Source organism: Argentina silus, assembly GCF_951799395.1.
Source record: "Argentina silus genome assembly, chromosome: 9".
NCBI lineage: Eukaryota > Metazoa > Chordata > Actinopteri > Argentiniformes > Argentinidae > Argentina > Argentina silus.
The window spans coordinates 10,441,797-10,513,885 of record NC_139663.1 but is presented as its reverse complement, the minus strand read 5'-3'; the positions used below and the strand labels follow the sequence as shown (position 1 = coordinate 10,513,885).

The following is a 72,089-nucleotide window of genomic DNA, read 5'->3' as shown; positions in this document are numbered from 1 at the left end:
TCATTCTCTCTCTCTCTCTCTCTCTCTCTCTCTCTCTCTCTCTCTCTGATAGTGTGTCATGTGTTGTATGTTTTTGTGCAGGTCTGTGTGATATGTGACTGATGAATGCTGGCTGAAGCCTAAGCGATATTGGTCTACTCTGGGGGTCTTTAGTGGTTGGGATGGTAATAAAATAAAGATGAGACTGGGTCCATGATATTTACAGAAAGACAATGCGATTATGTGAAGCCTGTTTGTTCTCCTATGAAGGGTTCAGGTTATGATGAAAAGCAAGGGGAAGATATTAAACCTGAAGCGTTTTGTAAAAGCCTACCTTTTGCCCTCCGCACCAGCCTCAGAGAAAACCTTGGTGTCATGTAAATAAAGAAGAGGAGTAAGGGAGGATGATTGGTCTGGGAGGAGAGAAATGGAGGAAGAGGGGATGAAGGCCAGACAGAGAGGGAGAGAGAGAGAGAGAGAGGAGAATGGAGAGAAAGAAGTGACAGGAATGGACATGGAGAGTGAGACAAAGCGTAATGAAAAGAGGAGCGGGGGTAGGAGTGGGGGAGCGGGGGTAGGAGTGGGGGAGCGGGGGTAGGAGTGGGGTAATGATGGAGGGAGATGGGTTGAGGGAATGTGATAGTCAGTCAGTGAGACCCCTGTTCAGTATTCGGGACAGGTGGGGGGGGTTGCAGTGTGTCAAGTCACTCGGGTGTTGCTACACACTGCTTTGGTCCCCTTGAGTACTGCACTAAAGCTGAACTGCTCCAATAGGTACCAAGCTGCTTAAACAGCATTTGTATAATTATAATCCCCATGGTAGACTTTCTTATGTGAGGGAGTGCAGACAAAATGCATAAATATGAACAAAATGGGATCCTGCAGAGGATTAGAGTAATAACAGCATGATAGTATTCATAAAGCCTCTGTAGTCATAACAGTTACACCAAACCGGTAATAGTAGTAGTAATAATCAAAACTGAGTGTGCAGACATACCCTGTCAGTGTATAGGTCTGATTTTGAGGTATGGTGCTCAATAGAATTTCCTGTCTTTTTTTTGCTCTTGACAACTCAAAATGGCGGATGTAAAACGTAATTTTTTGTATTGAATTAATAAAGCCTCTGTAATCATAACAGTTACGCAAAAAACAGTGATAGTGAAGATAGTGATTGAGGTGCCACACTGTACCTACTGGGCCGTTTTGATGAGGATAAATGATGAGGATGAGGATGTGTGGAATGTTACCATATGTGAATGTCTAATCCCCCAGTGGCCAAAGTTAGAGCTCCAATGAAGAAGATCATATATTTATTTTGCTACATTTGAATTCAAGGGTGGGTGAATCGATTTATGATATTACTGTGCCCCATCACGAGAAGAGGTAGTGAACACACTGTATCCAGCGGTGTGACATGGCATGGTCTATTTAGTCTGAGAAACCCCTTAAATTGAAGAATGTGCCACGGGCCTTGTCAAATTGAAAGTGTAAGTGGAAAAGTGGAAGGTCAGTGAAAGTAGTGTGATAGTTTGGGGACCTAAACGCCAGGCCAGTTCCTGTGGCTTGAAGGTCGCGGAGCTCGGCCAACGCTAAAAGCTGCTCGGCCATTTCTGCACTGCTAATAGAATTAGCAGGCCATCTGTTTTCTCACGGCGTGCCAGCCCGGAACCCCTGCTAATTATGATATAATATCCTGTGCAACGGCCAACATCTTTTTAATATTCCCTGAGCAAATACACCAGGGACGGGGTGCAGTGGCTCAGCTAAAAGCAGGTGGCTGGCTGGAGACACACACAGAGACAGAAACCTCTGTGGTCTGTGCTAATATAATAACAGCATCCTGAGAGTGTACAGTATAACTTCCCCGAGCCGGGAAAATATGTTGAGAGGCTTAACCATGTTGCCAGGCGACTGTTGCCTGGGATCACACATCCCTGATGCCAGATGGAGGAACAAGGACGGGCCACACGGCTGAGAGCCTTTGTAAAAGAGTGTCTGACGGAGATTTTTTGCCGCTCCGCTGTCATCACCGTGACTATGATAGGTCTGTTCACAATGCCACGCTCTAACAGGGATTGGAGAGGCCAACACCTTCTCCACTGTTTGGTACTCTCCTCTGTTTTTTTCCCCCTGTCCTCGGTCCAGAAAATACTATTATCAATGTATCCCTGAAAAATCATGATTGTTATCAGTCCTTCAATTTTTTCCATTTTCTTTGCAATGTTCCTTTTGTCACAATCTGTTTAATGCAGGACCTCTGAGGAGACCTCAATATGTGTGTGTATGTGTGTGTGTGTGTGTGTGTGTGTGTGTGTGTGTGTGTGCGTGTGCGTGTGCGTGTGCGTGTGCGTGTGCGTGTGCGTGTGCGTGTGCGTGTGCGTGTGCGTGTGTGTGTGTGTGTGTGTGTGTCCGTCCACTACCACCACCACCTCAGTGACGACATCCCTGTTTGTTGTGGATAGCTAGGAATATGGCTTTGTTTTGTTGATGTTTTTTTCCCAGCATGCCCTTGTGTTCTCAGAGTGACCTTGCTACAGAGAGAGTGAGACAGGAACTCAACAGAGCGCTCAGAGCGTGCCTCATTAAATTAAGGGCCTGTCAGAGGGGAATTGAAATAATGCTGTTACACCCATTGTCTGGCCCTCTTTGTCATCTCAATGAGGCCCCAGGTAAATTATTTCTCATGCCGTCATTCCAGGTATACAAGTGTTATAGTGCGTGACGGCAATACCCCCCCACTGATCCGTGATCAGGTACAACAACATTGAGACTTACACAAGCCACCCCCTCCTCGCAGTGCAAGGGTAGACCGATCTATTTTACCTGGGAGAAAACAGAGTGTCCACAGATCCTTTTTACCTTTGGTTATGAGGCTTTTTAAACACTTAAAAAAAAAAAAACGTTTCTGTATTCATTGATGATGTGCAGTTTTTTGTGTCTGTGTCCTTGTGTATCCAGTTGTGTATTTATTGATGTTGTCTGATATATTGTCCATGTATTGGCTGGTGCAATCAAATTTCCCCTCTGGGGATTAATTCAATTCATGTAACAACTGGAGCTGTTTATGTGAGTGACTCATAAATACAGCCAATAGACTTGTGGAGATGAGTGAAGAAAAGATTCACCTGATGCTCACTTTGTAAAGGGCACGCTTGTGTCATGGTAAACAAGGAACCATGTGGGTTGGAGAGAGTTTACTTGGGAGAGAGCTTGTCGATGTACTGTAGTGTGTGTGTGTGTGTGTGTGTGTGTGTGTGTGTGTGTGTGTGTGTGTGTGTGTGTGTGTGTGTGTGTGTGTGTGTGTGTCTGTGTTACCATGTTTCGGCAGTCCGCTTCTGTCCAGTGTCCTAGTGTGTAATAATACCATGATGCTGGTCCTGGTGCAGTAACTATAGGAAGAGACTATTAGGATTGAGAGGTAAAGAAAAGCGAGGACGGGTAATTGATATCCCTTTGGAACTGAAAGTGGATACATCCAAATTGCTATGCATCTACAGTACGTCTCTGTCCGAGCGCTTGTGTTGATTGGGATTCCCCCCTGAGGTAAAAGGCTCTCTGACAGGATTCAGGGCTTTAGCCGTCCGTCAGATGCCTGTCTGTAATTTGTGATTACAGTACAAGCGGAAGGGGTGGCAGAGATTAATTCAATCCAACACGCAAATCTGATTGCCTGCATTTGCATATTAATGAGAAAAAATCTCTGAGTGTTTTTCGGCAGGTGGCAAGACAGAAGATGGGTAGAAAAGTAGGAAAATGTGATATTTACTGCACTTGCGTCTGGCGAGTTGAGGTCAGTGTCTGGTTGTGCATGGATTTGCATATATTTGCATGCCAAACGGGAGAGGGACATGAGGAGATTCCAGTGGCATTCTCTCTGTCTTTCGTGTGTTAAGTTTTTTAGAATGAAGAAAATAAATTGCCCAATCACTTGTAAGCATCCTTTTAAGAGGCCGAGCCAATCTGCTTTGAAGAGTTCGGCCTGCATATTGCCTGCCCAAAATACTGAGCTGATTTGAGACAATGTAAATTAGATCGTCTTACTAGTAAACAGGACCTCCGACCATCTCATCAGCATGTTATTAAGGGCAGCTTCTGAGAGCAGAAATGATTTTTGATTGGTTCATGTGGTTGGTTTCTTCCACTCAGTTGAGAGACCTGATGATAATAGTTGGTTGTTGGATTGCAAGATGCAAGTGGTTTGTAGTGGTCTGAGGGGACGGGTGCTGTGCTTCTAGGTGCAGTTGATCTCAGCCGTGGGATCATGTGGTCGTTGTGGTCGTTGTAGTGGCGGCGGCTCAGGGCCTCCGTTGCGGTCGGATGCGTCTGTGGTTTATGAGCCTCACGGCGAGCCCATTTAACTCGCCGCTCTTTTGTAAAGGTTGTCTGGCTCTTAAACGGTGTCGTCTTTATTGATGTGTTTCTCTCTCACCCCCTCCTCTCATGTACAGAAATATGCTGGATGGCCCTGGTTTAAATTCAATTCTCCAACACAAGCTGTTTATTATGGCAGACGGGCAAGCGACAGTGCAAGGGGGGGCTGTCCCAGCCTGAAATGATACAGCAAATTAATGTCTTTCTTTCACAGATACACATACGCAGACACGCACGTACGCACACACTCGCGCGCACACACACACACACACACACACACACACACACACACACACACACACACACACACACACACAAACAAAAACACACACACACCCCTCTCTCCACATGGTGCATCGCATTTAGCCCTGGCGATATAGCGGCTGTAAATGTGGCTGCCTGTGTGATCGGGCGCACAAATCACAGCAGGGGAGATGAGATGGCCGCGTCCCGCCGCCGTGAGCGCCTGGAAGGGGCACGGCAGAGGACAGGCTGTCAATCTCTCACCAAGGAAGACCAGAGAAGTAAAGCATTTTCTGTAACTTTTTCTTTTTTGCATCACTGTCATTTTACACGCTCACCTCTCTTCCACAAAGTCACTTTGCTGCAGTGCATCACTAACCACAGAAGTACTGAGACACTCCAACACCTTTGTGATGGCCGCTTTGTTGGTTCCATATTGCCTCTGTTTTGTTCCTTCCATATCGAAGCACCAAAGACACCAGTTTCATAATAATGGATCATATTGAGCTGCTGCTCTGAGCTTGTGTCTCAATACAAAAGCAATAGTCTGATAGTGAGTGATAATGGTGAGTCTAAGAATTTATCGTGGCGAGATGCCCCCTCAGAAATGTTTGTGTTAGCTAAGTACTTACACTCTAAAGAGCTTCTCTTTTCACATGCCACATTCTTCGGTGTGTCTTTGGTTGTCTTTGTGGTCTGGCGGTCTGTGTGGTTTTCTGTATCACACACGTGGGATCAGTGTAGTGTGTGTGCTGCGGAGCGTGGATGAGAACTGAGCCAAGGGACTGAATGAAAGGCGGACTTGATTAGCACCGTACGCACTCACCATGCTGTCGGCGAGTCCCCCACCCCCCCACCAAGCTCACACCCCTCCCCCCAAGCTGCTAATGACTGCTAATTGTGGCACGGCGGGGGAGAGATGCTACAAGCTGGATATCACTCTATGCCTGGTGCTACTGGAGAGACTGATAGAGACGCTACCTTTCAATTCGTCATTCCAATAATCAATAAATCGATCGATAACCCCTCCAGTCCCTTTTGAAGTTACATCACTCAATTGTGCACTGGTGCAACGAAAAAGTCCATCCCTCTGAACACTACATTCAATAACCAATATTTCTCATAATGCCGTATGTAGCCTTCTTGTGTTTTTGTTTTTTTTAGTTTAGAAACATCTTTTCCTAGAAACGGTCTTGAAGTAGAATCCCTCTGAAATCCCTGATCCCTATCCCTGGCTGAAATGAGGCCCTTCTCCGGAAAAGGCCGTTTCTAAGCAGTGCCAGCAGGCCTCTCTACCAAAGTCGTGTTCTCCCTGCTATTTCAGGAAGTGTATCGATCCAAGCGTTTTCGAGCACCCAGGTTGACTGTAGTGCTTACCAAATTTCAACTCATTCAGCCATTGATAGATGAGTCGCTCCCTTTGTAAATCTACTCCTAATCTCCCCCCCATCCCTCGCTCCCACAGTACACCTACGAGCACTCTATTATTCTCACCTCCTTCCTTCCTTCCTTCCTTTCTCTGTTCTTCCCTTCTAGTTAGCTTAGTTTGAACATGTTACCACAGTTTTACTAGCCAAGAGGAGAGCTTAGCGGGAACAGAACAAGCAGCGGTGTATTTTCTATATCCTCAGGCGGCTCTATTCTTCTAAGCTGTGACAGTTAAGCCACAGAATGTGAGAGCAGGAGCGACTCTAATGCATGCAATGCAATTCCGCACTTCTTTCCTGTAATAAGTTTCCTTATTCCGGCCCTGTGCCGTATTTCATTTGGAATGGGATTTGGCAGAGGAGTGGAAAGTAATGTTCATCTGAAGTGCCTGACCTGTTTCTTTGTCCTGCGCTAGCTTCGTCGTATCGCTCCATCTCTCATTTCAGGGCTGGAATTTCCCTCTTGTTTCAAACCCAATTTTCCCAAAACTCCCTGCGTCAGCAGCAGACTCTGCCTACGCCCGGCCTAATGCACTCTGTGTCCAATTAAACTCTCATATCCATAGAGGGAAAGAGTGATCTCTCTCTGTTTCTCTCTCTCTCTCTCTCTCTCTCTCTCTCTCTCTCTCTCTGTCTCCCTCCCTCCCTCGCTCCTCTCTCTCTCTAGCTCTCAACCATCTATCATTCTCTTATGGTCTCTCCCTGCCTCACTTTATCTGTCACTCTATCAACCTTGTTAAACACACACACACACACACACACACACACACACAAACACACACACACACACACACACACTCACCTTCCAGTTAAAATGCTTTCAAAACATAAGAAAATAAGAAATGAAGACCTTGGATCTAGCAGCGTTTCTTCTTCTTTTTTCTTTTTACTCCATGCCCTGTTCGTTTTTTTGCCCCCCCCCCCCCCCCCCCTCTCTGTCTCTCGCTCTCTCTTTCTCTCACCCCCTTGATCCATCTCTTCATCCCTGCAGCAGATGGTGCTGGTCAGAGGTGGACAGGTAACAGACGACCCTGTTTCCCTCTCAGCCACCTAGTCCCTGCCCCGGCCAGCCCCCTCCGCCCCCATCCGCCCACCTCCTCCACTCACCTCCACCCACCCTCAGCCCCTCCACCCACCTCCACTCACCTCCACTCATCTCAGCCCACGCTCACCCCTTCCTTCCACCTCCTCCAGCCCCCTCAGGCCCCCTCCAACCACCCTCCCTCCTCCTTAGTTCCCCCTCCCTCGCCCCTTGCTCCTCCCTCTCCTCCAGGCTGCTATCCGGCGGGCCGGTTCTGCCCCCCAATGGCGCGGGCCTTCTGGACAGAGCAGATGGTGAGAGCGGACCGGGAGGAGACGTCCTCTAACCTGGGAGTCCGGCCAGCCCCGGCCCACGGCAAATGTCTGATGCCAGCCTAATGGACCTGGACAGGACTTGGAGGAGGAAGTATGTGTGTGTGTGTGTGTGTGTGTTTGTGTGTATATGTGTGAATGTGTGATAGTGTATGTGTGGAACTGATTTAGTGCATTCCTGGTCTTCTAAATTCAGCTAACAATCATTTACTCAGGGGTCCTATGTTACATTGTTACATAGCTAGGTGAGAGGGCAGAGGTTAGTAGAAGTACAAATACTCTGTTTTGACCTGGAAGGAACCACATTTTTTAGGGTCAGCATAGAGTTCAAACACAGGCTCAGTGCAGGCTTACATTGGCATCAGTGTTGGCTCAAGCTACTGGGGCCCTAAGCAAAATATGTCAGGCCCCCCCACCACACCTGCAACTCCTCCCCACCCACCCACCCATCATGCAACTGGTGTATGACCATTTACTAAAATAATTATATCATACAGTATGGCAATAATAAAAACAAGACACAATAGGAATAATAGGAAACTGTGTAGGCCAACAATATAGACATTTAAATAAATAAAATCAAATGATATAATGAAACAATATATAGGGCTGGCTTATTTAAAGAAAGGCTAAAGAAAAGTCTTCAGTTGCTTTTTAAAAGTGCCAAATGTTTTTTTTTAATAAGGGGAATTGCTCAAATGGGATTTTGAGTGACAACCAACACATTTACTATACCTTACATATAAATAAAACCTTTTTTTCACTCAGAGTCCCCTTGCAGTCTGGGGCCGTACGTGCAGTCTGCAGTCTGCAGTCTGCATACAGGGAGAGACGGTACTGATCGGCACATTCTTCTCTCAGGTTTAAATAAGCATGCAGTAGCTCAGATCCACAGAAACTTTGACTTGCATGATCACCACTGAACACTACAGCTCTCAAGAGGAGTGGATAGCACAGAGCCCTTTATTCTATACTCTGAATTAATGTGCTTGTGTGTGTGTGTGTGTGTGTGTGTGTGTGTGTGTGTGTGTGTGTGTGTGTGTGCCTGCATGTGTGAGTATGTGTGTGTGTGTGTGTGTGTGTGTGTGTGTGTGTGTGTGTGTGTGTGTGTGTGTGTGTGTGTGCCTGCATGTGTGAGTATGTGTGTGTGTGTGTGTGTGTGTGTGTGTGTGTGTGTGTGTGTGTGTGTGTGTGTGTGTGCCTTTGTGTGGCCACTGTAAGTGTACTTTATTTGCTGAATGCACTACGAAAAAAGTATTTTGCTCAAAATACATGTTAGTGTCTGACTCATGATGAGTAACAAATGCTGCACTCACACTGGAGAGGTAGTGATGCTAGCCTAGAGACGCCTTATTAGCCAATGTATTTGTGTTTTTGTGTGGACAATAATTTGTATTTGTTTGTGTGCACTGTAGGCAGTACTCTGTAGCAATATGAGTAGAGAAACACTCTCCACATTCCGTTGCTGAAGTATATTTATGGCTATTCCCCAAAATTCATTTAAAATTCATTAATACCAAAGGGACAAACTCAATAAGCTCAGCCTAGTTTCCCTCATTTGCCCACCGAGTCCAAACGGATTGTTGTTCTCCCCCGATACTGCTCCTCTCCAATCCCTTCCTGTTATTAAATATTCAAATCTCCACTGCAATCACTCTGTTTAGTAAACACTCAGGGGACCTCGCCAAGATTATTACAGCACAGATGATTGCGATGGTTTGTTTTTGTTTAGCTACATTTTCTTACACAGTCGATGTTGTAATCGCTAAAGGAATGGAGCTTAATTGTTGACCATTTTGGTAAAACCCTCATTCACACTACACTGGTAAGATGTTACATGTTCATCCCAGACTTGTCTCCGACTCAAATCTTGTCCTATACATGATAATACTCGTTCCCAATTGCAAGTGCTGGTTGACGCTTTTAGCTATACTGGCAGGTGAATATGGAAGGCAGAACGCTGTACACACACACACACACACACACACACACACACACACACACACACACACACTCACACACACACACACACACACACACACACACACACACACACACTCACACACACACTCACACACACACACAATTCATCTCACTCCCACACTCCTCCTCTTTTGATCCTTCATTCCTGGACAAATGAGTCAGAGGAACATTTCCCTTTATTTATGACACATTATTTCCTCATTTTATATCGTTCATCATCTCTGTTCTTTTTTGAACACTCCAATTCTGGGCCGTGGCAGGTTGTCTCTCATCTCATTTCCTGCGCCTTGCTGTTTTCTAATAAGCGCCATTGTAATTCTCTGTGTTATTAACGGCGGAGCGTACAGCACCTTGGGAGCTCCAGCTGCACCCCCGCAACACCGCGAGCCCGCCTCAGATCCCCCCCCGCCCAACACCCACCCCCCCGGGGAGGGGGCATGCTCACCCTGGGGGTGAAGCTAATGTGAGATTTTAACGACGTCTCCCTCTTCCCTCCCTCCTTCCTCCCACCCTTCCTCCCTCCTCTCTCCCTCCCTGCCGCTTGTGCTGCGTATATGAGCCCAGAGCAAACACAGGCCGCTCTCATTAAGGGACTAGTGCTGGTATTAAATTCGGTGTTATTAGAGAGGCCTCCTTTCATTTCCCTGGCACAGCAAACCACAGACACCCACAGGAGACCCAGGGTGAAGACTAGATTACACTGAGATGGTGTGTGTGTGTGTGAGTGTATGCGTGTGTGCGCGTGTGTGAGTGTACAGTATGTGTGTGTGCGTGTGTGTGTGTGCGTGCATCTGTGCGTATGTCTCCTGTGTGCACTTTGGAGGCGTGGTAGGGACTGGTACTATAATAACCATTTTGGGGAAGGCCAATTGCATCAAAAGGTCGCACTTCTAAAAACAATAGCTGGTAATGTGGGTTGGGTGCAGGGAGTATTAGATGTTGGGCTTCCCTCCTGTGTGTTGCTCTCTGCCTCTTTGGGTTTCAGACAGATAGGGGGCCATTTTTCACTTTACTGTGCATCCCCTGGCTGACACGCGGAAGATGGACAAGATCAATACACAAATGCCATGACAAAGGCTGTGGCCCACAAAATCAATGGCACTCATTTGATCAGAGTCCATGATCCAGTTCAGAATGGGTATGACTGTGTGTGTGTGTGTGTGTGTGTGTGTGTGTGTGTGTGTGTGTGTGTGTTTGTTTGTTTGTTTTTGAGCAAGTGAGTTTACATGGAAATTATTGCATATATTTCCTAGGCAGCAACCAGAGAGTCCTCAAGGACATGTCCCATTCATCCACCTGTCTGTGTCACTCACTCTGTCATTGGACCTTCAGGGCATGATACACTGACTGATGGAATCCAGGGAAAGTGACGGTGACAAGGGAACTCACATCACATTCTGTCACAATTACCTGCTATGATGCTAGCACTTCAGGTGTATAAAGAGATTATTGAATGGATCACAGAATGGGAAAAAATTTGAGGAGTGAGAACAACACTCCATAGACACGGTACAAGCTTTTCCTTTGGAGCCGGAGGATTGTATGTAATTGTGAATTGTGTATATGAATGATTGAGGCGTATATTGAGGAACAAATTATCCTAGAAAAAAATAAAGAGTGCTTGAATGATTGAGTATACTGAAGGAGATCCTGCTTGAGTGAGAATATTCTGAAGGAGGTGCTGCTATCTATCTACCATATTCAATCAGCTGGTTCTTCCTCAGAATTACGGCAGAACAGGTGGGTAAGAGGCGAAGCAAGCATAGTGAGGGCGAGCTGCGAACAAACCGCAGATGTCCTCTTTGCCTGTGATGACAAAACTCTGACATGCCGTTCACACAAGCCATAAGGAAGAACACAACAAATCCAACAAAAAGAAACAACAAACAAACAGAAATCCTGGGACTTCGCACACTTCTCCTTCTTGTTGTTGTGTTTGCCACGCAACAAAGCGGACAGCAATTCATCGCAGGCCCTTCTGTCTGTGCTGTAAACCACGGCGGAGTGTTCAGCTGTGTCTGGGACTCATTAAAGAGGGAGAGAGCGTCCGTCATGGAGCCGCCGCTGTCTGTTTGTGCCGTCCAGCAGGGGGGGTGGGGGTGGGGGTGGGCTGGGGTGGGATGTGATGTGATGTGTGAGCCTCACCACTCCTCGTCCAACCGTCTCCTACTCCAGCCTCTTCTCCATCACCCAGCTGGGGCTCATCTCCTGTGATTCACTACGGACCATCATCTCCACACAGCCATGAATCACGCTCCACTCCACAGTCCCAACTAGCCACTCAACAGACACAAGTCCTTCATCACCAGACGCTGAGGGTGTACAGTATCTGTCTGATTCATGCTCATCAAGGAGGGTATTGTTGTTGTTTACCTGTCATCCCTGTCCCTGTCTTCTGTCATACTGTAATTGTTTGAGTTACTGTACCTTGGGTAATTGCTGGACATCCATCTTTACTGGTTCAGCTATCTTTACTGGTCGATCTACCAGCCGATCACTCTGTCCACCCATATCTCACTCCACAACCAATAAACAGTACATTTATCTGTCCATCATCCATCCATCTGTCTATCGATCTATCTACCCATCCATCCATCTATGACATTGCCACATAAAGTGTATTTTTTGTTGTTGACACAAATGTCAATATTCCCATGTACTCTAAGTTTGCAGATTTGTTTGATTTTCTGGTTAAAATCTCAAACACAGAGTTTCTGCTATAGCTGAGTTTACACATAGCCCAGACTGATTGTTGTCCATCCATCCATCTATCCATCCATACATCCATCCCTCCTGCTCCAGTTGTGAGGTATTAGAGAGGCCTTGTGGCTGTGTTGTGTCCATCAAATCTCTCTGTGCTCTAAACCCAGCAGGACCATGCTCCTGGGCTGTGTCAGTGTCAGATCTCCACTCAAGTGTGCAGCGGCTCAGAGACACTAGCTCAATCTCTCCCTCCGCTCTCTCTCTCTCTCTCTCTCTCTCTCTCTCTCTCTCTCTCTATCTCACTCTATCGCTCTCTCGTCTTTTCTCCTCTCCTCTCCTCTTCTGTCTTTTTAAAAAAAAAATTATAGAGATTACCCCTATTCCATTCCTGATATTTAATTTCCAAATCACTGTGGCTCAAACTTATTTTTACCCCAACTCTCTCTCTCTCTCTCTCTCTTCATTGTGGTAAAAGACAAACACAACAGAGAGAAGCAGAGAACACAATGGGCATGTTGATACATAAGAGGAGGTGGCATATGCGAGGCTGGTGCTCAAATGAGAAAGGACATCGCTCATTTCCAACCTCAAATTGCCTTGCTCTCATCTCTGACCCTCTCTAAACCGCCTCACTCAAGCAATCCAACAATGCCGTCTCCCTGACACACACACAGACGCACACAACGCATGCACGCACACGCGCACACGCGCACACGCGCACACGCACACACGCACACACGCACACACACAGTGTCAACATAGAAATACAGAGAAACACTACGATACTGTATACGCACACTTTTATATTAAGAGGAAAATACTTTGGATTTCATTGACACTCCAAGTGTGTCACTCATACAAATCCATTAATACACTATACAGTATACAGTATAGACAGACTATGATTAAACCTTTACTTTAGCCAGAGGAGGTCCTAACAATTAATTAAATTAAATTACATGCAATTAATTAATTACATATCAATTTACACAATTTAATCAATAAAACATGTACACTCCTCGGATGACAGATCCTTTATCAAAGCCACCAAATAATCTAATTTGAGTATGTTTTGAAGGTCGTTCCAAGTACTCAAGGCTGTTTTCCCTACAGTAATTCAGACAAGGCTCGTGGAATTTTGATCGATAGACCTGGTTTGGTACTCTGAAAACTGCAAGTGGTGACGAGAAGTGAGGTAAAATGGAAGTGTCTGTAAAAGAGCTTTCTATATAAAGATGAGCCAACCTATTGACTTAATGTACAATGGTGAGTACGACACCCGTCACCAATTATAAAACGCATTGCACAACGGTACATTGAAACCAATGATTTTAATGTGGTGGTGGCCACATGCATATAAATGATATCTCCATAGTCAAGAACTGGTAGGAGCATTGCCTGAACAATTGTCTTCCTATCTTCCATAGTAAAGCAGGGCCTATTAATGTACAGGAATCCAACTTTCATTTTCAGTTTTTTGGTTAGTGGATCTACAGGCGTTTTAAAAGGCAATTTGTCATTAATCCAGATTCCTAGCTAACTATGTACAGTCTCTATATATTATCAATGGTATCTACACACCCATGCTGTATATATCCCATACCCTCTGGGGGAGACCTTGTCTCCATGGATACAGAACATGTCGACCATTTAAGAGCCACAAAATAATGGCTGCCCAGAAGCCAAAATGATTGATTGCAGTTCCCCACAAGGGTGAATCAGTTGAATGTTCTAGTGTGTTCTAGAATGTGACGGTTGACATTTCACCTTTAGATGAAAGCCCGCTTCTCGCCATACCGATTACCCACATCACCTTCTGTTAGAGTGGCCCAGGGAATGGCCCTGTTTGTATAATTTCATTACTTTTTAATGCAGCCATAATCACTCCAGTATGTTCTAATTGGGCAGAGATATGAGAACAATAAAGGATGTCAGGACAGAGAACACAACTTTAATTGTGGGTTAACAACGTTTATTTTGCCTGCTGCTTGTCCCTCGAGTCATGGGTTTGTAGTGGTGGTGGTGGTAGTGGGCAGCAGTGAGAGCACCATGGGGAGAATGTGTCTGTCTCTCTCAGGGTAGTGTGGAGGATCCCTCCTCTCCTTTAGTGTGCTCTTTATCAGGAGCACATTAACCTCCAATCCGATTAAGGCGTGTAACAGAGCCGCCGGGCTGCTGGGCGGCCTGCCGTAAAGCCACATTGTGACTGGCTGGGCTCCTCTGGGCTCAGATTAGACCTGACCTTTGACCTCTGTGTCAGTCACTCATACTGAACTCTGCTTGGTCAAGCCCCTCTCCGCTCCAGTGTGTAACAGAGGCTACGGTGTGTTTCTGTGGTAAATCCTCAGAGCAGCGCCGAGGTTAATACTCTGCTCTGATAAGAATCAACCTGCTTTATCTGCTCTCATAGGAAATACTTCACCCTGATCAAAGGTACTCCAGAAGACCTGTGGAGGAACTAATGTCGTTTAGAAAAGACACACGCACACACACACACACACACACACACACACACACACACACACACACACACACACACACACACACACACACACACGCGCACACACACACACACATATATACTGTATTCACAAAGTAATGTACAGGAACTGTACAGCTTTCTATTCCCTACAAATGAATACTTAAATGTCACATTATCAATATAAATGACTATTATTGTGTGCTTATGTCAGGGCCACAGAATGGATTGACTGCTGTGTTTAGTGTGTAATTATTCCTGTCAGAATGTAAAGCCAGGGAGTCAATGGAGAAATAGAAAGAGAGAGAGAGAGAGAGAGAGAGAAAGAAAGAGAGAGAGAGGGGGGGGGGGGGGGGCATTACAGTATCATTCAATTACTCTGTTCTTTTAACTGTGACTTGCATATGTTGGTGATGAGGCAGGGATTATCATGGTGAAGGGAGGTGATGGGGAGATGAGTGAGGGTGCTAGATTAATATCCTGCCAAGGCAGCCCCCGGGAGAGATTAATTTCCTCTTTATGGCTGTTTAAACAGGCGCATGCGCCAAGAGGGGCAGGGTGTCTGAGACAAAGAGAGAGAGAGAGAGTTAGAGAGAGAGAGAGAGAGAGAGAGAGAGAGAGAGAGAGAGTTAGAGAGAGAGAGAGAGAGAGAGAGAGAGAGTTTGTACACTTAAGAAATGTTACAACAGGTACAATGGAGCACAATCGCTATGTAGATCGAATGCAAGAAAAGAAAAAGAAACCAAATCAGTTACACAAGTACAGCCCTCCACGAATACCACATGCACACGGCTCTTCTGTAGCCCCACTTCTCCTCAAACCACAGGGAGAATCTTCACCACCATAAAATAATATATATATATATATATACAGTACCAGTCAAAAGTTTGGACACACTTTGCCAAGAGTGTGCAAAGCTGTCATCAAAGCAAAAGGTGGCTACTTTGAAGAATCTAAAATATAAAACATATTCTGGTTTGTTTAACACTTTTTTGTTTACTACATAATTCCATATGTGTTCCTTCATAGTTTTGATGTCTTCAATATTAATCTACAATGTAGAAAATAATAAAAATAAAGAAAAAACATTGAATGAGAAGGTGTGTCCAAACTTTTGACTGGTACTGTATATATATATATAATATAATAAGTCCAGTCTAATTTTTGCTCACCAACCGCTTAAACATATTATACACATCATGGCCCAGGCCCCCCTCCATCTTGCGTTTCCTACTTAAAAAGATTGCCATCTTTGCCTGGCTAAGAACAAAATGTACCAGTTGACATTTTCTTTTTGTGTGTTTGCTTAACATAAAAACAGAAGAATTAAACCCCTCTCTGACCGCTAAGAATGGTGACAAACAGATAGAGAGAGAGAGAGAGAGAGAGAGAGAGAGAGAGAGAGAGAGAGAGAGAGAGAGTGGCTGATCGTCAGAGCCAGGCTCTGCCACTATGCTGGCATTCAAGCTCAGAGAGTGACAGGTAAGAGGATATATGTCCTTGGTCAGATGGTGTACCTGGAGCAACTCTGCTAAGGCACCTCCTTCCCTGTGTGTGTGTATCAGTGAAGGCTGGTGGAGGTGTGTTTGAAACCAGTTCTTATTCCATTCCATACATTATAATGAGCCTGTCCTCCAATTTCTACCTCCACCAGCCTCCCCTGTGTGTCTGTGTGTGTGTTTGTGTGTATGTGACACAGAGAGAGTGTGATTGATTGCATCTCAGAGTGTTTGTGCCATTAGAGAGAGAAAGAAGGAGCGAGGGAGTGAGTGTGTGTTGGTGCATGTGAGAGAATTGAGACGTGTGTGGCAGGGCAGGGCAGGGCATGCTTTTGGGTATTTTATATAGTGAGAGTGCTGTCACTGTTACCAATAAGAACTATTAATTAGCGCCTTTTACAGAATATTAGGCTGATGAAAATGACGACAGTTCTAGATCTCTCGTATGCCCCTTGTCTTGTTGAATGTCACGGAACTGGCCTTGAAAAGCCTGGGACATTGCTGTCGGCATAATTGGAGAGTGATTTACAAAGTAATTGGATATACTAACACTAATATTCAGTCATTTTTTTCAAATGGAGAATACAAGGTTGCGTTTTATTATGATCAAATGTACGTAGTCTTGTATTTAATCAACCTAACGTTTTATCATCAATTTAGGAGTCAGAGAGGGGTTCGAAGCCTCCTGCTGCAAAGTAGAACATACATACACGCACATGTGACAAACCGGATATAGAAAACTCAAAAGTTGTTTTGTCTAAGAGGCTCAAGACTGTGTTGGCTCGATGTGCTAAAGCCTAGACATCGGCTGCTGAGAGCCAACACGATTCATGCACCTTGAAAAGAGAAACAGATTGAAAAGTAGTCACTTCACAATAATGTGTACAGTACATTATGCACGTAAGTATATTGTATTGATCGCTGCTCTCATTTACCTGCCCTTAAATGGACATGTGAGTGTTGGTGCCGACTCTGAAGTGCCTCTCTTATCATGCCGCCACATTCAGGCCCTGGGGAGGAGATGGGCGCTCACTACAGAAATGTCAAACTAAATGAGCGGTGACTTGTGACTCTGTGCTTGTTGTCCTATTTTTCACGCCCATTTTTTTTACATGAACCCTTTGACCCCTGCTGTCTTTGCTCATGGCCCCCTCACTCTTCTCCCCACCCCTTCACTCCTCCACCCCAAACCCCTGTGGCTCTCTAGGGTCCAGCAAGGGGGGAGGGAGGGGAAGGGGGGGGGGGGGCATATGCTCGTTTATAGGTTTAATTAAAGTCTTGTTAATAATTGAGTTACTCACCTCCGGGAGGTGAGCCCATCCCTGGCCCTCAGTTTGATCTGTATCTGACTGCATGTGTAAAAGAGGGCCCAGAGCTAAACATTACTCTCTCTCTTTCTCTGAGCCTGCTGTCTCTCTATGGACACCACACTCAGACGCTATCTCCTTCTCTGTCTTCTCTCTACGCTTTCTTGTCTTCTTTCTTTCTTGTGTTCTGGTTTGGTTTCATTTTACTTACTTGTTTTCGGACAAAATCTATCATTGGTCAGGGACTTTGATAGATTTCCCTTTCCCATCAGGTTGTTTATCATCTTGTAAATAAACCCAAGGAAATCAATACACAATATCATTCTGGGGCACACAGAATGATATGAATACCTTCCATACTGTAGGTGTTAAGCACTTTCAGCACAGTAGCAGGAGGCCAGCTCAGAGTGTCAGTGATGGGTGACTCAGAGTGAGCAGGGAGCAGGCTGAGTGTTTGAGCTGTGACTTCCAGTGCAGGCAAGCCCGGCCTGGCCTGCTAACCCCCTGACCGGCCTCTCACACAGCACCTCCACCCCTGGGGGGGTAATGTCACTAATACCTATAAATGGCTCACCGCTGTGTCACCGGCTGTGAGGACGAGGCCTTTTAAATCAATTTCTGGCCATCAATTAGGCTGGTGATTTGTGTTGGGCAGAAATCACTCTGGCACCGCCACTTGAACAGTCCCCCCCCCCAATCCAAAAATCCCCAGGGGGCTTAGAGACCCATTGATTAGTTGAGCTGCCCGCCCCTCAGACTGGTCGATAACCGCCGTGCTCTCCCAGTGCTGTGCATGAGGGGGGTGGAGGGGGATGGAGAAGGGGGGGTGAGAGTCAGGGTAGGTGGGTGAGAGTTAGTGGTGTGGGTGATTTTTTTTTGGGGGGGGGGGGCAGGGGTTAGAGAGACAAGAGCACTATGACTTGGGGAGCATATTGAGTAATTTGCCAGTTCCTATGGGAACTGCTCTATGAACTTGTGGCCACACGATACAGATGCTTGTCTTTTATGAAAGGATATATAACTCGGTTGGTTGAACACCTACATGTTGATGAGTTTTACTTCCCCACTAAAGCCACTTGTGAAGACAGGTGGACAGCAAAGCTTCTGGGAAATGTCTTAATTGGCAGTATTGTACCTTGGTTTGCTGCTTGTTTCGTGACTTGCCTCTGTTTGCAGGGTTTTTTTCTTAAAAGGTAGATCGCTAAAGTAATGAAATTCTCCTGATTGAAAAATTCTCTTGGCAAGGGAGCCTATTGATTTCCATTAAAAGTGTAATCAAACTTTTCATGATGTCAGACGCGAGTGGGTATTTCTTCATTGTGAAAGACTGTTTGATTTGTGGTCTTGAAATCGTCTATACCGCCAATCAACTCCAAGTATTTAGTCCTGAATTGTTTGAATTATCAATCTCAGCAATAGTAGCCCTGAATTCTGCAAACCATGAATCTCTTTCTCTCCAATATCAGCTGGTCTGAATAATGAATTCCTAAATGGAAGCGTATCGTTGAAGCCATGAAAAGCCTCCAAAAGTTCAGACCTGTATCAATCTCTCCACCAATAGCCCTGGATTGTCTGAACCATGAATCTACCCTCAATATCAGCCCTGAATCGTTTGAACCATGAATCTCTACTCTATTAGACTCTACTGTCTGTGCCATGGCCGTGTCTCCATTCTGGAGTTATGGGCTGCGGGGAAAGGAGCAGGAGGGAGGAGGGAGGAGGGGGGGGGTGGTATGGCAGTAGAGATGCTCTGTTTTTGGCAGTGAGACTTGAAGAATGGATATGTCTGAGAAGCCCTGCCCTCCTCTCTTGGCCTGCTGGACCCGACCCGTTGGTCCTTCTGTGGTGGCAGCGGAGCAGGCCTATAAAGAGCGTGGCGTGCCCCATGTTCAGGCCATAAAACTGAATTAAAATATTAAATCTGTCAGGGCCTGTCCTCGTAAATAAAGTCATATATTACTTCTCCATCCATAAAAGTGAAAAAAAGGTCTCTGCGTTTTACGAGGGCGAGAAGAGCCGGCCTATTTCAGCTCTGATTGCCAAACCCCCCCACCCCACTTCACCCTGCCCCGCTGGACGGAGCTAATTATTCAGAACAGAGGGAGTGGTGTAGAGTAAAGTTAGAGGGATGGAGGGATGGAGGGGTGGAGGGATAGAGGGACCAAGGGTTCAGAGATGAGGGGAGTATACACTGATGGTTAGGATTAACAGCTACAGGGTGAGCAGATGAGACTATGTGCGATAGTTAAGCACTCTACAGAAGCACACAGTATAGAAATAATCAGCAGGTTTGGCACAGTGGCAAAGGTTGTAATTATAGAAAAGGTCAGTTTGTCCATGTTATCCCAGGCTCTCTCCATCCTCCAGCATCTCTGTCCTATAGGCCTATAGGCTAACCCCTTCTCACTGCAGTCCAGTGGTCCCTGTGAGCAGTCATTAGCATTAACAGGCGGTGGCTATGTTGGCCATGGATGTCCACCTGCTCTTGGCCAGCTGCTGCTGCCCGCTTTGCTAATTGGCTGGCAGGTGGTCGAGGCAACGCAAGTATGGCTCTGAGAGACAGAAAAAAAATGAGGACATCAAGTCTCCTGGTGTTCTGGACCAGAGATGAAAGGGTTTCTCAGAAATGCAGGCATTGCACGCACAGACACAAACACGCACACACACATGCACATGCGTACATACAGTACCATTACCGCACGCACGCACGCACGCACGCACGCACGCACGCACGCACGCACGCACGCACTGTGTCACATGGGCTCAGTCTCTCTCAGTATGCTTGGTAGAATAACCTTGGTACCAGCATGGTGCCTGCCTCACCAGTCTAGGAGATAGATGGGTCTGTGTGTCAGGTGGCACAGCTCTTCGTAATTTGATGTTTTGTGTGTCTGTGTTTTAGTTTGCCTGTCCTCTACTCTCTCCTCCTTTTTTGCTTCTCCCCTCACCTATATTTCACCTACTCCTTTATTTCCCTCAGTTTTTTACCCCCTAAATCCTTACATTCTTTACAGTGTTTACCCATTCTGCTCTATTCTATCCTCTCTTGTCTTCTCCTTTCCTCTCTTCTCTTCTCTCCTCCTCTCCTCTCCTCTCCTCTCCTCTCTTTTCCTTTCCTTTCCTTTCCTTTCCTTTCCTTTCCTTTCCTTTCCTTTCATTTCTTCTCTTCTCTTCTCTTCTCTTCTCTTCTCTTCTCTTCTCTTCTCTTCTCTTCTCTTCTCTTCTCTTCTCTTCTCTTCTCTTCTCCTCTCCTCTCCTCTCCTCTCCTCAGCTTAATTAGGATGTGGGGGAGCTGGTTGTCGGTTGAGTAAGCTCAGTATCAGATGATTAATTGCTGGAGGGGGGTACAGCGGCCCAGGGACAGTCTGGCGGGGGGGGAACACAAGGTTGCAGCACTGTACACCCTCCTCTTCTCTCTCTCTCTCTCTCTCACTTTCTGTCTCCCTCAGCGACTCACTGCTCTTTACTCTCTCTTTGTCTCTGTCTTGTTTACCCTCTCATTCTCTCTCTCTCTCTCTCTCTCTCTCTCTCTCTCTCTCTCTCTCTCTCTCCCCCTCTCCTTGTTGATCTGCCGTAGTGCAAACTCCCATATCGCCACTTTGACCTACACATGTAGCCAGTGAACACTGGGCTGTTGTTCCTGCACATATGTGTGCTGCTAATTAAGATGAAAGGCCTGAGGCAGGTGAAAAGACCCATACCAGCTGCTCATCTTAGGAATGCGCACGGTTTTGTCATCGATTTGTTGTTTGCCTATTTTGCTCGGAGTGGTCGGTCAGAAGGGGGCAAACCTCGGCTCTGACGGGTCAGCAGTCAACTGACCTTGGCTCTGGAGGGTTTCCCTGACTGTGATTAGATGGAAAGTAGAAGGCCTTGTCTCTGGTTGGCTAGAAGACACCTGGCGTTGGTTCTAATTGGTCCGGGGGAAGAGGGTCCTGTCTGTGGTTGGTTGAGGAGGTACAAGGCCCTGTACTCTTGTGTTTGTACCCGGTGTTTCATAGCGGCGGCGGCAGGCAGCCTGGAGCTCGGCTCTGCCTCTAAATTTAGATTAATGGAGGGAGAGCTGGCTAAGTTTTGTAATTAATAGTAGTGACCTGGAGGGGCCAACATATTACCAGAGCCTCAATAGAGCAGGAGGCCTCCCTGGCCCACACACACTGCCAGGGGGAAAGGAGACCTCATCTATTTTCTCAGGGTCTCTTTCTATTTACCGCTTGTTTGACTTCATTGCTCCACACCAAATGATGTTTCGGTAGTGTGCTTGAAACTTACCTCTGGTGGCTGTAAAGGAACCATACCATGAGAAAAGTATCTTTAGTCTGTAAATGCGATTGTTCAGCACTTTGTGAAGAGCTCAATTTTGGCCACAGTTTTCTCAGGTTTATTGTACCCTCTCTCTCTCTCTCACTCTCTCTCTGTCGCTCTGTTTCTTCCTGACTAGTGTTCTCTCCCTCCCTCCTCCCCTCCCTCCCTCCCTCCCTCCCTCGCTCCCTCTCTCCCTCGCTCGCTCCCTCCCTCCCTCCCTCTCTCTATCTCTATCTTTCTCTCTCTCCTTTCCTTCTCTCTCTGTGTCATATCGAGCTGTCCATCAGTGTGGGGTCGCGCAGCTCTCTCTCGGTGTGTGATGGATGGGGAACACGTAGGAGGAGCAGCCGTCTTTAATAGACATGGCGGATTGAAACGCTGTGGAAGTAAATGTTAAGGGCCTCATAAAACATCCACCCCCCCTCCCTCCCCCCCCCCTCCCTCCCCTCTCTCTCCTCCACCTTCCAACTCATTCCCTCCCACCCACTCCCTAACTCACCTCCCATGCACTGCTGACTTATCAGACGCCAAGGCATATAGTCGGCTGTGTGTGTGTGTGTGTGTGTATGTGTGTGTGTGTGTGTGTGCGCGCGTGCGTGTGTGTCTGTGTGTGTCTGTGTTTCTGTGTGTATCTGGGTTTCTGTTTGTGTCTTTGTGTGTCTGTGTGTGTCTGTGTTTCTGTGTGTGTGTGTGTGTGTGTGTGTGTGTGTGTGTGTGTGTGTGTGTGTGTCTTTGTCTGTCTGTGTGTGTGTGTCTGTCTGTGTGTGTGTGTGTGTGTGTGTGTGTGTGTGTGTGTCTGGGTTTCTGTGTGTATCTGTATATCAAATGTGACTGTGTGTGTCTCTCTCTTCTTACCACATTCCTTTAGTTGCTGTGATGACATTGATGGATGGAGTGGTGGCAAAGCAGACCTCCTACCAACCCAATTAGATGTCTACATGTGCTGCACGTCGCATCCTATCAGAGGCATCAAGGTCGACGTGTTCCTATCAGAGCACACATGACCCTTCTGCACCCGGCAGCCCAGCTGACCCCAGATAACCATCAGCTCCTGGTAGAAGAAGGTTCGTAGGGGGGTGGGTGGGGACATGGGTGAGGGTGATTTATTTACTTACAGCCGTGTTAGAGACAAAGGAACCATGTTAAAGAGCCCCCATCAATAAGAGCGGATCCGGCTACCATATTTGCTGGTGGCAGGAAGGTCACATTTTAAAGTGATAGTTGGAGGATGCTGAATAAGTCAATCCCCATGGCGGTGGCGTCAAGAGGGGTCAAGGACGGACGCAAGGCAGTGAAAGTGAATTTAGTGGCAGAGGAGAGTCTCTGTCTTATCGGAGGCATCGACCCCTGGTCATAATTCCAATTGCCTGACTTATTTGATGCAGTCAGAAATTTCTCAGTGTAAAATGGATTGGCTTTGCCTGAGCGGCTGTGAGTGTGTGTGAGTTTGTGTATGTGTGTGTGTGTGTGTGTGTGTGTGTGTGTGTGTGTGTGTGTGTGTGTGTATATATCAGTGTGCGTGTGCATGTGCATGTGCATGCATATGCATGCATGCGTGTATGTGTGTTTTTAAACCACCTCACTATCCTAAATAATGTTCCAGAGGAGTATATTTAAACCAATGGTTTGTGGGTCTAAAAAGGAATTCAACTCCACCTCATGGGTGGCTCAACAGATTTGGCCATTAATCATCATAACTCAGGGGGCGTTCAGCAATGAATTGGAATCCCATGGTCCATGCGACCTCAACAACCCTATCATTATAAAACAAAAAATGCTAGTGTACTAAAATGCTAAAGGTAAAGAGCAGGGTCATATACAGCTAGCGAAGCAAATGCCATTGGGTCCCGAGTCTCCCAGTATTCCCTAAGGCAGCACGTTATGGCTAACATTGAGAGTTATACACAGAGCTGTAACTTATTAGGTGGTTAGGGTTTAAGCTAGAATAGTGTGTAAAGGTATTGAGAGTGGCATGCCATGTGAGTGGATGGTGAAGCTGAAGATTACATACCTGTATAAGCATGATGAATTCAGATGCATTTAGGGGTCGTCATGGTGCACTATGTGAAGGTTTGGGTTGGAGTTGCAATGATGACTAAAGCCAAGGTTAGTGATAGTGAGGGAAGGTCCGTGATCTTTAGAGACACTAAAGATTTGCTCAGGGTAATGAGCAGTGAAACATTTACTTAAACAGAGATATCTGACTGTCAGCAGAATGTGAAGCTCGTGAAATAGACAAGGACAACGTCTGTTTTCTGTGCCAGGACCACTATTGAGCAAGGATTGAAGCTTTGTCCTTTTATCCTTTGTCCTTTTATTTTTATTTTTGAGTGTCTTTTCACAGGCAAGACAAAGAGCTCTGGAGAGGGCTGTGTACAATAAGTGAATTTAGGATACTGCTATGGTTAGAGTCTGCTTCATGGTTGCAGGAGCCTTGTGTTTTGGAGGACAGTAATTATTTAATTTTTTTTCTCAATAGGTAACCTTGTCCACAGGCTATTGTGCAATCTTCAAATTTAAATTGAATTGGCCATTCATTTTATTTCCTAAGATTTTAGGCAAAAAGACTAAAAAACGGAAGATGGCTTCAGTACAGGCCTGGCAGAGCATCACCATCAGAGAATATATCTAGTGTTTGGTGGGGTCAATGGGACGTAGACTTCAAGCAGTTATTGCATGCAAAGGATTGTCAACCAAATACTAAACATTAGTACTTTACTTGGATATTATATTATATGATTATATGATTATATGATTTTTTCCAATACTTTTGGAGCCCTGAAATAGGGACAGTATGTTTGCAAAATGTTGCACTTTCTAAAGGGTGAACCCAATCTAAAAAACAACACTGAATTAAATCGGAGAATCTCTACTTTGACCCCGTAGCAGTTGTTTGATTTAAAATCCAATGTTGGAGTGTAGAGCTAAAAGAAGACTAAATGCTTCCACTTTTCAATACTTATGGAGGGCACTGTAAGCCTGTAACAACAACGACTCAAACCTGGCTCGAGTGAGAGTGAACTTACTTTGTAAAGTATTTGTCATTATTTAATTTTGGCAAATTACACGACTACGAGATGTGGCTCCAGAAGCGTGTGGTGCGCAAGTGATAAGAGGAAGTGTTAGAGATGATTGCTTGGTAGATTAAGCCGACTAAGCCAATGGCTATGCGATTCTCCTGGTCCTTGTATTGTCAATGAAGGCCACGGTTTATGCGTTGGTCCACCAGACGTTCCGAGCATTTGAGCAGAACAGTCTGTGAATGAGATTACTCAATAGGTAATGCATGCTGTGTTGTGGTCACCATGTGAAAAAGTAAGACTATGGACTATGAAGGACCCGATGTCATTGAGATGTCACAGTAAAATGAGGGCCTCAAATTACTTCAGTGCAACAATCTCACTATCTCTGGCTTTCTCCTTTTACTGGGTTGTAAACCAGATGACCCAGAAGATGTCCGTCGGCAAGCTTTTTATTCAACCTTTTTACACAGAGAACGTGGTCAAACTTTTCATCTTTACATCTAAGGGAATTCCAATAATATCCTACATTTGCAAAAGAAAAAAAGCTTCCTTAACCCCTCTCTCATATACGTACTGTAATAAATTGAGGTGCTGGGGATGTGGTGTTTCATTTCTGTGCAATATTCATGGTTCTAACATTTGTAATGTGAACCTGCAGGCTATATCTTTGTATGATATCAGTATTCCTCTGGTGCCCAAGGCCTAGTTTCTGTTTTACAAACTTTGAGCCCAGCAGGACATAGGACTCAAACAAGACTATTTTAGAAACCATCTTGGGTGAAAATTGAACACTGTTTATCCTGTTTGCTGAGAGGGAAAACACTTGAGGAAAAAAAAGGAACGAAGGTTTCTCACTTGAGAAATCTCTCTGTCCCTACCCCCCCCCATCAAAAAAGGAGAGAAAGTGGTAAAAAGAGAGGGAGGGGGATGAGGAGGAGGCAAATGAAGATTGATTGAGGTGCGGCGAAGGGTGTTGTGCGCTGACTGCAGCTGACTCTGCACATCGGCGGGCGCCTGATGAAACCCATTCAGGGGTGCTGATAATGATCCGAGCCAAACACACTCACACACGACGGGGGAGGAGGGCGGGAGGGATGAGGGGGGAGAAGGGGGGCGGGGGTGATCAGCCCGAAAGATACAGCCAGCAGTCACCCGACACTCTTATCAGGAGCCCCAAAAGTACTGAGGACAGATGGTCAGCAGAAACACACCCAGAGAGGAGGAAGGGAGGGAAGGAGGGAGGAAGGGAGGGAGGGAGGGAGAGAAGGATTTCAAGAAATACAAGAGGATAAGAAGGATGGAGGGAAAAAGAGAGAGGCAAAATAGGGCCAAAAATCTGTCAGGCTACAGTTTTTTGAAGGACAGATTCCCAATAAGATTCACATCCCATCAGCCCCTGGGCTCTGGGCTCTGGTCTCTGTTTGGACTGCTGGAGAGGAGGAGAGCTCTTCCTCTGCAGATTATGTCAAATGTTGTTTGGTTGGAGGTAATAGAATGAAAAAGATGGAGAGAGAGTGAAGGAGTGAGAGACTGAGATGGAGACAGTGATGGAGTAGTAGAAAGCTAACCTTTACTAGTTCATGCTCATGTTCATGTTCATGCTCTCTCTCTCCCTCTCTCTCCTTCTCTCACTCTCTCTCTCTCTCTTTTCTCTCTCTCTCACACACACACATTTCTTTATCTCACATTTATCACTCTGATAGAGGCCCTTAGTGGCGCAGTCTGCCGAGGCTCTCTAGAGTTTGACACAAACACTTCTCACGGCTACACTGAAAGAGCAGAAATTGTAACATTTCACATATCATCAATGCGCTGACTCTACCACATACACACACACACACACACACACACACACACACACACACACACACACACACACACTCCGAGGCTCAGACAGGCACGCACACACCTGATCGTCTTTTAAGGGAGTGAATAATTACCTTGCCAAAGGGCACAACTGTGATCCCTGGCTGGTATTTAAAGCCCTGTCACTGAATTTAAATCACACCTCCTTTTCACAGCTTCCTTTAGTTAAGTGGAAATGTCCTCTTTTCTTAGCTAATCCAGAGATCATAGCCTTAATGCCTTCATCCTTCCCTACAGGTAATACCATATTATTGGTTAATCCAGAGAAAGATCCTATCTTAATGTCACTGCTGTGATTTACTTGTACAGTCCCTCTGGAGTCGCTTAATAATAGTGTTGCCACAGTAACATGGCAATTAATGAAGGTTATCATTAGGGATGAATGAAATGAAATCATCAACTTTCAAATGGAAATATCATTCAGTGTCAGTCCGTGGAGGTAGAAATCAGAGGATGGACTCATTGTAATGCATGGAACGGAATGAGGAATGGTATTGCCATTCCTCATTCCATTCCATGCTTGATACCATTCCTCATTCCATTCCAAGCATTACAATGAGCCCGTCCTCCTATTTCTACCTCTACCAGCCTCCACTGCTGTCAATATACCACAATATTGAGATTTGTGACTAATAAAATCTAGTAAAGTGTGATGTCCCAGGTCCTTACTATGCTGCTGATGATGCTCAGGTTTCTACAGTATACTGAATATTTTCTCTGTATGAAAATGATGTTCAGACAAAGAAGGATTTATGGTCGTAAGTGACGCTTAATTTAAGTTGTTGTGAAATCATTCTATTTGTCTCTCACTATAGCCCTAGGGCTGTTCTTGTTCATTTCCAATCTCTCTCTCTCTCTCCTCCCCCCTCTCTCTCATATACATACTGTACACCATTCTGCATTTTTCTCTTTCTTTATCATCCCTCAAGCCACATTTCCCTCTCTCCACCCCTTAATCTCACATTTTTTCCATCCTGCCGTTTCCTTCTCTCTGGCCTGTACTCTCTACGACACCAGCCTCTGTGTCCGTTCCATCTGTAACGTCTCGACCTGTTTCTTAGTTTATGTTTGTCTTTGTTTCATGTTATTCATTTATTGTTTCCTGTTTATTTTTGTGTTCCTCACTTTGTCTCTCGTTTCAGACACTTCACCACCTGCCCTTGTGTGTTTCCTGCCTGTGTGATTGTCTACCCCACCCTGATTGGCTTCACCTGTGCCTCATCATCCTTCCCTGTGTATTTAGTCTGCGTGTTCCCCTGTCTCTGTGGCAGTTTGTCTTTGTCCCTTGTGTCAAGCTTACCACCGATCTTTACTAGTGTTTTTGTTTTCCCGGTTTTTGATCTTCGCTTGTTTTCCTGATGTTCCCTGTTGCTATCTCCCTGATGGATTATATGCCTGCATTCTGATTGATTACCTTTTACCGAACTCTGCTTTGCCAACCCCTACTGGTTTATCTGTTTTACCCATTGACTGCCTACCCGTGTACCGAACCTTTTTTGAAAGTAAAGATTATTCTTTTGGATTTAAGTTTGTGTCTCTGAGTCATGCAATTGAGTCCTCTGCCTAAGTACAACAACCACTACAGTACGAACTGGCCACACTATAGACTCAGCCGGCTCCGACACTGCGCTTCAATCCCAGGAAAATCGGATTTGTCACCATAACGATCTACTCACCTCTACCTGCCAGGAGATGATTGGGCTGACAGAACGCCACAAGGGTCTCCAGGCTTCCATCGGCGGCCAGGTTGGCCAACTGGCTGATCAGATCTAGTTGCTGGTGGCGCGCCTCGAGCCTCTCGTCACTTCATCTCCAGTCCTGGCACCAGTTCTGACCCGTGATCCCGCTCCTGTTCCAGTGTCAGTTCTTGCACCCATGCTCACACCACCAACACCGGCTCCTCACCTCTCCAGACCCGAGCGGTTCTCCGGGGACTCCGGTAACTGTCGGGCATTCCTGGTCCAGTGTGGGCTGCACTTCGAGCTACAGGCGTCATTCCAGACGGAACGAGCCAAGGTGACTTAAATCATAACCCATCTTACCGGCAGGGCCAGTGGAACCCCTCCGCTCTGTTTGACGCTTTTCTTTATGGGCTCTCCGATCCCATCAAGGACCAGTCGGCTCTTCTTGAGCTTCCCCCCGACCTGGATTCTCTTTTTGCTCTAGCCATTAGAATCGACAGTCGTCTTCAGGAGAGGAAGAGATCCAGGGCTGTGATTTCTTTGCCCGGCTTGAGGGATCAGTTCACTGCCGATCGCTCACCTTCGTGGCGTCCTCCCCAACGGTTCCATCTGGTGGCCGATGCACCAGTGTCCCCTACTGCTTCGGATCCCATGCAGTTGGGGAGAGCCAGGCTCACTCTCGAGGAACGTCAGCACTGTATAAAGGAGGGCAAATGTATCTACTGTGCCAAACTGTTTCTTCTGCCAATCCCTCTCGTTGTTTCACTCCTGCTTGACTAATTACTTAATCTCAGACTCTCAATCATCCTGTGTTGGTGGACTCCGGAGCTGATGAGAGTTTTATGGATTGGAGGTTTGCTAAAATACTTGGTCTTGACGTTGTTCCTTTGCCCAAGCCATTAGAGACCAACGCTCTTGATGGTCACCTATTGTGCAGAGTCACTCACCGCACAAAACCGATTCAACTAATCATCGCCAATAACCACACAGAATTCTTAAGCTTCCTTTACAGCCTCTCATCATGGGCTATCCCTGGCTCGCCAATCATAACCCTCACATAGACTGGTCCACTAGGGAGGTTACAGGTTGGGGCAATGGATGTTCACTCTCCTGCTTTCCGTCTGGTCCTGCTTCAGTGTCTCCTCGACCTCTGGTCTCTGTATCTCCTCCCCCTCCAGAGCCTCCAGCGCCTCCTGGGTCTCCTGTCTCCTCATGCCTCCTGGTTTCATTGGATTCCGACTTCCTGGATCTTTCTGGTGTTCCCTCCTGTTACCTCGACCTCAAAGAGGTATTCAATAAGACTTGTGCTACCTCTCGGCCTCCTCATCGGTCCTACGACTGCGCTATAGACTTGTTCCTAGGAACAGGAACTTCTCCTCCCAGAGGACGCCTCTATTCCTTATTGGCCCCTGAGAGGGATGCTATGAGGGAATACATTGACTCTTCCCTTGCTGCTGGTATCATTCGCCCATCCTCTTCTCCTGCTGGGGCTGGCTTCTTCTTCGTTGACAAGAAGGATAAGGCGCTTCGCCCCTGCATCGACTATTGAGGCCTGAATAATATTACCATAAAGAACAGGTACCTGCTCCCTCTTATCATGTCTGCTTTTGAACTTTTACAAGGGGCTAAGAGCTTCACTGAGCTTGATCTCCGAAATGCCTATCATTTAGTTAGGATAAAGGAGGGGGATGAGTGGAAGATGGCCTTCAATACTCCTAGTGGCCACTATGAATACCTGGTTATGCCTTTTGGACTCACTAATGCTCCAGCTGTGTTTCAGGTTCTGGTAAATGATGTTCTCCGAGATATGTTGAACCAGTTTGTCTTTGTTTACCTAGATGATATCCTCATCTTCTCCCTGGACGAGGAGACTCATGTCCAGCATGTTCACCAGGTTCTCCAGCGCCTCCTCGAAAACCAACTCTTTGTGAAAGCAGAGAAGTGTTCCATGCATCCACCGTTGCTTTCCTTGGATTCATCATCTCGGAGGATAACATTCAAATGGATCCTGCCAAGGTTAGTGCGGTTGCTGAGTAGCCCACGCCAACCAGTAGCAAGTTAGTACAGCGTTTTTTGGGCTTTGCTTTGGAGAGCTGCCTTCGGTGTCTCGTGTCCCAGAACACGAGACATCCTTCCGTGTGTATTTGGTCTGCGTGTTCCCCTGTCTCTGTGGCAGTTTGTCTTTGTCCCTTGTGTCAAGCTTACCACCAATCTAGTGTTTTTGTTTTCCCGGTTTTTGATCTTCGCTTGTTTTCCTGATGTTCCCTGTTGCTATCTCCCTGATGGATTATATGCCTGCATTCTGATTGATTACCTGTTACCGAACTCTGCTTTGCCAACCCCTACTGGTTTATCTGTTTTACCCATTGACTGCCTACCAGTGTACCGATCCTTTTTTGAAAGTAAAGACTATTCTTTTAGATTTAAGTTTGTGTCTCCGAGTCATGCAATTGAGTCCTCTGCCTAAGTACAACAGCCACTACAGTACGAACTGGCCAGACTATAGACTCAGCCGGCTCCGACACTGTGCACACTGCGCTTCAATTCCAGGAAAATCGGATCGTCTCCGAGTCGTGCTATTGAGTCCTCTGCCAACAGCCAAAAGCACAACAGCCACTACACCATCTGTGTAAACAGTGAGTTGTAGATTGTGGGCTTAGTGTTTCATTAGGGGGGCATGAATATGGAGCTGGGGGCTCCGGCTGAGGTTGAGGAGCTAAGCCTGTTTGTCCTTCCCTGATATGAACCAGCTGCCAGGGCCTCTGGTAGCCTACACATGCAGGGCTAACAAACACCTAGGCTGACACTACAGGGACCCAGGTAGCCTACACATGCAGGGCTAACAAACACCTAGCCTGACGCTATAGGGACCCTGATAGCCTACACATGCAGGGCTAACAAACACCTAGGCTGACGCTATAGGGACCCTGATAGCCTACACATGCAGGGCTTGCACACGACGCCAAACCCCACTCTGCATGATTGGCATTGTGGCTCAGAGAGACCATTAGAATGCTGGAGCATGAAACCACTTATAACGTGTGTGTGTGTGCAGAACGTGACCCTCACCATGACCATGGCCTGCCAGTACACACACATACATACATACATACATACATACACACACACACACACACACAGCAGGAATATAAAAAACACTTAAAACATTTGAATTCATTGAGCACAGTTATGCTAATAACTAGCCTCCGGCCAGAGCTGGTATCCAGGTAACCACAAGCTAATCAGTTTCCATACGGCTTATGATCTTAGTGTCCACCGTACCTGGTGTGGAGATGGTTCACAGGGCCAAATGCGGAACATATACCTCCGATCATCATCAGAATGATGGTGTCAGTAATAAGAACTAACCGAAGAGTGTGAAACGAGAGGCAGAAGTGGCTGAAATGAAACCCTGGTAGGTGAGGTATTGGGGTAATAGATACCCCTATGGGGTGTGATATTGCAGAGCACCACAGCAGAGTGAGTTACCCCAGTATTGCTCTCGTCAGTGGGTGGGTAGAGTGTCCTCTTGTAGCAAATGATTGGTTGTTATTATTCCACAATTGGATTATCTAGTTCAATCCATTGGGGGTTTGTGGGTACACTGTGGCTTCTGAATCACATCAGCAAGTGAGGGGATGTCTGCTCTAACTCTCTCCCTCCCTCTCTCTCTCCCTCCCTCTCTCCCTCCCTCTCCCTCTCCCTCTCCCTCGCAACATCCCTGGTCTAGTCCTTCGGACACACATTTTCATACCTCAAGGTTATTTCTGTGTATGTCTATTTATCACTTTTAGATTTGCACGCCTTCTCCCGCCTCCTCATGCCATCACTAGTTATTTTCTCAATTGACTATCGTCCTGCTCCCCATTACTCATGCCGAAACGCCCCTTACCCAACAAGACGCTCATACTGTTAAATTGTTTTCTCTTCCCAGAGAGCCAAACACCCGAGTCGCTGCAATAACAACACTGATGTCCGTTTTACTCTCCACCCCCAGCTTGTTACATATAACCCTCACTTCGTTTCTCCTCCCCAGCTGCCTTACACATTTCACATTCAGAAGAACCCTGCCTTCCAAATTAGATTTCTATTCTTTTTCTATGTTGTTGACTTTTTCCCTTTCCTTTCATCATTTCCAGCAAGGTTATCCTGAGGCAGGCAGTGCTTTTATGGGAACAAGAGTGCGTCGGCAGCCGGAGTGGGGGATGGAGGGGTTGGGTGCGCCACCAGCCATGCCGTAATCGATCTTGTTTAAAGGGATGTAGTGAGCTGAATGTTTGAACTCATCTCCTCGTTAACAGTTGTCTGGGATTTAATTAAGGAGCCGAACGGATTTGATGTCAATTACATCTTAAAACGAAAGGAGAGAAGAAAAGTTGCAAATGAAAAAAAGGAAGAGGAAAAGAAAAAGAAAGAGGCTAATTACAGGAGGCGTTGTGTGCATGCATCATCCTCGTTGAAACATTTCTTCCCCTTTCTCCCTCATCCCCTCTTTCTCTTTCTTTATTCTCTTTCTTTTTGTCCCTCTCTTCGTGCCTCTGTATGGGCCATTAGCACATATTTTTGTCACATCTTTTCTTTGCCATTGGCACAATATGGGTATGCAAATAAGCCTCGATAAAGACTTCAGCAATGTTGACATTTTCTGCCTCATAATGAATCTGTCAAGCAAAACAAGGTATAAGACTGGAGCCTGTTTCTCTACAATTGAACATAAGTACTTTCATGTACTTTATTGATTTTATAGAATGTCGGGAACCACAATAAATGCCATCATATCATCCTTACACTATATCAACACTGAAACAAAACAATGTTAAAACCAAAAGATAAAACAGACAAACTCCATTGCATGACCCACATTTAAATACAACTTTATTCAGGTCCGAGGACGTTTTTGTTTTTTATATATAGATATCTGACAGTCAGTTCTGTTACTATTCTGTGCTGAGCGGACCAGCTTTATCTCGTGGCCTCTTTAAGGCCAAGTGTCCACATGTCTGTTGGCACTTGATTGGGCGGGCAACAATAAGGCTGTCGCCATAACAACAATGCACCATCCTACGGTTCTTATTACAACATCCACCCTCTCTTTAACAAGTCATGAAGTCTCAGTTTGAGTATTGCTGTTAGGTTGAGAGGATGGGGTGAGGATCAAAGCAAGGGGCCAAGTCCCAGGAGTCAGTCTAGACAGTGCCTCTGTTCCTTTTCTAGGTTGGTACTGTAGGAGGGGTTGGGGCTCCACATCAAGGCTCTATATTCCATATTTACTCCAAAAGGTGTGCCCAGATGTTTTCTGGAGGGGAGGGTGAGGGTCAAGAGGTCATTACGGCGTAACTGGGTCAGGCTCTTCAGGATGTTTCCATGTCTTATTGATCTGACGGTGAGGAGGCTGCTGTAAGATGATTTGAACAGAGAGGAAAGGAGCACCCATACCAGCCTGTCTGGACAGAGAAGTGTGTGTGTGTGTGTGTGTGTGTGTGTGTGTGTGTGTGTATGTGTGTGTGCGTGCGTGCATGTGTTAGAGTGAGCGATAGAGAAAGAGAGAGAGAGAGAGATTGTTTTCACTGTGAGCGTTCAGTTGGCCTCACTGTTAAGCCGAAAGAGCTTAGCCAGATCAGCCTAGAGCTGGACTCAGGGGGGCGGGTGAGCAATGAGGGCCTGCCCACAGCGGGGTTCAGCACCAGGGCAGGGGAGGTAGCCTGGACAGGGGGAATGGTGGAGAGTGAGGGTAGCCAGCCATGAAGAAGACAGAACTGTGTCAATACGAAAGCTGTTGTTGGACAAGTTGAGAATGACTAGGGGAAAAGACAAGGGGACCAACATGGCAAAGAGGAGTAGGAGGAGGAGAGGAATGAGTTTAGGACAATGGCAGTGGTCTGCACACTGGTCGGTACAGTCAATCCCTACATTACAAATTAAGACATGAGGTTATTCATGCCAGCACTGGGAGGGAGAGGGACCTTCTTGGCAGGCACTGGTTGAAGCAGTTTACTATAAGACAGTGAATTATCCTAGCTTTGTCATGAAATGCATTTCAAATCTCTAGTCTGAATGTTTGCATGCATACCATAATAGTACATTGTCATGTACATGAGGGGTATTTTCTCTAAGAGGTTTAGACATACGGTAAGCTGTTGCTATTTAGTGGCGTAATGTCCTATACAACACCTTTCCTTCAAGGCTCTCAAAACGGATTGTTCAGGATGCTTGGCTAGAAGACGGGAGCTAGCGTTTGAAACAAATTATAGAAAGTATTGAATCCTTATAATACAGCTGTTTTATGCCATCTCTGTACATCATTCTTTGACGTTGCACATTATGCACATTTTAGACTAGCCACAAATAACTGTACTTCGTTTTGGTTAATATTATTATTGTCCCCCACAGATGAAATCGAGGACACAGCACTGTAAAACAGAGACAACCAGAGTGTCATAGTAAGAGGTTTATGAATAAAGGTCTTCCTTCATTCACAGGTTTCTCCATCCCTCTCCTTTTATAGAAAGGCGCTACATCCGTCGTGGGGGGACAACATGTTTACTGTACACTTATTATTTGATTACTTCTCGACAAGCCCTACAGGGTTTCTTAACCTGACTCTTAATTTTTCATTTGCCTTTCATTTGTTATTGTGTGTGTGTGCAAATAATCAATCAATCAAAAGAAAAAACTAATATTATAGACTGGCCCCCAAGACGTCCTGATAGCTCAACAGAAGTCAACAGTAAAGCTACCACAAGTGAATGAGCGTGTGCCTGAAGTATGCATGACTTATGCTAATGAGGTGTTTACATGCCTAATGTGTGCCTAATATCCACCAAACAAACAGATTATGAAAGGAGTACACCACCCCCCCTATTCAAAATAACATTCAGAATTGGTCCTTCAGATTATTGTAGTCATAAATGTGTTTGTTTACATGTGGGCTCTTAAATTCAGAATGAGCTATTTGTCATTTGGACTAATAATAGATTATTAGTGTGTATGTAAACGCAGACAGTGTGAGGTGTGACAGTGAGACTCTTCTTCACAAGGAGCCAGACAGATCAATTTTCAGCATCAAACAAGCATGTTGTCAACAAGGGAGAACCAAGGCCAAATCCGTGCATATTGTGTTAAAAATGTGTTTACAATTAATCAGCGGTATGAGAAGTCTGAAGTGTAGATGGTGCTTATGCGGCTCAATAAACAATGATATCTTAAAGGATAATTTAGTCTTTGTGATGATAGTGGGGTAATGTTCCCGTCTGGCCCCTGCAGGGCTGTTCTAATAGTGTGCCAGGTCCAACTCTGGGCCAGAGCTGTTTTGGTTATGGCCCCATAGAGAGAGGAGCTACCCCCCTCTTTAACAGTAAATTAAAAACTGAGACGCTTTGATGTCTACTGGTCTCAGTTACTAAATATAGCCCTGTGAGTCTGTTTTCTCCTGATTATTCTTTCTTTCCACTTGCAAAATGACACAGCCGAAGCGACCCATTCGTGCCGGGCCTAATGGTACAGTACCCCCCTGCAGGAGGGTGACTTTAAGGTGAGTTTTTCCTGCTGGGCCTTCCCTGTAAAGGCTTGGACCAGTTCACACACAGCCTCCCAGGACTCTGATCTCTACATAGAGTAGTCGCTGAGATGACACCACATTAGCTACAATCAATAGCTACAATAACTACAACCAGGAGGCTATGCAAAAGGAAATCATGATGAGATCCTCATACAGCGTACAGTCAAGGACAACTTGCCATTGGAACATGAATTGCTTGTCATCAATTAACTGTCACAAAAGTCTGTCACATGATAAAGATGCTATGAACACATCCAATAAGCACTTGCTAAGTAGCTAGATCATTATCTGTCCTACTAGAGATACATTGTGTCCTCCATACCAATGTTGTTGTTGTTGTGTTGTGTGAAATGAACATTAGATCGGCCAGCCAGTGGCAATTTATCTTTATGAGAGCGGTTAACTCAGGGGTAAGCTTTGGCTGCTGGCTGCTATATAAGAGCACTGCTCAAGAACACTGTGTACGTCACGATGCCCCTAACGAGGAATTAGATTTCGAGGAATACATCTCGCCCTCTCGCTGAAGCCTTAATTAGTTCTGAAAGAGATTAAATTATATGTAATTATTATGATAATATTTTCATTTATTCTAGATAACCGGCAGACTAGTGAACACACTGCGTTTGTAAGGAGAGAGTAATCTCCCACACACAGCCAAAGTTATCAAAGCGTGAAATCAGGAATCCTGACGACAACAAAATGGAATCTTTTTCATACAGAGGGGACAATAGAAGGAGCTGCATACTCTACATCTCCCTCCCTCCCCTCCACTTTAATTAAAAGAGCCCTCTGAATCTCTCATTCCTCTCTCTCTCATATGTGGAGGGGCAAATGCCTATCTCCATGCAGAATCTAGTTATTTCTCTCACGTTAAACTTGTCTTAGGCCCTGCCCTGTATCTTTTCAAGCAATTGCTTTTTTTTCTTTCTCTTTCTCTCTTTTTCTCTCTCTCCCTACCTCTTTACTCCCCGACCGTCTCCTCTCTTACTGTCATGGAGGTGACATAATTCAAGGATATAGAGAGATTAGATTTGATAGGCTGTCATAACTTAAAAATAAACATTGTGCGGTAACATATCTTGGGTGGGATATCCCATGGGGATGGGGGATAAGGAGATGGTAGAGGTACTGAGAGTCTAGATCGTTATCACCTGAATGAAAGTGTGCAATCATGTACCGTTCAGAGATGTCTATAGGTGTTTTCTGATCACTACTATGACAGAGGGAGGTGATGTTTTTGTGTTTGAGTTGAGGTAACTATGTGCATGATGGCAGTCTATGACAGATAACACCATTCCTGTCGATGAATGCTTCAATCAAGCACTCGAAATGCCTCATCGTGTGCATACTGTGTGTTTTGCATATATACGTTTTTACAAGTTACAGTAGTCAAGCTACATTGAAGGTTTGCCAAGTGCTTCCACAAAGGTAGTACGGAAAAAATATATCATGATATATATCATTCTTCCAGCTCCGATTTCCAGCTCTGATGCCACCTCACCCTGTACAGTCACTCCTTCACAGTCCCCTCTCCCCCCGTCCTCACAGTCCTCTCCCCTCTCCCCCATCCTCTGACTCCCCCTCTAGCCCGAAGGCAGATAGGGCATCTCGTTGTGGTAGTTGTAGTCCGGGCAGACCTTCTGGACCAGGCGGTAGTCCGTGCTGTAGAAGGAGATGTAGATACAGATGACCTTGAAGGGCTTGGAGCAGATCCAGGAGACGTGGCTCTGCGTCTGCTCCTGGTAGCAGGTCTTGGACGGGTCAAAGCTGCACAGCGAGGTGCGTTTGCTGCGGTCCACCTTCTCATAGTCCACGCGGCAGTTGAAGATCTTGGAGTCCTTGGGATAGACCACGCTCTGACGCTCCAGATCAAACTCCACGGCCTTGACCGGCGGGACCAGGCTGACGGAGATGTTCCCCTGGCCCGTGGAGTTATGGCGGAAGTAGACACTGAACGTGCCGTTCCCATGGTCCACGATCTTGCCGGTGATCAGCAGGTTGAGGCGCACAGTCTTGATGTTGGAGTAGAAGTCTCCCCAGCCAAACATCTTCTTGAACTTGCCAGTCTTGACGATGGGCCGACGTTTGACACGGGAGCTTGTGGAGGTATCTGGCTTGAGCAGGTCACTGCCCAACATCTCCCAGAACTCCTGCTTGTTGAAGGGCACGGGCGAGCGGTAGGGCAGCTCCAGGGAGGTGGCATTGGCTGCCCGGCTCTTGCTGTGGAGCATCCAGCGACTCAGGGGGGAGACGGGCGTCTGCCCGCCCAAGAGACCCACTGTCTTGGGTGATTCGTCTGAGGAGCTTTTGGGCCTTGGAGAGTCGTCTTCTTGACCCAGGGCCAGCTGGAGAGAGAGAGAGAGAGAAAGAGAGAGAGATAAAGAGATGGTGAGACAGAGCGAGAGAGAGAGAAAGAGAGAGAGAGAAAGAGATGGTGAGACAGAGAGAGAGAGAGAGAAAAGAAAAGGAGAGAATGAGAGTGGGAGAGAGAGAGGAGGGGGGGAGAGAAAGAGAGAGAGACAGACAAGGGAATGAAAGAGGAAAGTTATTAGCAAGTGAGAAAGAAACCAAGACAAAAAACAAATTAAAGGTTTAATCAATACCTAATTTAACACTCCTACCACAACTAGTGGCAACAGTGACATTCTATCAATGTTGCACACACATAAGTGGATGTTTGAGTTTTTGGAGGAACAGTATATAGACTGTTTTGTTTATTCAGGCGAAAAGCTGATGTTCCTTCATGTTTGGTTGCCATTCTTTAGAGCTTGCTGAGAGCTTCAGGACATAGACATAGACTCATATACCTCCATCTACTTTAGAGGCCTGGGGGATTGAGGTAGAGATTTAAGCCGTATAGACCAACTCTGAGTAGAGAAACAATTATTGGTTTGGTGCATTCGCTGGATGTGTAGAGGTGGAAGGGGGGGGGGGGGGGCAAGAGAATAAACCTCAATGTGCAATTAAGGTTTTTAATGTTTTAATTAAAAAAGAATCTGTATTGGCACACACACAAAGCTGTCAAATCTTAACAGTTAAACGAGAGGAGAGGAGGGAGGGAAAGAGTGAAGAGGGGAGAGGGCAGAGAGTGGGAGATAAGATACTGTAGTCGTGCTCTGCTCTGCTCAGCAGTGGCTATGTGAGTGTGAGAGCAGGAATAATGGGTAATTATTTGATGGTAATGATCTATTAACAGGTAAGCACTCTCAGCTGTGGGAGCCTGGAATGCTTTTCTGTCCTTTTGATCTAGCAGTGGAGAGGATATGAGTGTCTTTGTTGATGTGTTTGTGGGTCTGTTGGTGTGTCTCTTTGTGTTAGTGACATTATACTACGGGTGTGTATATTAGTGAGAAAAGTGTGTGTGAACAGTTGCCTATTAATGAGGCGAAAGTGTGCGTGTGTGTGTTTGTGTGCGTGTGCGTGTGCACATGCGCGTGTATGTGTGTGTGTGTACTGTTTATGTGTATGTGTACTGTTTATGTGTATGTGTTTGCATTTGTGTGTGTGTGTGTGTGTGTACATGGACGCTTCCTCTGCTAGGGCAGGGTTTTTCCAGAGGTTTTACTATTATACATAATGCATGTGGCTCAGTCTGTGCTCTGATCCATCCACTGTCTTGACTGTCAGGGCTTCCTTATACAGGCTTAGTCAGGATTATTAAGTCTTACTACTCATTCTTATTCTATCTTATGCAGGTTTTTCAGGCTCAGTCAGATTTGCTCACTTGCATTGCAGACAGCCTCTGATATTGATTGCCTGTCTCTCTAAAACATGTATTTCCTTTTATAAACGTGGATCGCATTTCAAAAGTCTTCAGTGGTTTCCTGATGTGGTTGTGGTCTACTGTTGGGCTCACAGTCGGGTCAGGCTAGAGGAGAGGAGCCCCCCCCTCCCCACCCCCCCTCCCCACCCCCCTCCTGACTGGTGCTACCTTACACTGCTGCTCCAACCTGTCATGTTCACCACAGGGACTGTAGCTCACCCTCGCTCAGACAACAACACATCAGCAGCCCAGACAAGCAATTCTGCCACTTAAATTCTAAATCTGATATTTTTGATATCGTCCCTGAGAATCCCTCACTCATTAATAATGAAAAAAAGGCAGCCGTAGACATATTGATTTTAATCTATTCAGACGCCTCTTTTTTTTTTTTTTGCTGGGGAGTTCGTGCCAGGCGATATGGCTGTGATGACACACATTCTCTACTCCCCCCCTCATTCCAAGTGAAGTGCCAGTTTGTGTTTGACTTCTCTGCTTCTATCGGACTGTACCTGCTGGGCAGAGAGAAGCACACCGCCTGGCTCCCTAGGTGGCACTAAAGAGCATCTCCAGAGCCCTACAAAGTGCCCTCCAGGGCTGTGAGTATGCCACTAGGAATCTCTGTGAAGCTGTCCCTTACGCTTACATCCTGGTAATCTCACACACACGCACTCTTACCCAGTGTGACTCAGTCACAGTCATTGCCAACAACAAGCCGAGCCGAGCAACACACACCAAATTGGCCCGCTGTTATTCAATTTCACTGAGGCATGTTGGTTTGAGGTGCTGAATAGGAGAATGATGTATTCAGGGTCAGAGGGACAGACAGGAAGTCTGTGCAAAGATTAGGTAAGGCTTGTGCTGCTGTTAAACATAGGATTGAAGTGTCTATAGCTGCTGGGGGCTTTGCAGGTGTCATTCAGCGCACAGCAGAAGTGTCTGAAACAAATGTTAGAATGGGCTAAATGGATGATTACTGAGGTAATAAAGCAAAAGGGGATGAGAGTCTCAGCATTGTAGCAGATGGCAAACAGCCTGGAAAAACACTTGGAAAACAGCCGTTGAGTCATCACGCTGAAGGTTGAAAATGGGGTGGAGACAATTAAGAAAATGTGAGGCTAAAGTAACTCAAGATTTACAGCCCTGTTATAAGGCTGGATAGAGCCCTATGGGGTGACTTATAGAGTGTAACAATTGATGGAAGCTAAATACACCTGTTTTAAACAAACACAGGAGGAGCTATATTACGTGGGACACTACTGTTTATGTGGATTTCACAGTGCTTAGTGAAGCTTTGTTAAACTGGGCTACAAAATGCTGGTGTGTGTGTGTGTGTGTGACGGGCATCGTCTGGGGTGGGGGTGGTAGTTCAGGGGTGATTTTGTCGTCTGTCATGTGTGCTGTGTGACTCAGTAAGATGGTTGGAGAGCACAGAGGGGGCTACGGCTGTGTCGCCTTGGTAATTGTGACTCATTGAGCGTTAGTGAGTACAGGCCCGAGGCCTAGCAGGGGGGGGAGAAAGGAACAGGAGAGGATGAGAGAGGAAATGATCCACACAGGCCCACAGGCTCCACAGGCAATAATCAGCCGGTTAAAGTGACAGGTACACCATTCTACCCCCCCCTTCCCCTTGTGCCAATGGTACAGAATTGCTATAATACAGAACAGAGATCAGGGGGCAACTTAGCTCAAATCTGTCCAATAACTGTTCCGTCTCAGAGCCGCGTCAGTGTGTTAAGAGACCAGTGAGTCAACCGAGGAATTATCGTGATCCAGAAATGCACTTATGAGAGAGTTTACGTATTCAAATGTCGCCCCTCAGCTTTTCAACACAGACACAGTAGGCAGGCACCTTATATATAGAGTATAAGGAGAGATTGCCTATATAGCCAAACAGCAGGTGTTGAGAACGTGTGCTTGCGTATCCTGGGGAGTTGACAGGTTCAATAAGCACTTGGCTTTCCTCTGGCTGTTGAGTTAAAGTCTTCATCTCTAATATGACATCAATTTTTAATTAAAGGCCCCAGCCCCTGCTCAGATTTCTAAAGTGTTCACCGATGCTTTATGTTTTTTTTCTTTTCTTCTTCCACCCAATTCCAGACCTTAATATGCTCACTGTAGGAGACTTCTCCTTCTGTTGCATGATTAAAATCGTAGAGCGGCTGTGCCCTTATAACTAATGATTCCACTGGCTAGTGTGAAGGGGAGGGAAGAGGGGGAGAGAGAAAGGTAATTTCACAAGAAACAAGCCGTTTGACTCTTAATGAATAATTTAAGTGGGCTTCAAAGGGGTCACCAGAGCTTAACTCGGTGCTGGGTGGACGGACCCGCAACATTGAGCCATTCTTTTCATTCCCCCCCCCTTTTTTTATAAAACCCCCCAAAAAAACTCATTCTCGACAGGTTCAGTTCTGCATTCCCACTGGACCTGGGTTCATTTGGTATGCTGAGGGAGCTGCCTGGCTTTGAATTGGCTATCAAATTTTTAAATTATAAGATATCGACAAGGCAGTGGTGGTGCGCGCTGGAGCGCGATAGCTTGGGACAGTGTGGGAGAGTTCCTCCTGGGAGCAGAGAGCAGGGGGTGATGGGACAGAACTGATTAAAGCTCTGCTCCTGTATGCACACCTGTCTGAGAACCAGGGTGCTAGAGGACAACACTCCCTCTCGCTGGTGATGAATAGTGGAATTAGAGCTAAACTTACTGGAGTGCTCTTGGAATAATCAGTCTGGGTGAATTAATAATATTCATAGTGTGCTCACTGTACCAGTATCAACACAAACAAACAGTGTCTAAACATCATTGTGTCACAGCTGTAATCTTCATATGAAGAGGAAGACTCAGATTAAATTCCACCTCGATACAGTCCTGTGTTCATCTGAGCAGAACAAAAATATATACTTCCAGCTCAACAACAACCCATATCCAGTCTGTGGTAGAAGCTTTTCTGAGAAAATCCTCTTCAGACCACCACCATTCAGCACAGGTACTTTGGCTAAATTGATCGCAACAATATCTTTGGACCCCACACACACACGCATGCACGCATGCACACACGCACATACGCACACACACACACACACACACACACACACACACACACACACACACACACACACACACTAGTAGATCATCATACAGTACAAGAGTAGTCGGTGTGAAGATACTCTTATATCTACCCAGTCTTACTTCATTGCGGTCAGCAGAAGCCCTGGTCACACATGTCACTCGCGACACATTAAACCAATCAAATACCTTGCTTGGGCAGAGCTCCAAAAAAACTGAAATCAGTTATCTTCCATTTTCTTTAATGTTGCAAACTAAATTGGTGGTAATTAAACTAAATAAAAATGTTAGTGGTGTGTTCATAACATTTTTGCCATGTAGCGGTGTAGTGAGCTATAGTCACTACTCACTAGATTTCCCCCCCAAAAACAAAAAAGAAATAGGAATTGAACTCTTATTCCAGCCCTTGAACTTCCAATATCCCTAATATTTCTTCCTTCACTGCTTCCCGTCTTCCCACTTTGCTCCGGCTCATCTCTTTTTCTTTGTCAGTGATTTCAGAGTGTTTCAGTCACACACTTTCTGTCATGCAGACTCCATCAGTAACTGACTGTTGTGTGTTGGACAAAGTAGTTTGTATGTAGTGATCTAGTAGCTTTAGGTTGACAGATTAGGTTGACTCTCAAGGTTTAGGTTGACTCTCATGGGTAGCTCTGGTGTAGTTTAATTTCTCTTTAAATTGGTAATTAATTTAAATAGATGTTCAGAGTAGCTTCCCCAAAACTGAGTAACAGATGGTGACAGATGTCCTCTCCTCAAACAACCCAGATTTTATTTACAGTAGACAACATTCTGCGTCCCCTTTCTAAAGCAGTTTGTGCTTGAGTTGACTCTTTATTTACAGACGATCATATCTAAACAAATATGAAAAGGAGCTGAATCCATTCCCCAAGGATTACAATGGATGCTGCCTGCTATTGACTGAAATACTCAAGGAATAAATAATTGTCATATTATCGTCAACACATAACTGTGTCCTCGATATTGCTTATTGCTTTTGTGGGGTTCTCTGTGGCTTTTCTGTAGTGTCATTGTTACGATGGCAGAGCATCACTGTCTCATCACCAATCTGCACAGGGAAGCCCTGTTAGTCCATCCAATGCATGCAACTCACTCACTACATGAGACACACTCCTACCAGTGGAGGCTGGTGGAGATAGAAATCGGAAAACGGGCTCATTGTAATGCGTGGAATGGAATGAGGAATGGTATCAATGAGCTCGTCCTCTGATTTCTGCCTCCACCAGCCATCCCTGGTAAGAATATACTGTACATTGTGAAGTCCCTCCACTGCTGCCCAGGAAAATAACAAACAAACATTCACCCAGGACCCATTCTATCTCCCAGTGTCTTTTTGTGTTTTTTTCCTGTCTCAAGACAGCTCTGTGCTTCAATATAAAAGGCTGGTGATGTGTCAGAGAGCATAGTCTGTCTCTGGCATCTTTGCTGTCTCATACGGGTGTATGTCAGGCAAGCAGCAGGGGCTGCTGGGGGCCTGTGGGCTAAGGCTCGGCTGGGATCCTCTGTGGGTGGCCAGAGGGAAGGCGCACCTCCAAGGCCGTCCATGCCGTGCCTGCGCATAACTCAAGCTGTTTTACACCCTGAGCAGGAAGCCACAGAGCCTATCCGTAATAACACGACTGGCTCTTCTATCTGTCTCTTAAAGCTCCTCTTATTCACTATAGAGCTTGCCTCTCTGCAGCCAACAGACACTCTGGGGTCGGTTACAAAAATGTATTCTGGTCAATGGTGATAGGGGGATTGTGGGCACAGGGGACAGTAAGGGACAATAACTGAGGCCACAGGCATGTACTGTAGTATTTGCAACCTCTGTGACACTGCTGACTGGTCTCTCTTGTAAAAAATGATCTTATCTTATTAAAACTAAGCTGGGTGAAGAACGGTTAAAGGAACAAATAAATCAAATGCTCAGCTTGTGTGTGTTACGACAATTTAAGAACCAGCACTGCATTGCATGGGCATTCAACTCGTGTTATTGCTGAGACAACCATGCTATTGTATCACACATTCTGTACAGTATGTGTCTCAGTTTCAATTTGGAATGTTTTCGATGTGTTGTTGTTTTAACAGAGCAGGCTGGGGTTCCTGCTTCGTGAGGGATAAATCTTGGTGGACAAGTTCGATGACCCTGAAGGGAGGGCCGGGTATCTAAGAAATATGAGTCAAAGACATGACTTTGGGAATGAATGTAGCGTTAGGACATATCGTAACCCTTAAGTTGCCAGGAGCAAACTAAGTCCATGAAGGATGAACTGAGTGAGCATGGAGGTCACTAGCAGAACAGCCATCTTATAAGACAAAGTCTTAATGTTTACGGTCTCCAAAGGCTCAAATCGAGCGCATGTAAGAGCATAGAGAACTGGCGACAAGTCCCAAGATGTAACATGTGGCCTGGAAACCGAACCGATGCAGTGCACTGCTTTCTTCAAACGACGCACAATGGGGTATGCCCCTGTAGTCGTTTCACCCAAACCAACATGGCATGCAGAGACGGCAGCCAGGTAGCCTTGTTCAAACAGGTCCTGTCACAAGGAGAGGGCTGTGGAGATGGAGCACAGAAAAGGCTCTCACACAAACCCTCAAACAGCCTCCACTTGCTGCCTGATCTAAGGTTTTCGCACATATCAAGCAATCGTAAGTGAGGACCCTCAGGCTTTTGTCCTGAAGGGAGGCTAGGGCTGCTTTGGCACACTTTGTGAATGTCTGTGGGGCCAGAGACAGACAGAATGGTACGGTTAGAAGTTTGTAAGTCAATCCCTGGAAGGCGAACCTCAAATATCTCCTGTGTGCAGGACACACTCCGATATGGAAATACACTTCCATGGTAAAGCATTTGTTGGGTCGAATAAACTCTCGCTGAGAGAGGAGAAATGCTGGGGAGCTCCACGCTCAGCAGCTTCCTCATCCAGTAGTCTATCCGCCCACGAAACACTCTCAGAGAACTTGGCTCTAAATCTACCCTATAACCTCAATGGTGTGGTGAACGCTAGTGAACCAGGCTAATATCAAGGTAGGGGGTGGAGCAAGCTAATGGTGGTGTACTGTAGACTAGTTATGCTATGACCAAGTGTTAACAAAGCCAGACTCTTTCTTTCACCTAGTGTAGTAAAAGAGGTATTTGAAAGAAGGCTAACCCACCAGCTAGCAACACAACTCAGAAGGCACCCAAAGAGCTTGAGAGAAAATAGCTAGGCTAGTGACTACTTAAATCACTTGTTGGCAAGCCCATCAGTTCAGTTCATCCTTCATGGACTTAGTTTGCTTGCGAATAAGCAAGTGAAGAGTGAAAAGAATTAAATGGGTGCGCAATGCAATAGACTTTATAGGCTGGGCTAGGCGGGGTCAGCCATGCAAAGTGCTCCCGGCCTGTTCCAGGCGTGATTGAATAGGGTTTCAGTGAATAGGGAACGCAGGAGTGTATATCCCATAATGAGATGTCGAACTGAGTCGACTGAAATAGAACTGGGAAAAGGAGTCCCATGTGGTTACAATTATCTTCTAGTCTTGTAGTCTTAAGTCTTGTAGTCTTAACCTTACATAACACTCTAAACCCTGGAGAACACCTCATGCCTCTGGAGACAAACATTTGATAATAGCTTAGTTTAATGAAGTTGAAATATTAATTAATTTTGGTTATTCAGTTGTGAATACAGTGCCTGTTAATGGATCTATTGCTTACCTCACCTGAAAGGTGGCACTTATGTCATGCTTTCAGATTTTCATACTACACTAGACAACCCTAGTAAAATAACAGTGCATTACAACGAGCCTGTTCTCCGATTTCTACCTCCACCAGCCTCCCCTGCACTACAGTAGCAGCTGAGGTTATAATTCCCACTGGGACCATATACAAAACATGGATGCACACAATGTATTGTAAGTCTGTAGTGTCTGCTAAATGGCATATGATATATTACTGTTTATTATAAAACAGCACATTACACAGTATACAGAGTAAATAGATACTGTAGTTCTCTAGATCAGAAAGCAGAAGTCTGCAGATATCCATTCAGTATGTAATAATTTTATGTACATTCTATTTAATTTGCAAGAACAGACCATAAGGTAATTCAGCCCCACCTGGGCCCAGACAACCTAAGGTCTACAGGGCTTTGTTCTATACACGTCTCTTCTCAAAATCAACATATTGTGTGGCTATAAGTGTGTGTGTGTGTGTGTGCGTGCGTGCGTGCGCCTGACTATAGGTTCAGCTCCTCCATCACTGGTGATGCCTGCTGTTTGGTTACAATGCAAATTTCCAACCAGTGCTCCATGACAAATAAGCTCACAGAAGTCCCTGGTGTGTGTGTGTGTGTGTGTGTGTGTGTGTGTGTGTGTGTGTGTGTGTGTGTGTGTGTGTGTGTGTGTGTGTGTGTGTGTGTGTGTGTGTGTGTGTGTGTGTGTGTGTGTGTGTGTGTGTGTGTGTGTGTGTGTGTGTGTGTGTGTGTGTGTGTGTGTGTCTTTCTCTATCCATCCTCTCTGTGCTCTTGTTATTCACCACTCTGGTTCTTTATACTTTATATACTTTATTTCTCTCATTTATCTTATGTTATTATTAATCTCATGTACCTATAGGTAGCGTGTATCTGTCTATTTTATTCTATCTATCTTCTTTTATTTCTTTCTGTCATCCTATGTGAATAAAATGACTTTGTTGAAACACTAGTGTTGGGTAAAAAGCCTGAATACAAACGTTTAGTGAATTGTTTGAGAGACCCTCGACTACATAGGCTACCAGAATATACTTAAGCCAGTTAATCCATTAAAACAAATAAATACACAGCACTATTGATCATGTATTAAAAATTGCTAAAACCATCTCCAAAAATAAACAGTCAATTACAAATCACTCTATTGAGATGGTTTATATTATTTATAACCACCATACAAAATGCAGGGCATTGTAATTAACATTTGAAACATAATATCCGTCATATTAATCTACTTAGTGACTCACTTTGTGCTCATATAGGCCTATATTAAACACTCTCACTGTATTTCCATTATAGGCTATCCCCCGAGACATATGCGCTCACATTATGTCGCTAAAAACACTGGAAATCCGCTAAATCTGAATATTAATGTCTGAACTATGATTGTTAATCACGGCTCTATCGTGTAATAAAAAGTTGGATTATTTATTAATTGCTCTATAATTTATCAATGTCACGCATGAATTACCCAAGAATCCCCGCTGGGGAACTTGAGGCGCGTTTTACACTTTTCAGACATGATATAAGCTAATGGCCAAAAACCGCACTTCAATTAATTACATCATTAGCACGATCCTGCTGCTGTTGAGTGTGTTTGACTATAATGAAGTGAACATGCACACCTAGAAGCACAAAACATGCTCCATCCGATCCACAAGTACCGTTTGAAAGGAGGACGTGAAATTGAAATGCACATTATCAAATGTGCACATTATCAAATGTGCAATATGCCTATGATTGACTAGCCTGGATTGTTAATGTATCTTTTCAGTTTGTGATAATTTTGCATCTTCAATGTCATTGTTTTGACTATTTGAAAACGGGTAGATTTGTCTTAATAACATTGGGTAGGCTATGACATTTAACTGAGTTTCGGTGATAGTTGTTTTCAATCTATCCACAATTTACGCAGGCTGTTGGATTATTAAACTTTCTTACTTTTTTTTTAATCGTGTTCATTACTGTTACAGTACTCACCTTCAGCAAGGCTATAAGCCCACGCAATTAACCTGAAGGGCCCGAGGCTATTTAAAAAGTAGACTGTGTGCGACTTTGTAAATCCACAAGGTCAGTCATGAAAGAGTGGCATACTACACAATACAACACAGACAACATTGATCTGGCGTCATTACACATCTTTTTTTTCTTTTTTTTCTCATTTCACCCCAAATGTTGCTAATTTGGCCATAGCCACTCGAGAGACTTAATATCATAGGATAATGTATGAAAGTTATATATTTGAAAATGCATTGAATCAATCCTTTTTTTGTTGTTTATTAAACAGAGGGACTGACCAAAAAAGATATAATGTTTAGGCTGTGATTGTCATATGCGTAATACTCTCTAATCATCCTGGCTAAAAGTGGGCATGGCAATATTTTAGCTTGAGGACATAAATCCACGTTTAACAGCTAGGTGCACTACCCACACTATCATACAGTACACTGGTGGTCTGAAACGGCTTTATTGTTTTGTAGTCAAAATATGTAACACTAGGCATATAAAAATGGTTGTAATAGTTTGCATAAAACTCCCGTTCTTTTAGGCAGATCTTTCCATTTTACTGGCCCACCTCCGTAGGCTAAGGGTGTTACATCTGTATTCGCAAACTAGAGCTATACTTGTATGAGAGACATGTCTCATTGTGTACAGAGCGGTAGGTGCGTCTCACATTTTGGATTTTTTATTCGTCTTTGTTAGGCTACTTTGTACATTAGTTGTTAAATTGCTTAGAAGTACAACAGTATTTTATCCACATGAAGTATTGAATGAGTCTTCTTTCATTCTTTTTAATTTCGGCACTAAAAAGCCATGTGGTAATACCATATGCCTATGGAGATTGGGGACACATAGCGCACGGGAACTGCGTCTACCGGCGCACGGGCGCAGCATACGAACCATGGCACTGCTCGCTATGGGGCACTGTACGTTATTACGCAGGTCTCTACTCTGGGTGCAAGAACCTTACCTGCGTCCGGTGCCCGTCCGAACTCGTGCGCAGGATTCATTCCGCCTACTGATCACTGTGCATGTGAATGGCATTTAAACGGAAAGGTAACGATTGTGGTGAATGAACATTAACTATAATATCGACAGACACACAATACGACCACTGTAACTTTTTAACATTAGTGGGCACCACTGCCCCCTTCTTGCTTACCAAGCACGCTGTTCCGTTTAGGAGAAGCAGGATGAAGCGGTGGTTGGTACGCATCTTTCTGGCGCGCAGACCCTCAGCTTCCCGCTTAATTCCGAATACAGCTTTCCTTCAGGAAAACACTATTCCTCCGGCACTATATCCCCCAAAGCTAAGGCACGGTCCCATGTCCAACGCAGGTTGAAGTGCTACACCTGGGCACCGTCGAAACCAGCCTGCCTTTTTACCTTTCCCGGGTTTGAGTCAAATCACTTGAATATGGGAAATCCATAGATGGGAATATGCCGCATTACCATCCACGAAAAACTGTGTATGAAATTCCTGCTCAGCCTGCAACAGTGTGACTAAGAATTGGGCAGATCATATCTAGTCATCGATGTCAGTGTAGATCCTCGGGGGTGAAGCTTAATGAAAGTGTGAGATCCTTGGCGTCGCTCTGTGGACTGGCAAGGACTCATGCACTTGCATTGACGTTTAAACCGTTTCTACTCTTCTTCTTTCTCCCTCTCTCTCTCTCTCTCTCTCTCTCTCTCTCTCTCTCTCTCTCTCTCTCTCTCTCACACACTCTCTCTCTTACACACACACACTCTCTCTCCCTCCCCCCCCCCCTCTCTCTCTCTTCCACTGTCCCCCTCTCACTGTTTCTCACCAATGTTCAACACATTAGACTACAGTAACAACTGATTGACTGGATTTTCACTCTGTTAACACCGTATCTGCAAACCCAAGCATGTGATTATGCATTTTATTGTTAAATATAATTTCTTTAAAGATTAAAATTGTTATAGCCTGCAGAGTACAGCCTGTCCCCGGCCAGTACCTGTGTATAACAACACTATTACGTTACAATGCCACAGTCATATTTTACTGCCATTTTGCAAACTAATAGGCTAGAATACAAGTTAGACTTTTTCCTAACAGACATCCTAGCAGTTGGAGTTTTTCTTTTTTGTGTTGGAAGTATTGATTTTGGGATGTCACATTTGTTCCAAAGCTAAATTGATTACTTTTGCTGTGATCGACAGAAGCATACTGTTTTCTGCTTATTTGGCGCGGGAATTCCCATGGTGTCGAGTCGATTCATAACTCTGCTGAAGATTATTGATGGACACGGTGACCGCGTACGTACAGGCACGTCACCCCAGCAGTCAGTGATTAATACAAACATTTCCTATAACACAGTTCATTAAGAGCAGGTTAATGGACTGAAATGCTGAATATATTTGCCATAGTCCCCTGGCACCACACGGCTCTATTTACATTTAATTAGAGAAATAAATGAGGTTCTGTCTGTCTGTCTGTCTGTCTGACCTCTTGCCAGTCTGTCTGGTTGTCCGTCCTACATCGGCCCACCGTCCGTCCGTCCGTTCATCTGTCTGTCTGTCTGATAGAGAAAAGATGATATGGATCTCTGTTTCTAACCCATCAGTGTTGGTTTTCTCTGATCTGGACATTTAAAGTTTGTGACCTGTAGGCGTTTCTGTATCCGCTAATAAAGCTTGTTTAGTTATCTGGGAGCACTATGTAAAGGGCTTAATTGATCTCAATTCGGGGTTAATTGGAACTACATGGAAGATGCAGAGGGATTCGACTCTGACCCATCGACTGAAGTCAGAGGTGAGAGGTCACTTGAGGAGATGGTGTCATTAGAGTGAGTGTGAGTGAATACATCAATTTAACATGACTGAGACATCAAAGAGACTCTCCTCTCCCCATCTGGAATTTATGTTGTTCTGTTATGTACGCCCCCCCCCTCCACACACACACACACACACGCACACGCACACGCACACGCACACGCACACACACACACACACACACACACACACACACACACCGATGAGAAGAACAGGTTAAGATGTCATTTAACTCCATGACCTTTAACTGAAAACATTAAATGATATCCAGAATTGAATATTTTAGTGTGTGTTCGTGTACATAATGTGGCTGTGTTTGTGTTGTGTTTACATGACAGTGTTTGTATTTATCAGATTGTGGGGGGATGATGCCTATACCGACACAATTGAGCATTTACCAAATATCTTTTCCCCTTAGTTTTTTTTTGTATCTATCAACATTTGTGTGTGTGTCTCAACCGTGCACATTTCTGCTCTAATTATGGTGCTCCAAACGCTGATGAAGGTTAAGAACCAGTTCTCAGGCTCAGGAGGTTTCTTGATGTCTGCTGGATTATTTTAGACTCTATGAACTTGCCTCTTTAATTGCAGAGGCCCAGGGTACCAAAGAGGTTCATGGGAGAAGAAACAGCAGACTATAAAGGGAGTTGTTCATCTCCCAGATCCACCATCCACAGAAACACCAACCATTATAAAGGGTCTTTAAAGAGGCTCACACTCATTCATTCACACACACACACACACACACACACACACACACACACACACACACACACACACACACACACACACACACACACACACACACACACACACACACACAGTTACTCCCTCACATAATTATAGGGCCATAACTCACAATCTATACTCTCTGGGGAGGACTCATCCAGGCAGTTATGCCAATTTTTAGTCACTTAAAACAAGCAGTGAATGCCAAAATAACCCATCATTCCACACCAGGGATTACGTTGGAATATATTCTCAATCTAATTTTTACGCAAGACAATCAGCATGTCGAATAGGCATGTTTGTTGTGCTGCCTCTGACTCTGAATTTTCTGCCAGACAACAACAATTGTGCTCTATCATTCCGTGGTTTGACATGTAATCCTATTTTACTGTATAATTCTATTTGAATGAGATGCTGTAGGCGACAGGCGCATGGTGAGATCTGTCTTGGGACATGACTGGTTGTGTGACAAGTGAGGATTGGGCGCCCCCTTGTGTCTTGTTTTGTACACACAACCTTGTGAAAGGGTCAATCTCAAACTCTCCGTTATCAAGGGTGAGAGCAAGAACAAAATCGAACTTTTTTAAATACAAATGTTGTTGGTCAATGATACTATACCATCAAATAATTTCCCATCTATAATGACCACCTCCCCGACTTAATTCATTTAATCATATTTTAGTTTAGTACAGGGGTACCTTTTCAGTGAACAGTAACCATATCTGTTACTGACCAGTTGACACTGGGGGGAGCTATTGGCCCACAGAAATATATGAAGCATTGAATAGCCTGACACAGGTACAATTCCACGTGAAGGAGTTTTGGGCTTTGGAATTTGACATAGGAGACTAGATTCTGTTGCATGGACAAGGCAACATGTCTGTGTATATTTGCTGTGATAGTCTCTCCTGCTGTGAGAAGTACATCAACTGAAATATGAGGAGGCTGTTTATTTTTGGCTGGCCGGTCTTTGGTCTGGAATCTGGATGTATCAAACTTCAAGAGACTCTGCCAAGTATAGTCCAGCTAAGTGCTTCCTTCACCAGAGGGATAGTTTCTAACTATCCAGTTTCACCTGCCCTCAATAAAAAAAAAAAATTATTTTTTGTATGAAAGGAGAATGTCGAGGAGACATGAGGTAGGAACAGGAGGTGGTCTAGGTGTCATGAGCAGCAGTAGCAGATTTACACCTGGGTGTCTCTCTCTCTCTCTCTCTTTCTCTTTCTCTCTCTCTCTCTCTCTCTCTCCCTCCCTCCCTCTCTCTACCCCCCCACTCTCTCTCTCCCCCTCTCTCTCCCCATCCCATTTTCTCTTACCCTCACACTCCCCTCCTCTGGATCTTTAGGGAATTGTAGGGATTTTCACTGCAAAATGTATGAGCTACTTTAACTACATCACTGCCTCACTGAGTCCCTGTGAGTTTTCCTGTAATAACTCAGTGACTCATCCCGCCCTGTGATAATCAATGTCAGAGTATGCCTTTAGAGGAGAGGACAAAATAAGAGAACAGATGCAGGTTAGAAGGGAGGAAGAGAGGAGAAGAGAGCAGGGACAATTGAATGGAACTGAGGGATGAAAGAGGTCTAAATGAGGATTGAGGGATGAAAGAGGTCTAAATGAGGATGGAGGTAAAGCTCCAGCTCTGGGGAGGTCTCCATTAATCCCCAATAGATCCCTCTTTTCTTTATGTTTCATTTCCTCTCTTCCACCAGAGAATGGGGAATAAAAAACCTTTTCCCCCTCTTCTCTCTTACTTTCCCATAGCCACCAGTCCTGGCCTTCTGTGCCTGCCTTATATCTTGTGTAGTTAATCATTGCTTTTGGGCCTTGTGAGCGTATATATGTAGACTGTGTTTCAGTTCCTGTGTGTATTTTCTTTATCTTTTCTCAGAGGTGTATTTTAACAGAAGCAGCCCCATGATGAACACCCAGCTCCCCCCTCCCCTGAGCCCCCTCTATCCCCCTGGCCTTGCCTGCAGTGTAACAGAAAGTTAATGTTCGGTAAGTGGACCACAGTGGGTTAATTGAGTCACAGCGGGGACGGGAGAGGCTTTTGGGGCTTGTCAGTTTTTTCATTATTTTATTTTTTTTACTCTGCTTTTTTTTGTTGTTGAGTGGATTACTTCCAGACTCTAACAGAGACAGACCCAGTGCACTGTTAGATGGCTCTTATAATTACATCAATATTTCCTTTTCTTTGTTTAGTTTTTTTGTCTACACACTTCTTCTCCTTTCTCCCATCTCTCTCAATTTCTGTTTGTCCATTCCACTTTGGAATTATTTAATGTAGAGATTGAGAACCAATTATTTATTTGGGACATAAAATGGGACATTGTATTTCCTCTGGGACATTGAATTTCCATGACTTTGAGGATTACAGACCACTCATGCTGTAGCTGTGTGCAGGATCGAGAGGAAGGAAAATACAGATACTGTAAAGAGAAATATGGAGAGAGAGAGAGAGAGAGAGAGAGAGTTTATACCTATCCCCCATGTGCTTCTGATCAACAGCCTAGTATCCCCGTTCCTGCGCCTCCTGTTGGCGTCATAGCGTCTCTGAGAGTCTCAGCCGCAGTGTTGGTGTTTGTTTGGGTTTAGACACTAGGGAAGAGGGAGCGGGTCTAACACCAGTGGGTTATGGTTATTACACCTCTGCTTAGCCTAAATCATTTATCCTCCCTTTAATACCATAAATAAACATGTTCTGGAGCCCAGAGAGACAGCTTTGGTTTTCCCACTGAGAGGTTTTTTAGGGTTCAGTCAAACTCCTTTATGTCTCTATTGAGTGACACGGCTTAAACTAATCTGTCTTTTCTGTGACTTTTGACCTTAAACATGAGTTACTCTGCTCACAAACATTTCCTGGACGGTTACTAAAACCATGCTTCACAGTGGTGTCCCTCAGGGGCGCAAACTTAATCCATTACTATTGTTGTTGCATGCTTTCTTATGGGAAATCAATGAGCTTAGGAACGTACATCTCTAATTAATGTGACTGATTCTGGTCGATGGTGATTAGGGATAATTCAGTCTCATAATGTTCTCAGAGAGAGTAGCTAGTATGTCACAAGGTTCCACTCCTCTAGTCTGTCAGGCCCATAGAGATTCTGACTGGTAGTACTCTCACTTAAAAAGAGATTGAAATAAAGCCCCCCCATAATAGAGATCTGTCACCGTCCTGCAGGTCCCTCTGGAGGTTCATCACTCAAACCCCTCACCAGGCCCTCTTGACATGCAGAGTCAGAAGACAAGAGAACAGGTGAGTCCTTGTTCTAGCTATTGTACCCCTTTCGTTTGTCTAATATCCATAAATAAGAAAAAGCCTTGAATATGACTCCTATTGTTTACATGGTTTGGTCCCATGATCTGCCCATGATCCATGTGGTTATCTTGTTAAAGTTACTGCTGAATTCTGTGGCATCTTCAGGTTACAATCATTGAGGGCAGATCAAAGTAGAGCCTTGCTCAGCTGGGATGCTCTGTGTGGAGACAGAGAAGGTCACAGGGTGGGGCCTAGGGACCATTGTGGAGGTGTCAGACTTCAAGGTCTCTGAGTGCCCTGTGTCACCTGCCATTGTGAGGTGGACAGAGGGGATGGAGGGCTACGCAGCAGGGTGCCCTTAGGGGAGGACTAGCAGCCTTTGAAGTGGGTTGGTTGGAGGTTTTGCGGCTGTATGACCGCTTTAGAACCAACTTCCACACCCCATATGGACCCCCTCCCCCTCCCCCTCCCCCTCCCACTCAGTGGTCTGGATCCAAGTGTAACCCGAGAGGTGGTGTAGCAGCCTGTCAACCAGGGCAGACTCGCCCGATTGGTCAGAACAGGAAGCAACTGTGACCCTTCGATCCAGGGGTCAGACACGGAACACTTTTCTTAGAGCAGTGTCAATTGGATTAGTGTTTTATGTAGACCAGACAGCTATGGCAACGAATGAACACACACACGCACACGCGCACACACACACACACACACACACACACACACACACACACACACACACACACACACACACACACACACACAGAAATGCACTTCTCAAACGTCAGCATACCTTCTTTGCATTGTACGTGAGCCACTTTATTTTATGCACAGGCCAGGTTAATGCAACTTAATGCAAGCCATAAATCTGCGAGGGATGTTTTTTCATATTTGTTTTATAATAGGGGCGTATGCCTTTAAAGTTGAAAATATCTTTAAAGTGAAAATCAATAGCTGAAGTACTCTTAGTGTATCTAACGTCAATAGTGGTATGCTGGCATGTTGTCATCCACATTGCCCTTTCTATGTTTAGACCGGCATTTATTTTCCAGCACTGTTTTTATGTGAGCAGTCTTCCAAACCGAGATACATACCTCCACTTTAGGGATGTGCATAGAAGCATCAGTGCTTTATAGCTCCCACTTTGTCTCCCTCTCCCTCTCTCTCCAGACGATGGTGCATCGGTAGCTCACCCTCATCAAAAAGAAAGGGAGCAGGTCAGTTTTGCAGCAGCCCGTTTTGTCATGTGTTGTTTATGTGTGTGTGTGTGTGTGTGTGTGTGTGTGTGTGTGTGTGTGTGCGTGTGCGTGTGCGTGTATGTGTGTGTGTGGTTGGCTGGCCCCAGGAGCAGCGGCGCATACACTAACATCAGTCGCTACAGAGAGCCAACCCAGCTTTAATGGGCGCCATAATTAAAAAAGCTTTTAGAGGAGGGTGTGCCACTGGGAGAGAGGGTGGGGGGATGGGGGAACAACGACTGAGTGATCAGTGCAGGACAATTTCAGATTAAACACAGACTCATCTATCCACGGGAAGGGAGGGGCACAGAGGAGTCTCTACATGAAGATCCATAAACATACTGCCGTGGGGTCATAGTGATGTCTCCAGTGACCACTAGAGGGGGTAGCTATTGTCTCTGGACCATGACCACTGGACTTTCCTCATCATGGACCTTGACATATCAATCCTATGTAATTAGCAGTGTGTTGAATAAACCCCATAGCCATTCCTATTCAAGACCACCCAGTTTGCAGTCCTCACCCAGTTTGCAGACCGCACCAAGTCAATTTCGTGTATGTGCAAATATACTTGGCCAAATAAAAGAATTCTGATTCTGATTCTGATTCTGATACGGATGGAGACAGTAACACAAGCTTTAGACCTGCCCCCAGTGATAACGAATGAAATGCACGAATGAAAACATGATGTGGAAAACATACATATTCATCAGGACCAGGGGAGATGCAGATAGTTGCTGTACATGGGTTTCAGACTGAGGAATCTCCTTACCGTATGTATGCGTCATGCTGAGGAAATGCATCTATATGTTTGAGTGCAGACAGGCATGCATTATGTACATGTATGTTGATTTCTGATCATACCGGCCCCCGAACCATGAGTCTGAATTAATCAAATATCATGTGCATACACGTTGTGACCTTGTAAATTGTATCAGTATGATTTTCTGTTATGGTAGACTGTAGGTTGAGATATTGAGAGTGTGTCCCTGCATGAGGATTCATAGTACAGTAAGAGTCTGTCAGAATGTATATAGCCGGGATTGGTTTTTTTCTGAATGTCACAGGCTGTGAAAACAGTTGAAAACACTTTTCATTTCCTCATGTTAAAAGGGAGGCATCCTAACACAGACAGACGGACATGTACAGTACACACACACACACACACACACACACACACACACACACACACACACACACACACACACACACACACACACACACACACACACACACACACAGAGTTACTCTGGGACTGCAGCCAAATGTAAATAATGCTCTCTTTTGCTTTTTACTACCACACCTCTGTGACCTGCCCTTGCTTGGGGTCACAGAGTGAAAGGTCACAGAGTGAAACATCCCCAAACCCTGTGGATAATATAGTCCTCTACTATTGAATATCACTCAGCAAAACATCTCCCATCTCCTGGTATGAGTTTTGGGTCAGGTTCAGGTTCAGATCAGAGTCAAAGAAAGCTCTGAGTTTTGGGGTGAGGTTGGGGTCAAAGACCTTAGAGGTTTGTCGATACCTCCTCTGCTGTGTAGTTTAGCCCCCAGACCGATTAAACTCCATCAACTGTATTTGATGGATTGAGGCTTTGACGCTTGCTCCATGGGGTGGCTTGGGAGGAAGGAGACCCCCTGCCTTGTCCCAGAAACTGGAGAGGAGAGGGGGAGTGGGGAGAGGTGGTAGACCCAGGCTCAGCTTTCCACTGGCATGGGGGTGTGGTGACCCCACTCTGCAAAGGGGTTCCTGAGCTGGTCCTCGTGTTCAGGAAGACGGGGGGTGCTGATGGTGATGATGCAGGATCTGAGCAATTACATTATTTGGGTTACAGGGGAGCTATTTATTTGCATGGCTCTACATGTTTCTGTCGTCTGGGGGGCCAGTGATGTATGGAAAACCGATAGTCCTGAAGTGTATTTATTTACACTAGAGGCAAGGCAACCAAACAGAACAAGGTTGGGGAGAGGAGGTGGAAATGGAGGAGAAGGGGAGCGTGAAAGGGAAGAGAGATATACTGTAGAGAGAGTAGAGGGGGTGAGAGAGAGAGGGAATGAGAGAGGGGGGGGAGGGGGCGGTTGAGACAGAGACACAGAGAGCGAGCGAGAGAGAGAGAGAGAGAGAGGCCGGAATCATAACATGTCCATTTAAGCACTGGCTTAATTCACTCTAAAAACTTGATAACTTTATGCATGCGTGAGTTGTTCATATCCTAACCATGAATTACCAACCGTGTATTTCAGTTTATGGGAGGAACGAGTAAAGCATGTTAATTTGCCCCCTATTTTTAGATGGCCAACAATTATGTCAAAGGATTTTATTCCAACTGGGTTTTCACATGCAAAATGTTGGCTTCCCCTTTAATGCACATGCACCTTTTATTAAGAATAAGCTACTGTGCAATAAAATGCAGTGAATACAATGCCATCATTGAAAAATCAATTCCAGCTCTGCATGAATACTTGTAAGTCTGTGTAGACAAATAACTCCCAACTAGATTATCTTAAAATAGGCTTACTAAATGTTGGTTTGATAAAATGTACGGATTGAACAACAACAACACTGTGGCCAGGACCGAAAGCACATTGTCAGCTTAAGAAGGACCTGCGTCCCATGGGCATGTTCAATGCTGCCTTCCAGATCATCTGATAGCATTTGCGCCAAGTCGTGCCGCCGTATCCAAACGGAACCATTCTATACATACACCCTCTCACCCTCTGGGGCATCCCGTCTCCGACGCCTCTCCCCATCCCTAAAAAAAAACATGACATGGAATTTGTGGATACACTGTATAGTGTACATAGACGAAGCAGGTGGTCTTTATATGTACATGTACAGAATGTTGTTGACTGATGAAATAGATAGAATTACAAATAACAGGTGATAGTAATCACAGGACTGATTCTTTTTTGATGACGTGCTATGAAGGCCTATGCAGAGCCAGCATTTTCTTTCAATAGTTTGTCAAGATATGTAATCATTTCAGTGGGCCAAGCCAGAAAATTTAATTTCTTCACAAATCATTCATCTTCACAAATTGTTTAAAAAGATTCTACACAATATCACAGGGTGGCGCACCACGTATTCCACCTTTGTGTTTGAGTAGAATTTGAGTTGGAAAATGGTGTGTAAACATGGGTTTAGGATTTGCTTATCTTGGAAATCTATTGGACACACCCACATTTTAGTCAAACCCCTCCTCAAACGTGTATTTCTCATATGGACACTTAAAGGTGCAATATGTAGCTTTTTCTCCTTGAAAATGTCGCTAAATAAGCATGCCGAATTATTACTTGGAACCTGTGGCAGTGTGTGCACCTGCCAAGACCCTGCCCTTCTGCCTAAATTTGCTTTTCCAAAATGGTTGGGATGTTTTTGGGCAAATACCAGCTGTGGGTGTGTAACCTGAGATTTGCGTGTGTGTGGCTCATTGGCTACCTACTGTACCGCCTTGGAACTGCAAGCATTTCTCAGTGCTGGAAGCGACCAAGCAACTGATACCTTTGTGTGCAAAGATGTTTGTAGCGTGTATTCTGATGATCTGTCAGAGTAAACATCCTGTTTGGCATTACAGCCCAGTCTGATTTTTGGAAACTAAATTTCCAAATTTAATAACGACTGCATTTCAACCACACAGGTCCTTTGCTAGTGTCAAGGTCATGTAACTAAGACATTCCCTGGATAAAAATGTGAAAATGATTGACAGATTCATTGTTTCTGTTTTAATGTAAGTGTCTCCACTGGTTGTTTAATTTCCTTGTTCGTGTTTCCGCGGACATTTCCAAAATAAATAATGCCTCCATTTCAACCACACAGGCCCTTTGCTCGTTTCAAGGTTGTGTAACTAAGACATTCGCTGGATGAAAAGGTGAAACTAATTCATTGTTCCAGTTAATTTGCATTGAGCAATGGGAGGGAGAGCCACTATTCTGAATTGTCATTGCGATTCCCATTGTATTGAAAAGACGGTGCAATCCTACATATGGTGCCTTTAAGCACTCCAAGTAAGGATACACTGAGGGAAGATAGAATCTGGGTATGGCTGATTTCATGCGAAAACTATAATTAAGTACTCGTAACTGGAGTTAGGATTCGGCCCAGAGAGAGTGAAAGGAACCTGTTCCACCATACCACTCCTGTAAGTTGAGTAATTCCACCTCTACTTGATCTTGTCCCAGCATGCAGAGTGGCCCTGTGGTGGTGCTGATGGGATCGAGGACAGGACAAGCCCTTCATCTGTCTGAGGGTCATCCTGGCTAGACCGTGGTCCTGGCTCTAGACCAGAGCACAGGGGAGGCATCATAACCTCATGGACCAGTACAGATGTAGAGCAGTCTTACTCTTCTGTCATGTCATGCTCTGTATCTAAATATAGCCTTTTCCCACTCCCATCCTTTTCTCTCTGACTCTCTCTGACTCTCTCTGTTTCTCTCTCTCCCTGTCTCTCCCTGTCTCTCCCTGTCTCTCCCTGTCTCTCTCTGTCTTTGTCTCTGTCCCTGTCTCTCTCTGTTTCATCTCTGTCTCTCTCTCTCCCTGTCTTTCCATGTCTCTCCCTGTCTCTGTAACTGTCTTTGTCTCTGTCTCTCTCTATCTCTACCCCCCCTCTCTTTCTCTCTCTCTCTAGCTCTTGCTCCCCCCCCCCCCTCTGTCTCTAGCTCTCGCTCTCTCCCCCCTCTCTCTCACTCCATGTGTGCTAATGTTGACCATGTGTGTCCACCATCAGCTATTTTAAACCCCAAACCCTTGGCCCTTGAACAGTACCCAGATCATACCTGTATAAACACAGCTAATTGAACACAGCGATGTGCACAGATACAGACAAGATGGTGGGTGCAGTGAGAGTCTAATGCTGACATTGCACCCTCTCACCATTGCCTGCACAAGTATTCAATTAAAAACATTGTACCAATGAGTAAAACCCTCGGGCACATGTCCGAATGAGATCATAGCTGTTTCTTATAATTTTGTCATGTTCAGAGCAGTGGTCTGGTGTCCATACTGCAGAGCGAGAGGCATGAAACTGGTTTTGTGGATAATCCAGGCCATGACTGACCACATCAAGATCACACAGAGATGGCCTCCTGGTGCCTCCTCCAGGGGGATTACCTCCAGATTACAGGTGGATTACTGAACTACAACCTAACAGGATATGAAACGCTTTGGGCTGTTCCACTCATAATACACATGCACGCACGCACGCACGCACGCACGCACACACGCACCATACATTAATTCCAGGAATATTTTTCATTTATACAGTCACTTTCCCTTTGTTTAGGAGAAGGTTTGTTTAGGTGCACAAAACCGACTTTGATGGGTAACAGAGTTCTGCCATGGTCTCTCTGGTCACCCTGGGTGGACTGGGGGGTGTAAATAGCAGGCCTAAATATAGGTGTGTAAATAGCAGGCCTAAATATTGGTGTGTGGCGTTGCTGTTTTAGAACGTGACTGCTTGGTGACTGACTGCTACCAGAGGGAGGGAGAGACAGACTGCTGTACGTTGGTTCTGACCAGTTTGCCACAACGAGATTAAGTTGTTTGTGGTTCTAGGCCTACTCTGTCTGCTTTCGCCACAGGACAAGTGTTTGGGTGGTGATGGGAATTCCGATTCTTTTAAGGACGACTGGTTGTCCTTAAAAGAAAATAAACAACATACCATAACAAAGGAACAGTGTGTTTAGAGGGGGTGTTTAGGGGATGGAGATTTATGGTTGGATTACAACTCATAGAGAGTGCAGCTGGGGTAAAGGGAAAAATAATGGCATAGAGTCGAATAATGGCAAGTTGGAATGCTACAGTATACAAGGAGCATGGGGGTCTAGAGGCCTTACCTCAGGTCAGACCTCCATCCAGTCATCATTCAGGTGTGGCTGTGTAAGGGTCAGATGTCCATGAGTGCACCAGCCCTCTGTCATCACCCTCTGGAGACCATCCCCTCACACTCACTTGATCCTCTCCAGTCTCACCTACCACATCATTGCCCCATGTTTCTCTTATTTAACGTCTAGTTACGCAGGTACGACCGTAAAGGCTGGAAACCTCTTTTGTGAAGGCGACCTGGCAAAAAAGCATGTCAAACCACCACAGTGGACATCCATCTCTTATTCAGGCAACAGGGGTGTGTGACACCAGCGGGTCAGAGCGATGCTGCAGCTTATAATAACCAAACCACTGGAGGTGGTGACACCATTAGCCCGGTGGGTCAGGCTCTGACCGATGAGCTGAGTGAAGGAGTGAGTGTGTGAGAGAAAACTCGAGGGCGGTGATGCTTTATTTACAGAGTGGAGAGCAGCGCCTCGTTTCACCCTTCACTGGAGGGGATTCTTCAATGTGATTAATCAACAGAAGGGGGGAAAGGTGGGGTCTCCCCACCAGGCCTTTAAACTCCCCCCGGAACCCTGTGTTCACAGAGGGCCAGGCCCTCTGCCCTGCTCTCTCAGCCTGTCTGTCCTGTACAGTGATGGATCATGGTTCTGCTCTGCTTGTAATGCAACACAACGCAGCCTTCCTCTACCTGGGCTCAGGGTGAAAGCACCCGTTCCTCTGGCGCCAGGGCTGCCTTCTGTTGTTATTCTGCAGCCTCGCACATTAGCCTGTGTTCTTTGATATCGATCAACAAGGTGTAATGTGACCTCTCTACTTACACGACCTTCGTAATGTCATGTTTAAACTTACAATGTAAAATCGGAGCTTGACATCTATCAACGTCTAACATCTTTGAAAGCTTTCCAAGTTTCTTTGTTTCATGACAAAGCAAATAAGGCTGTTAGAACAGCAAGCAAGCACACCGGGTTTACAAATGAACCAGTGTTCTGACACGGCAAGTAATGTCCCTTCTAGTCGTTTGTTTTCACACCCCCTTAGTTGTCGGCCATTTTCTAACCTGTTTGTTTTTCCATCACTTCAATGGCCTTGACTCCAGCATGTTAAGTTAATCAGTGTTCAATGAGAAAGAGAGAGTGAGAGAGAGAGAGAGGGGGCAGGAGAGAGACAGGGAGGGCAGGAGAGAGAGAGGGGGGGGGGGGCAGGCCCCTCAAAGATTGATGTTTGTGTGGGTGGAACCCGGGTGGCCTTTAAGGTTGGAGAGGAGTGAGATTAAGAACATGGGGAGTTGTGTTTACAAAGGGGGGGGGGGATTCTCTTGCCATGGTTGTGAAGTACAGAGGCCTAATTTGTCTGGTTAATGCTCTAATCTCACTCCTGGTGCTGGTCTGGGATTTGTCTGCCTCCTGTAATGCCTTCCAGGCTCCTGTCAGATTGAGGGGAAAATCAATGTTATTAATGTGTTTATAAAGGCTGAAAAGGTTCTAGTAGAAAATAAAGAACTGAGTGAACAATGATCAGCGACAACACAATGAGGTTAGATTACACAATATCATAATATTTCTGAAACACGCACGCACGCACGCACGCACGCACGCACGCACGCACGCACTCACGCACGCACGCACGCACGCACCCACGCACGCACACAAACAATTCCTTTGTTTAGGAAAACACACACTGCTTTTATTATCTGTCTTCTGTTTCTGTTTAAACAGTTCTGTAAGCTCTCCGAGATCCCAGCAGACCAACTGGAATACCAGGTTGCCAGCACTATTTCTATCTGTTCATCTTTATTTCAGTGTATTTCCTCCAGAGTCATTCATCTGTGATCTGTTACATGTCCTATACCTGCATTAGTCAGCATCCCAGACACAACACCCAGATGTTGGCCCCCACTGTTGAGACATCTAAAGCCTTCCTGTTTTGGAATCTCATCTCAGGGTGTTAGAATTTAATTGAATTGACTGGATCTAAGATAAGGGTTTGAGATGAGGATTTAAGATAAGGTTACCAATGTTATGGTTAGGTTGGTTTGTGGTCAGGGAGAAAATAACCGGCTGCTCAGTCAGCTGTGGCCTGTGATGACAGTGGATTATCACACCCCTACAGTATACAGCATCAACTATAGCTGTCTACTGTCCTAATGTCATTGTCATTGAGTGCTGGGGTTCAGTCTGTGGACCACTTCCCCCACACATTTGTATGATAGAATCATTTAAAGATGTAACCACAAACCCAACCCCCCCCCCCCACACACACACACTACTGCTCCCCTCAAACACCCGTATGCTTTCAGTCTTTCTCACAGGAAGAGATTTACTGCCAAACGCTTTCCAACAGCCTTCTCTGAATACATACTAATCTATCCCAACAGCCTCTCCTGTTTTATTTCTCTCTCTCCCTCTTTCTTCTTTTGCCATGGAGAACTGCCATAACCCCCCCCGCCCCCCCCCGCCCCCCAAACACACACACCAGAACCTCTCTCCCCCCACCTCAAACTATTTTCTCCATATCTCTTATTCAGTGTCTATCTTTTTAGCTTCATCTCCCTTTCTTTCTCCCTCTCTCTCTCTCTTCCCCCTCAGTCTCTCCCCCTCTCTCTCTGTCTCACCCTTTGTATGTCTCTCCTCACTCTCCTCTCTCTATCTCTCTCATTCAGAAACATCCTGCTCATGGAACTCTGATGACAAAGACACAGCTGGTCTGGTTCTGGATCTGGGCCCCTCTCTCCCTCTCTCTCTCCCTCTCTCTCTCCCTATCTCTCCCTCTCTCTCTCTCTCTCCCTCTCCCTCTCTCTCTCCCTCAATCACAGGCAGAGGAGCGGCATGAGCAGTGGTTAGGGAACCTAACATTGGAGCAGATGGTTGCAATCTTCAATTGGACACTGCTGTTATACCTCTCGTAATTGGTACTTGGTACCAAGTGCCTCATTAATTATGCATAGAGGACTGTTTTACACATCGCGAGTGGACCGGGGGAAAGGAATTCTTCTAATCTAAGTGAATGGCTGAACAAATGAAATATGTCTGCGCTGTGTTACCAGAGACAGAGTTTAAATAATTTTCATTCAGTTTGAACACAGCCCGTTTATACCGGCCATTTGTGTCTGAAATGATCTCTCTCTTTCACAGGCCACCGGGAACCTATAGCACTCACATTGTCACGACACACACTGGTCTGCCGTGAACATGTGTGGATCGTACAGTACAGCGGCAGTATGGGCGGGTATGTAAACAGTTGTCACATACAGGTTTCACAGTAGATGTGTTTCTCAATCCTGACACTTGCTGTGAAAACGGGTCCACATGTTCAACCACAGTGTGTGGATTCACTTGAGCCTCTATAGTAACTCTACAGTAAGTAAGCACATCATCTGCGGTATGTTGGTGGTCTAGATGGGTCCTAGTGATTGTGGTAATCAGTTGGACCCGTCTGGGAGATACTGTACACATGACTTGCTTGAGGTAAACACTATATTATGATGGTCCATATGACTTTATAAGCACAAGCACAAGCAGAGAACAATTAAATCACAGTGAATGGTCATGCAGTGGGTATAGCTGGGGTTACTTATAACAGGGAATGAGTCCTTGACAATGACCGCTGGTTAAAATGGGTGCGGATAGTGCGGTATCAGTAGACACTGTACTAACGGACCATTTGCTTGCTTGCTTGTTAGTGCTGATGAGCTGCTTAATGGCTTGTCTTTCATAGGTCTATGTAAGATGTTGCCCACCTCTGATCCTTGAGGAATGGTATATGTGTGTGTGTGTGTGTGTGTGTGTGTGTGTGTGTGTGTGTGTGTGTGTGTGTGTGTGTGTGTGTGTGTGTGGTGTGTGTGTGTGTGTGTGTGTGTGTGTGCATGTAAGTGCGTGCGTGTTATAGTACACCAAAGCCCATATGGCTAATGGTCTTGCTCCCCTGCCTCTCAGTATGTGTAGTGTTGGCAAAGCGTGACCTGTGTGTGTGTGTGTGTGTGTGTGTGTGTGTGTGTGTGTGTGTGTGTGTGTGGTGTGTGTGGTGTGTGTGTGTGCCAACCCTCACCTGTGGGTTTAATGCTCAGTATGGAGCCTAGTTTAATGCTTGGCAGGCGCTAATGTGAGAATGCTGAGCACCAACCTCAAAGGCTGACAAGAACCCACTGGAAACATTCAGACTCGTTAAGGCTACTGTATGGGTTGGTTGATGTGCCCACATGTGTATGTGTGAGTGTGTGTGTGTGTGTGTGTGTGTGTGTGTGTGTGTGAGAGTGTGTGAGAGTGTGTGAGAGTGTGTGTGTGTGTGTGTGTGTGTGTGTGTGAGTGTGTGTGTGTGTGTGAGAGTGTGTGAGAGTGTGTGTGTGTGTGTGTGTGTGTGTGTGTGTGTGTGTGTGTGTGTGTGCGTGTGTGCGTGGTGGAGACCTGGGTCATGCCTGACTAGACAGCATCATTATCGTTGGAGCCTGCTTTGATGCACCACCCAGACATGTTTTGTACTGTATATAACAAAAAAACACATGTACTTTCCTGCTGATGTACTGTATAAGATTCCCGAATGGACGTCAGGTTATACAGTATGTGTATCTGCTGAATCACAGTTCATCATGATCATTCTGACAATACACTGTACCTATGGGCTTGGTGTGATCATTTGATGTTGCCCAAGTAACGCCATGACTCATTCAAGCCTCATTCAAGCTTATCCCTACCTCTCTCACACTCCTCTCCCCCCCCCCCCCCCCCCCCCCCCCCCGCCTCCCCACCTCCCTCCATCTCCCTCTTTCTGTTACCACCCTCCCATATTGGGAGTCAGTGAGTCATCGCTGTGTCTCTCATGTTCACCGGTGTGATTACGACCATGCATCGGGTTCTGATCATGCCTCCATTGTACCTTTGGGCTCGCTCTGGACAAAGAATGAAAGAGACAGGCAGGGGAACACGACGTGGGACAGACAGAGCAGTGTTTCTGTTCCATTCTTCTCCTCTTTTTCATCTGCTGTCCTCTCCTCTCCCAGGGGGCTGACAAATGTGTCCATTTCACCTTCCCCAGGATGGGTAATAGCAGGGTTTTGTCATTCTTAGGCAGATGAAACACAAAAATCTCTAATGATGATTACCTTAATTACGGCTCAATTTGTCTGCCTCCACACCCCCTCTGACCCTATCTCCCCCTCTCATTCTATTATCTCCCCCCCGATCTGTCATCATTAACCATTCCTCAAGTTTTCAACCTCAGAAATCAGGGGGAGCCGTTTATTATTGGTTGCCATGGCAGGTTGCTAAGATGAAAATATGTGTGTGAAGTAAGAGTGGCTTATTGATTTAAGAACTCTCAGGGTTCTTCTCAGAATGAATATCAGCTGCGAGTCTGTAGTTGACATTTGACCCTAGGTTATGTTCTCTCAAACACTATGGGTAATAACAGACCAATGTGAACCAGCATTGTGGTCGTATTGAAAATATACAGGTTCTGGTCCTCTGCCATTTCTGACTGTCCCCATAGTCCAACCAGTCCAGTATCTCACAGCCCAGATCTTACTGAACTAAAAAAGACATACGAAAAAGCACATAACTGTAAATCATCATACCAGACATAAATACACAGATATAGATTTCGAGTATATTCACACACAGAACCTACACTAGAGGTAGTATTCATTGTGGAACAGTCTCCCCAGATAGAAACCACTGTCCACTTTTCCCAGACAAAACCTCTCTCACGCTGTCTCCCATCACTTTTTGTTTGAGATCAGAGCGGTGGTTAGCGCTACTCTGTGGCTGGCTAATGTGGTTTCAGCCCACAGACATTCTCACTGAGAGAGTGGGGCAGGTCACATGGTTTCCAGCCCTGTCTTGAGTGAGCGTGGGTGTTGAGAACGCTCAGAGAAGAACAAGGTTAACTGGGCAAAACTCAGACAACCATGAGTTTGCCTGCGGTCTAAAGCTCTGGAGAGAGAGGTGGAGGAGGGGTGAAATTGCTGCCATCACTCCCCCACACTTGGCTGCCATATATCAGCTCTCATCAAGCCCACCCCCCCCCCCCCCCCCCGCCCCCCAACACCCCCTCCCCTCTCACCCTTCACCCCTCGACGTTTCCTCGGTCTCAGACGACCTTTAGTGTAATTGCCCTAACTGCCTCTGTCTCGTTAGTCTGCCTTGGTGGAGGCCATAAACAGCTGCAGTACTGAGTCCCTGCTGAGCTCCCCGGTGCTCAAGCCAGGCTACCCCACTTCGCCCCGCCTCGCCCCCCCCCTCGCCCCACAGAACTGGCCTCGAAGTCAGCACTCTCACTCACTACTGTCAATGTCAATACCATCAGCTTCAACTACATCAGCCTCGACTGCATCAGCTTCAATTACATCAACTTCAACTTCATCAGCCTCAATTACATCAACTTCAACTACATCAGCCTCAACTACATCGGCCTCAACTACATCAGCCTCAACTACAACTACATCAGCCTCAACTACAACTACATCGGCCTCAACTACATCAGCCTCAACTACATCAGCTTCAACGACATCAGCTCCACCATCAGATCCAGGCCTGGTGTACTTGTTCTGTAGGTTCCACACCGCCGCTTCACGATTCGCCAAGGTTCTGCCAGGAGCTCGCATATCACTGCTCTGTGACGCTTCAGTGCTCTGGTGTCATTTTTGTTGCAGCATATCAATGAGGTTGCGATCGCAGGACTGGCTCATTGTAATGCATGGAATGGAATGGAGGATGATTTCAAACACATGTGTTTGATACCATTCCTCATTTCATTCCATGCACACACACATGTGTATTTCATGCTATTCCTCATTCCATTCCATGCATTATAATGAGTCCATCCTCTGATCCTTTTACATCCCCCAGCCTCCCCTGCGACACTGTGGAACGTCATCTACAGACCCAGGGGTTATGACGTACGGGTAGATAAGAAAAAGAGCAGAGTTCTTATTTCTCCATGTTGTGACTTTGATGCATGGCTTATTTACCCACGAGCCCTCTGTGTTGATTTTACCAGCTTGTGGCTCGGTCACCTGCAGTCATCGGCAGCTGTCTCACCAAGCTGGGCTCTGGTCCGTTTCCATGGAAGACTCAGTGGCACTCTCCTTCATTTTCATAATCATTTGTAATTCTGTCTTTTTGAAAATGCCGTATTTGACCAAAAGCACAACGGACTGAATCCATTAAAAAGTCAATGAGCTCGGTCAATACATTTAGCCAAATACATAAATACAATCAACAATCCAGTATTCAAACGCCCTGCCAGTAAATGACTCCTCAGGGATGGTGTTTTTGCTGTGTGCTGTGAAAAATCGAATGCAATTGTGATCAGAATAATGCCTGCTATTGACTGGTGTGAGAGGCCGTGAGGGGAGGGGGTGAGGCCTCTGCTCTGGGGATGACCTCGTCCCACTCTCTGATTGATTGGGTGTGTCGGAGCAATTCCTGCCCAAATGACTCAATATGGGCCTGTATATTGGGCTGCGTTGAGCCTGGGCCCACGTTATTAACTTACCCAGGCAGAGGGCACCATAAATAGCCCAGAGTGGAGTCTCGTTGGGGGACACTGCGGAAATAAAGAGGGGAAAAGCAGCCCTGCTAAACTCAATTTGTAATCTAATCCTCGGCGCTGCCATCGATCGAGATCTGCTACTGCAACAGCAGCAGCCTGGGCCACATGGACTCTCTCTCTCTTCATCGCCCTCGCTCCTTCTCTCTCTCTCTCTCTTAGAGATGATCATGATACGGTCAATGTGAGCTGGACACATGCTTACAATCTCTCTCTCTCTCTCTCTCTCTCTCTCTCTCTCTGTGTCTCTCATTCTCTCACAGTTTCTCTCTATGCACGCGCACACTCACCCATGCACACACTCACCCATGCACACGCACGCACGCACGCACGCACGCACGCACGCACGCACGCACGCACGCACGCACAGTGCAGTGATGGTTACTCAACAGAAGCAGTCTCAGCACTGCAGGCAAGACATCCTACAAGCCACAGTTATACCACAGACAGTATGTGCGTGTCCAGGGCAGGACATAACCCAGGCCCAGTCCCTGCTGGCTCCTATCAGAGTGCCTCAATCATCACTCTGTGTCCCTGCGGCCTGTGTCCATCCCTGACCTCCCTCTCTGTCTGTCTGCCTGGCCCTCTGTCTCTGACCCCTGGGTCATTGTTCCCTCCGTACCCCCAGGAGCCAGGGATAAGTGTGCTCCTTTTGTAGCCAGTACAAGGCAGCGACAGGAGGGGAAACGTTCTCCATTCTCGCGCTGTCGTTTGATCTGAGCCATGGGTCACTGACAGACGATATATCTGGTTAGTACCATCTGTCATCAGAACCAGAACACTCTCTGGGTCCATTAACTCCTCGGCACCAGAGAGGTGGTTTTCACTTGCAGGACGTGCCATGCTACTGCCCAAATACAGTACAGAACATGCTCACCATTCCCACCCCTCATGTCTGGGCATGACCTCTGGCTAACTGCACCTACTGCAGTGCTGCAGTGTGGAAGGTGGGTGGGTAAGTGTCTTGGTCTTTTCAGTGGGGTGGTCTCTGAGTACATCCTCTGGACTGCAACACTGTACACTCCTCTCTTTGTTGTCAGTCCAACGGCACTGATATATATATATATACATATATGTATACATATACACCATCCACGATAACAGAGAACTCAAATAGTGTCTCAATGTAAGCAAGGAAAGCTAAACTATACATGGCGTAATTAGGCTACACAAACACAGTTCAGCTAAACTGTTCGCCATATGGACCAATGAAAGGCTTGTATACGCATGTTCTGTAAGAGCTCTAGGGGGCGAGGAAGGTATGGCGGCAAAAGCATGGCACCTTCTCACTGAGGTAATATAGAGAATATAAGCAAAGAATGTTATGAGTTGTTTTTGTCTTTGTTCTCAAAATCCTATATAATGGTTGGAGAATGCTTTCAGTTTTACTGCCTCACCTTTTATTCAACTGCCATGGGTTCTTTTTTTGGTCTCATAAATTCAGTGTCCTAGAGGTTGACACTTTATTGGCTTTGTTGGCAGGGAGGAAGGTGATATGTTATTGGCTGACCTCCCTGAAGGTGGTATGCTATTGGCTGAACCCACGGAGCACCTACATCTTTATTTCCCTTGGTGGTTGAAGAGAGAGGAGATGATTGTTGCTGGGAGAGATGTTGATGAAAGAAAATCCCTCATCGAATGTACATTAATACGATTTTCCATCCTTACTGTCTTTCTCTCTCTCTCTCCCCTACATGTAGTCTATATATTTTGTTCAGTGATACTGTTTGACACTTTATTATTTCCAGGTGTTACAGGCTTGGCTGAGGAGTGGGAACGAATGAATTGATCCCTAAAGAAACAGCCTGGTTCAATTCTTCACATCGGTTTAGCCAATCAGAACCCCGTACTGCTCCGACTCTGACTGTTACTCTCACTGGAGCTTCAGTAATCTCTTCAGGAATGCACACACACACACGCACACACACACACACGCACACGCACACGCACACGCACACGGACACGCACACGCACACACACACACACACACACACACACACACACACCTATATTCTCACACGCTGAAACACACACACACACACACACACACACACACACACACACACACACACACACCCACAGCTAATTCATTCCTTAATTCACTCATTAATTTGCAGTAAAAGATACATTTTCAATTACGTTCTCAACACAGCAGAGTCCACATATACTGATTCTCAGTCCCAAGCATTGTGTGGGCTATCAGGTCTCTCATCGTGGGCAACAGTTATTAATGGAGAAGGGTCAACAGCTAATAAAGCCCATTCACTACTAGGATGATATCATTCTGACCTTTGCCCTTGATGAATTTATTCTGAGCATTGAGAATGAGCTCACTCGACTTGGGAGGTCATTTTGGAG

General features: G+C 45.6%; 1 protein-coding gene across 1 annotated transcript; it reads right to left on the bottom strand.

The window, feature by feature from the left end:
- Positions 1 to 37,361: 37,361 nt before the first annotated feature.
- Positions 37,362 to 49,559, bottom strand: LOC310809105 (neurexophilin-1; the record flags this gene model as incomplete). Its single annotated transcript, XM_083676260.1, has 2 exons — positions 49,500 to 49,559; positions 37,362 to 38,123 (listed from the first exon to the last, which is right to left on the bottom strand). The coding sequence occupies exons 1-2, from the start codon at positions 49,551 to 49,553 to the stop codon at positions 37,362 to 37,364; spliced, it is 816 nt and encodes a 271-aa protein (XP_083532386.1). The 5' UTR covers positions 49,554 to 49,559.
- Positions 49,560 to 72,089: the final 22,530 nt, after the last annotated feature.